At 43.9% G+C, this 63,718-nt stretch overlaps 2 protein-coding genes across 5 annotated transcripts; one reads left to right on the top strand and one right to left on the bottom strand.

Moving 5' to 3' along the window:
• The first annotated feature begins 7,462 nt into the window (after positions 1-7,462).
• Positions 7,463-16,163, top strand: irf10 (interferon regulatory factor 10). Of its 3 annotated transcripts, none has more exons than XM_076277320.1 (9): positions 7,463-7,683; positions 8,294-8,467; positions 8,676-8,865; positions 9,128-9,201; positions 9,504-9,546; positions 9,690-9,788; positions 12,200-12,586; positions 15,035-15,153; positions 15,614-16,163. In XM_076277320.1, the coding sequence occupies exons 2-9, from the start codon at positions 8,294-8,296 to the stop codon at positions 15,695-15,697; spliced, it is 1,170 nt and encodes a 389-aa protein (XP_076133435.1). In that variant the 5' UTR covers positions 7,463-7,683; the 3' UTR covers positions 15,698-16,163. The 3 variants fall into 3 exon arrangements, with proteins under 3 accessions (XP_076133435.1, XP_076133434.1, XP_076133433.1); XM_076277319.1 differs by having other exon boundaries at positions 7,463-7,764; XM_076277318.1 differs by having other exon boundaries at positions 7,463-7,797.
• A 97-nt stretch (positions 16,164-16,260) lies between these two features.
• Positions 16,261-46,724, bottom strand: LOC143115347 (uncharacterized). 2 transcript variants are annotated; one of them, XM_076277316.1, is made up of 3 exons: positions 46,038-46,724; positions 18,811-20,489; positions 16,261-18,193 (listed from the first exon to the last, which is right to left on the bottom strand). In XM_076277316.1, exons 2-3 carry the CDS (start codon positions 20,341-20,343, stop codon positions 17,597-17,599), a joined length of 2,130 nt encoding a protein of 709 aa, XP_076133431.1. In that variant the 5' UTR covers positions 20,344-20,489; positions 46,038-46,724; the 3' UTR covers positions 16,261-17,596. The 2 variants fall into 2 exon arrangements, with proteins under 2 accessions (XP_076133431.1, XP_076133432.1); XM_076277317.1 differs by lacking the exon at positions 46,038-46,724 and adding an exon at positions 24,398-24,791.
• Between the last annotated feature and the right edge of the window lie 16,994 nt (positions 46,725-63,718).

Raw genomic sequence — 63,718 nt, 5'->3', positions numbered from 1 at the left:
CACTCACACAGAATGCAGGAATTTGTTTGCAACCACATACACACTCATTTACTCACACACACACACACACACACACACACACACACACATACACACACACACACTTTCTCTCTCACGCTCACACACCCTCTCATACACACAAAAACACACACACACATGCACACACAGTCTGAGGGCATTCAGCAGTGCATTATGGTAATTCACACTATAAACTTCATATGTGCAAACAGGTACCACATGTCTCCATTCGCAGAGATCAAATATTTTATGTAAAAAAACTATTTTTCCTTGCATTTGACATACACTGCCCCCTAAGACACACTCACACATACACACACAACACACACACACACACACATGCACAAAGCAAGTGAAAGATTTAAAGGGATATGCTACTTCTAGTTGACTAATGGTTGTTTTCAAGCACTAACTCATCCGCTGATCGCACACACTGACAGATGTGTGTGCTGAACACAGGACACACTGGCGTGTGGATCATGTGGTCACTCATCACTGTGAGGTGATGCCCAGTCATGCAGTGACGGTAACAGGGCCATGATGACCCATTCAGATTCAGACCAGCACTCTGCCCACGCCAACTGCTGGACACTAAGTAGAAAAAGGGTTGCTACTCAATTATAAACGGATTATGCCGTGGCTATGCTATTTTGTCATGCTAATATGTTAACGGTAGTGCCATAAGAATGGTAAGGCTAATGAACATCATGTCAGGGATCAAAACTGAGACAGCATAAGTAATGGTAGAGTGTTTGACTGAGTTATCTAAGAGTTCTTAATCGTGCCCTCTGGGACACCTTCCGTTGTTTTTGTCCAAAGAGCAAAATAATGTGTGAAACAGGTGTGGAGAAAAGAGGAAAACAGACAGAGGGGTAAACATGGAGTGGAGGAGAGCAAATGGAGGAAGATGAAGAACAGGAAGGGTTCACTGGAATAGGGGGTTGGATGTGGGGGGAGCAGCAGAGGGTTACTCAACACAGAGCCTCATCTGAACTATTTACTAAGTCTGGCACCTCTCTTTCACTTGCTCTCTCTCTCTCTCTCTCTCTCTCTCTCTCTCTCTCTCTCTCTCTCTCTCTCTTTCAAACTGCGCTCTCTCTCTCACTTTCCCATTCTCTCCCTTCTCTCTTTCTTTCTCTCTTTTTTTTTGTCAGTTCTCTCTCCTTTCCTCTCTCCAACATCCTGTTTATTGCAGAGGCTGTTTCGGATTAGCAGTCCATACCACCCGCAGACTCGCAAATGTGGACCATGTGTGTGCGCTGGGGTCACGGGGCGCACCCTCCTCTCCACTCAGCTCCGCTCCTCTCGCCTCTCCACTCACAGTGCTGGGGCTAGGGCTGGGGTGGGGTGGGGTAGGGTGTTTAGGGCTGGGGCTGGGGGTGTGTGAGTGGTGGTAGTGGTGGTGGTTGTGGAGATGGGGGGGGGCAGGTTTTCAGAGAACTGGAGGCTCCGGTGCCCTTACACCTTCCTCGTTCTCCTCGTCGCTCTCCTCTCCGCTGAGACCCCTTGGCTCTGGTCTCCATCAATCTGCCCTCCTCTCGAGGCAACACAGGGGGGGCAAAGGTTAATGGAGAGGTAATGTGGGTGTAAGTTTCCTCTCTGTATGTTGGGTGCCACCCTCAACCCTTACACCCCACCTCAATCTTTCATATACACCCCCCCCCCACACACACACACACACACACACACATAACTCCACTACAGTACGACCTTTATACCACAACCCTATGTTAGCACCCGTCAGACTAGAACACCCCCCTACACACACACACACATACACAAACGCACACAGAAACACATACTCTCTCTCCCTCTCTCTCTTTCTCTGTCTCTCTCTCTCTTACACACACACACACACACACACACACACACACACACACACATACATACATACATACACACACACACTCCTCTTTCCTGGCAATGGTACTGTTGCGAGGTGCAGCTGTCTTTCAGTGCCTGTTCTCACTCTCACTTCCTTTGGGTGTGTGGGTGTGCTGCCAGCGAATGACCCCTAGGTCTGGTTGAGTTACCTCACAACCCGCCATACTGATGGGGGGGGGGGCAGAAAGAGACAGATATACTCACACACTCTCACACACACACACACACACACACACACACACACACACACACATGCACACACATACATGCACCATGCATGTATAGACACTTCCACCACCACTCTGAAAAATAACAAAAACACTTCAGCACATAGTGCAGAGGATGCTACAGTATGATAATGCTCTGTAATGGCTAGATGTGAATGAGAACCACACAATGTGGTTTGTCAATTTCATTGTAATAGTTTATGGATTAGATACTGTAGATAGATAGATAGATAGATAGATAGATAGATAGATAGATAGATAGATAGATAGATATACTTTATTGATCCCTAGGGGAAATTCAACGTCACAGTAGCATACAGACAACACACACACACATTCAATAACAGCAGAAAAAGTAATTAAAAGTATATAATATAAAAAACACAACTAAGCAATAAGGACTGTAGAAGATAAAGAATATACGAAATATACAAAATACAAATTATACTAAATAAAACTTAATCAAAATCCATTCTAAAAAACAGTATCCACATAGTGGGTGAAAAATCAATCAGGTGCGCTTGCAATGTCTGAAGCAGGGACTGAGCCTGTGGTTCTCAGTGCATAAGGTAAGGTAAGGTGCTCTGTGTGAATGAGTGTCATGGTGATGGTGCAAATGAGTAAGTCAAACAGTGCAACAGTGCAAGAATAAAGTCTATATATCTATATATAAATAACTATATTAAGAAAGGTATGTGGCATGGAGGGAGGGGTTGTGCATATGTGCTAATACAGAACGCAAACAGTTAGGCAGAAGACAAATGTAAAGTGACTAGTGGACAGACAGTTCAAGACATTGGAGGTGGTGAAGAGGCAGACAGACTATGCGGTGAAGTCTATTTCTCCTCTTCCCTTAAGTGATGCATTAAACAGTTCAATGGCCCTGGGGATGAATGACTTTCTCAGTCTGTCTGTTGTGCAAGGCAGTGAGCGAAGTCTCCAGCTGATCAGGCTCTACTGCCTGAACAACAGACTGGTAGAACATCCTGAGGAGCTTGCTGCACACATTGAAGGAGCGCAGCCTCCTCAGGAAGTACAGCCTGCTCTGCCCTTTCTTGTAGAGTGCGCCAGTGTTGGCTGACCAGTCCAGTTTATTGTCCAGGTGGAGACCCAGGTACTTGTAGGTGCTTACCACCTCGACATTGACCCCATCAATGGAGACTGGTAATAGAGTGGGCTTAGATCTGCGGAAATCCACCACCATCTCCTTGGTCTTTGAAGTATTGAGTTGGAGATGATTGAGTTTGCACCATTGCACAAAGTCCTCCACCAGGCTCCTATACTCCTCCTCCTGCCCGTTCCTGATACACCCCACAATTGCAGTGTCGTCAGAAAACTTCTGCATGTGGCATGATTCAGTGTTGTAGCGGAAGTCAGATGTGTACAAGGTGAACAGGACTGGAGAGAGCACAGTTCCCTGTGGCGCTCCGGTGCTGCTGATCAGAGTGTCAGAGAGACAGTTCTTCAGTCTGACGAACTGTGGTCGCTCCGTCAGGTAATCTGTGATCCAGGTTACCAGGTGAGCGTCCACACCCATCTGCAAGAGCTTGTCTCCCAGTCTGAGGGGTTGGATGGTGTTAAAAGCACTTGAGAAATCAAAGAAGAAGATTCTCACAGCACTTTTCCCCAGATGACAATGTGTCCTGTGTAGAAGATAAGTGATGGCATCGTCCACGCCCACTTTCTCCTGGTATGCAAACTGTAACGTGTCTAGTGCATGGCGTACCTGGGGTCTGAGCATACCTAAGACGAGTCGCTCCATTGTCTTCATCACATGTGATGTTAGAGCGACAGGTCTGTAGTCATTAAGATTACATTGCTAAATGACTGAATCACACACACACACACACAGACACACACAGACACACACACACACACACACACACACACACACACACACACACACACACACACACACACACACACACACACACACACACATACACAGACACGCACGCATGCGCACACACACACTCTCTCTCTCTCTCTCGTGTTGAGTGGTGGTATTGTAATGAGTGGACCACAGCACTCACTCTGACTTTGTGTTCTGTAAAACAGTCCCAGATTAGCATGTGTTGGGGGGGGGGGGGGGGGCATGTGTAAGACTGTGGCCAAGGCGGAATGTGAGAACAAGAAGAAACAGGTAGAAGTCCCCTGTTTTAAGAGACCAAGAGAGATGTGAGAAGTTTCAGCCTTTCTCCTGTTTACAGCTGTGATATGCAACGACAATCCCCATTTTGAGACAATATTCATTGGCCTCTAGCATAGTGAGGTATAATTTATATTAAAATATACTTTTACGACAAGATAACCATAATCAGGGGCATTATTGATTTATGAGGGTTATTTAAATGTCTTGCCATTGGTTTGCTATTTCCTCTTCCTTGTCCTCACCACTCAGTGGTGCTGTTGTTACATTACATTACATTTAGCAGACACTTCTTGACCAAAGTGACTTACATATGTCAGCTATATTGCAAGGGATCACATTGTCCCCGGAGCAACTTGGGGTTAAGTGCCTTGCTCAAGGGCACTACGGTGGAAGCCGGGAATTGAACCATTCAGGCTACTGCACGCTAGCCCAGCTCCTTAACCACTACACTACCACCGCCCCATATGGTACGTTGTGTCAACTAAGGTAGAGAAAAAGACAATTTAAAATATGAGGAAAGGAAGTAAAGGCATTTTACCTCTATCACCGTGATCAACCTCCACAAATCTGCAATGACTTGCTGTTTTTGCCATAGGTTAGTTTAGTCTTTCTCTTTGGAACCTGCTGTGACAGGTGTCCCCAAAACATGCTTTGGCCAGAAAAAGGAGCAGGAAAAGACTTGAGCTGCAGTAAAACAGAGATGCAACAGAACAGAGATGCAACAGACGTGACCCTCAATTCAGATCTGATTGTCAATGAAATAAGCCTTTTTATTTTTCAAACATTAACATTCAATGTAACAGAGAAGGTCTGCACACTTGCTCTCCGTTTTTATTTTATTTTATTGTGTGTGTGTGTGTGTGTGTGTGTGTGTGTGTGTGTGTGTGTGTGTGTGTGTGTGTGTGTGTGTGTGTGTGTGTGTGTGTGGTGTGTGTGTGTGTGTGTGTGCGTGCGTGCGTGCGTGTGTGCGTGCGTGCATGCGTGCGTGCATGTGTGTGTGTGTGTGTGTTGTTTTAGTACTAAAGCCTATATAAAAAAAATAATTCTTGTTCTATTGTGGTTTAATTGAGTCGGTTGCTAGCCAGCCATCACACATGAGGCACATCACAGATGTCATGTCACAGGCTCATGTCTAAACAGAGTGAGTGTGTCTTTAAACAGAGAGTGGGTGAATTTGGAGAATTCTAGGAATTTTACATCCGGTGATGTGGGGGGTTGTTGTGTCTGCTTGACTGCTGTATTGAACTTTCTAAATTAATCTAATGCCTTTTTAAAGAGAAGGTTCATGTAACATTGATAGTTTAAGCTTCCTTTTATCAGGTGCTGTGAAGTTAAGGGTAGTTCATTGGAAACTCTGAGAAAATGTAGAACAATCTCAAGTCATACGCACACTATTATTGCCCTGTGCCATGCATGAACTGATTACTACCCCTTTATCAGATGACACAAGTGAAATCAACTCTTATTGGCCTGTGCCAGGCATGAACTGATCACAGTTCATTAACTGATTAAGATGACATAAGTAAATACTTATGTACCATTACCAGTACCATTATTGTATTAACATTTTGGACATAGCTTTTATACATATATTTACCTGTGGTAATGTTTTTCCCTTAATGTCACAGTGGTTTTCATTTAAATGTTCATGATTCATTCATTCTACTAAAGAAAATACTGACTTACAAAGTTTTAGAAAGAATTGCTTGCTTTTTTTGGATGAGCACATGTTTTGCATGTGTTTATGACTTACTCAATGTGAAAATTTTATGAGTGATTTACAACCCTCTGTTATGACCGAGACAGCTAGCTGATACAGATTCCATAGTGTTTCTAGAACAGTCCCCCCGACACACACACTTTCACTTTCAGATTTGGTTTTCATAATCAGGATGTAGGAGGGGTTTGTGTCGACCAGTCCTCCACACTGCGGTCGAGGAGGAGGATGAACATGAACATACTCTACTATGAGTGGGGGGTGAGAAAATGTAACCTTTGTAAAATGAGGTCGTTCTCTTCTTTCATTATGTGCACATAATGAAATGATTCACCTCGGAAAATGGCTGGAGATTGTATTTAAATTGCAGAAGAATCGGTAGTAATGAGTCATAGAAATGCAAAGGAGAGGTGCCCTTTCTGAATATCTTCTGCGGGGATAGTAAATTCTTAATTGATTCCAGACTTTGGACAGTCACCCAGGCTAAATCGAAGTCAATCAGCAATCGCAGAAAAACAGGCTACTGCTTTGTAACTGGTGGCGTGGTGATGCACATTCCACAGGCTTCAAAGTCATCCAGTGGCACAACAAATCTGTTTTTGTTTTGTTCCTTTCTCCAAGACAACCTACCACAAGTTGAATTTATGGTGCTTGTGTGGTCAAGTCGAAGGAAACACTGGAGTGAAACCTAATTTTACACACACACACACACACACACACACACACACACACACACACACACACACACATGGCTATAGCCTATAGCCTATACAGGAATTAACACATACATATATATGCTATAGACAGTGTGTGTGTGTGTGTGTGTGTGTGTGTGTGTGTGTGTGTGTGTGTGTGTGTGTGTGTGTGTGTGCGTGCGTGCATCTAAATGTAACAAGTAGGACCTAGTTGGTTTGAGCACAGGCGAAGTTTAGTTAAGTAGACTACATTTTAAACAGCCCAACTTTAGTCCTCCAATGTTTTCTCAGTTAGCCTTTTAAAATTATATCAGATTAAACAGAATGTGCCTTTGCAACACTGGATGAATGGTTGCTGATAATGGGCAATGTAGATATATTTTTATTAAAGATCAGCCATTTCTTTCTACAACATTCAAGAACCCTTTTGCAATTATGTAAGCACATAATGTAATCTGAAAACTGCTGCCACGATTAAAAAAAAACAAAAAAAAAACAATGCAAATGATCTCAGATGGTATTCTGTCTATAATGGAGTGGAATGGAAATGTATGTACTGTACAACATATATATATATATATATATATATATATATATATATATGTATAAGTAAAAGCAAGTTGTACAGTACCAGTAGCTTACTTGTAGCCTACTCATACATCATAGTTTATCTTTTTCAGTTAGGTGTCCCTGCAGTAGCAATATAAGAGCAGTCAAATCAGCTATTTAAATGTGTGAGCGCAGGAGCTATCAGCGCGATGCATCATAGTGACATGCATGGAGCATGTGCAGTTTCTTTTAGTCGGAAATTAAGTTGGTACCTGAAAGGACTAATTTCTGGATAAAACGAAACAGCGTCTCCCGACCTCTTGTTGAATAGCCGACAGATCTGACGTCTGGAAATGGAAAGATTGACTGTCGAGCGGCACAACAAATAGCCTAGGCTAAAGTGTAATGTATGGAGTTTTAGAGTCATAACTCGCGCACTAGGCAAGTAGCCTAGTTGAAAAACTAGATGTCTTACATTTGTGTTGTATCGATCATAATGCATTATAAAATGGATTTGCGTGGGTAAGTCGTCCATAAGCTAACAACGAAGAAGAGGTTAGTTGATCAACGTGTAGTTATTTGTGACACTTGTGACAAATCAATTTTGATAGGCTCAATGTGATCAGGGTTTAAGTTACCCGGTCATTTAAAAGTTTTCTTACGAATTTGCCATTTTAATTCATCAAAATCTTTACAAAAGCCTATAGCCTATTGGCTAAGGTTAATACCACTGTACTTGGACTTGAAATAAAGCGTGATCCGACAGGAAACCGAAAGCGCTTAGACAAGATCTTGCTTTTACTTTCACTTGTTGCGCATTGAGCAGTTTATCAAATCGTCGTAGCCAATTTTAAAAGACATGGAGTGAACTTAAAGTTGATTTATCAACATTAGGCTAATTTATTGGGAAAATTGGGCGAATTCATCAAGGCGGAGTGCTGCTAAATATGAATTTCTCATTTGTAATAATTTTATTTAGCCTATGACTGATTGAACTTCCAGGTAACTTAGATTTACATAAATTCTTTTTTATTTTATTTTACTATTTAAGATGGAGGAAAACGTAAGGAATATGCGCCTGAAAGAATGGTTGATTGCACAAATAGATAGTGGGAGATACGCAGGTTTAACCTGGGAAAACCAAGAGAAAACCATGTTCAGAATTCCTTGGAAGCATGCCGCCAAGCAAGACTATAGACAAAACGAAGACGCGGCGCTTTTCAAGGTGAGAGATCAAAGCCCCTATCTTTGGGTGCTTTGTTTCGTATTAAAACATACAGAGAATCAGGCCTACCATAAAGAGTTCTCCTGTATCTAGACTTATCTTTCGTTGACAATGAATTAGTCTTTCTTTTTGACAACCTGTGAAAGACCAGATTTCTGCATCACGTCTGTCCCCGTCCCTTATACTCTGTAGTGTTTTCGTTCTGCAGGCGTGGGCCATATACAAGGGTAAATATCGAGAGGGCAAAGACAAAGCAGACCCCTCGGTGTGGAAGACTCGTCTGCGTTGTGCCCTCAACAAGAGCACTGACTTTCAGGAGGTACCTGAAAGGAGTCAGCTGGACATCTCTGAACCTTATAAAGTGTATCGGATTCTACAAGACAGTAACCAGCCTGCAGGTAACCACATTTACTCAGTAAGCTATCTTCAACATACTTTTAATCTGTACGCTCTCAGTAAATGTCACATAGCCTACTGGCAGGCTACTGGAAGGTTATGTTTAGCCAAGAGCCATTGGCCTGTGTTGCCCTCATTCTCGATATCACAAGAGAGGGAGAGACAGAGGTGCTACATAGCCTAGGCCTACACATCCTTCTCAACTATTTCCCTGTCTAAATAAATCGAAGTGGTCGCTTCCCCTTTTCTCGTTCTCTTTTTCAGATTCACAGGGAAACCCAGTGATACTACAGGCTACTGCAGTTACAGCAACAGGTGTTCATCTAGCCAGTCCTCAGGTTAGAGCAGAATTCAAGTGTACACTCTACTCCACACTCCTCCACTAATGGTGTAGTTTAGTTTCTGTCCTTGGAAATCCCCACTTTCCATGCTCGTCAGCAATGGTTAACACATGTGTCTTAGTTTGTCGCCATCTGCTGGACACCTTAGGGCCACAATATAATTTGCATCCCTCGAAGCCCCCATGATAATTAACTTAGTTGAAGCCCTCACCCTTTCACCAATTCACCATGATAATAAACATATAGACATAATGCAGAATGTATAAACATCTAAACTTCTGGTATTTCCTCTTGTGTAGTGTGGTGCCAATGGATCCACCGGAAAGACTGGACCAGTCAGAGGTCAGTGTCCTCCCTCACTTGCATACTGGAATCCATATTATTTTCTAAATAACAAATAACTGATAACGAATGAGGATTTTACCCTATTGTAATGTTGGAGCAAGACATAGTAATGTCAAGATATTTGAAATGTATGTTTTCAGAGAGCCAGGTTGAGGGACAGCCACAACTGCACGTTGTAAAGCTGGAAACTAGGAGACCAGTTAGCAGAGCCATCCTGTCTACAGAGCTACAGATCTCAGGTGAGGTTACACTTCAGTTCAGAGTGTGTTCACATGATGCAAAGAACTACATCTGTATATTCGATAAAACATATGATTCAGATAGTTCCATCAGTGCCTGGTAACTTGTAGATTTTGGACTGTAGCTAGAAAAATATGGCATATACAATTCAATTTCAATTTCAATTTATTGTGCCTATAGAGCGCCAAAACATTACACATGTATCATGGCGCTTTACAGAATGTAGGCAATCAGAGAAGGAAAAGAGGAAGAAAAGAAAAGAAAGAAAGAAGGCCCATGGGTAACAGGGGCGAGGAAAAACTCCCTAGAATTGGAGATACATATAGGAAGAAACCTCGAGCAGATCCACGACTCAAGGGCCTGACCCATCTGCCTAGGGTCAATACGGACAGTAAGGTCTGTACATATGACAAATGCATATGACAGTCAGGTGTGGAGAATAGGACATGGTGTTTAAAGCACCTGTGAAAGTTATAAGAGGTGGGATGATTACATATCCGGTATGATAATGCATTAATCATGATTTAGTGAGAGAAAGTGCAAATAGTCCGGTGTTGGAATTGTCCAGGGAAAGAGAGTTGGCAGGGGGCAAGTGGTGGGTCGGCAGACGGGCCAGGAATCCGGGCAGAGTTGTCATAGGCAGGTGATGGAGCTGTACGGGCCAGGAATCCAGATAGGGGGACAGTAATAGGGCAGTCGAGGATGGGACTTCAGGTGGGATGGGTGAGAGGAGGTCCAGGCACACGGATGGTTGATGACTGGTGATGATATACCTCACAGGTGAGGTACAGTAAGGGGGAAGAAAGAGAAATGTAGAGTGGGTTAGTATTACTGAAAATCAACATAGTTAATGTCAATAAGTAAACAGTGGTACTATATATTGTTACAGTAAATCATAGTGAGAATAGGCAAGAGAGGGAGAGTTGAGAGAAAGAGAAAAGGGGAGAGAGGAGAGAGGAGGGGGGGGGGGGGAGTTGTACGGCGTGGCACATGAAAAGTCCATGACAGCACTATGCTATAGCTGGTAGGCTGCTCTCTTGAATCCTAAGGAAGACAGAGTAGGCCTGCTCTTCAGTTTTATATTTTAATGTGTATGCAAGGCCGTAGTCATGATGTCAACATTGGGGGGGACCAAATCTGTGGTGGGGTCTGAGGGACCCCCAAACAGAATTTCAATACATTTCCTACCATGCAAAAATATTATTAAAAATCACAAACAAGTCGTTAGTTAGGTCAGTCAATTAGGTTATTCCAAACTCATCTTATGATAACCTCTATATTACACAGAATGTGGTTCTTTGACTTATTATTTAAACCTGAAGATTTTTTTTAAACTAAGGATTATACTCATAGGTTTGGAGCCTAATAAGATTTTGTCTTTTAATTTAGATTTTATTATGCTGGCGGCTAATCATACAATTTTAACGTAGTTTGAAAGGGACAGGATTCAGGAATAGGCTACTAAGATAGGCCCCTCTTCTGTCTGACTCACCTCATGTTACCCCTGTATGCATTATAGACTGGCTTCTGACAGAAATGACGTTTTGTGCCAACATGTAGAAACACTAGGCCTACTACAGCCTTTAATTGGTAAATGGAGGTGCAAATTCCTTTCTTTGGTTATTGTCCGCGATTCACATTAACTGTAGGCTATCACGTATTGTAAACGTCGCCACATTTGATCACGTTTTGCCTGCATGGATGCGCGATTGAGTGCGCATCTAAATAATATGCAAGATGCAACAATCTTTTCTAAGAGGCCTATACACGGTAATTTCTGGCATTACTACGAGCATATGAATGCATTATTTATGTTGAAAGACGTGAAAGAAATGACACAGGCTTGCACAAATTCATCATTTAAAATAAAACGTTTCACTTTCGCTATCATTGCGAGAATAGGCTACAATATGGAAAATGTTCCCTTTCAGTCTGATCGGCTCCAAACATGTATGGGATTTCCTTAGCCTGTGCTACACCTTTCCAAGAAGTTTTGTGAAAATTGTACCGGTAGCTTTTGCGATATTGTTGACAGCCCTACCTCACCGCAGTAGGGTGCAGTAAATGGAAGCTTTTGATAGCGCACGCACACTAACAAAAAACGGAAAATCACCAGGACAAACCACTCAGGGGTGTAGGCTACTCTGGAACCATCACTAATTTGTGCGTTATTTACGTTTGATTACATTTCAGATACGTGTTGGTTTCCTGTAGGGCTTGTATAGCGCTTTATTCTTTCTTTATTTTTCTATGTCCGAATATTGGGGGGGACATTTTGGTCATATTTGAATATTGGGGGGGACACGTCCCCCTCAATGTCTATGGTGACTACGGCCCTGTGTGTATGTGTAGGTATGTTTTGGTTTACCTGTGTGTGTGTGTGTGTGTGTGTGTGTGTGCATGTGTGCAGATTTCCGACTGCGGGTGCGAGTGTTCTACCAGGGCCAGATGGTGGAGGAGGTTGTCAGCCACTCCCAGGACGGCTGTTTCATCCTGCATGGCACCGTGCCGGTGGGCAGTGAGCGCATCTACGGGCCCTGCGCTGCCCAGCGTGTCTTTTTCCCCCCCGTAGACAGATTCCAGCTGCCCCCTGGCATGGCCGACGCCATGAGCCGCCTCCTGCCCCACCTGGAACGGGGCGTGCTGGTGTGGATGGCGCCGGACGGGGTCTTCATCAAGCGCTTCTGCCAGGGCCGCGTGTACTGGGGCGGGCCTCTGGCCGAGCACAAGGACCAGCCCAACAAGCTGGACAGGGAGAGGACCGGCAAGCTGCTGAACATGCCCAGCTTCCTGCGAGGTGGGTGAGGAAGGGGGCAGCTAAACTGAAGGACAAGATGGACTGGTTTTTTAACTGGTCCATCCTGTTGTACCAGTGCATCTCAAAAAATGAGAGTATCGTGGAAAAGGCTCAGGAAACCATTACCAGTGTTTTGACTTAATTAGCTAATTAGAGCTCTTCTCAGGTCGGCATTTCTATTTTGTAAATTCTTTATTCTAATATTTTGAGATAGTGGATTTTCGATTTCCATAGGCGGTAAGATTAGAATAATCAAAATTAAAACAAAAAAAGGTTTGAAATATTTCACTATATGTGTAATGAATCTAGATTATATGAAAGTTTAAACTTTTTGAAATAAATTATGGAAGTAAGGGACTGTTCGTTATTTATAAACGGGGCCACCGGAGGAAAATAGGGGAGGGTCATGTCTTTTTATTCTTTGTTGAGGGGAGGGTCACCTAACTTTTTTTTGTCTAGGAGGGGGGTCACCCATCTTTTGTATTAATGAAAACAGCAAAAAATCAAAGTGGCTTGTTTGATTGTTGATTTCTGTCGCCATAACGTTCTCTTTCGTTCCATAGCAACATTGAACAATGAAAATACGGGAGATTTCCCGGGTTTCTCACGCAAAATACGGAAAATGTCAACATTCGTCCCCATTAACGTTGGAAGGGTTGGAGCAACAAAGTAGCCTACTTTATTCACGCCTAACAGCCTATATCCATTTGGTCAACTTTATCCAGCCCTAAAAAAGCTAAATTTAACTTTGGTTTACTTGTAGTTTACCGTGTAGCCTAACTTTAAACAGTGTGCATGCTTAACATAAAGCATACTTGTGCTTCATTCATCCACACATCCAGCTCCTAACGTTTTGACAAGCATTTCTACCAATTGACCTTGTTCCTGCCCATCTCTAGCTTTGCTGTCTCAATCCTTTCTGTTTTTGTTGTTTGCAAAAAAATATATAGTAGGCCCTATTTATTGGTAACCAGCAACAAGTGCAATTTGTTAATCGCTGTCATTCTCTCTCCTGCCAACAAAAATGTATTACATTCCAAGTAGCAGTGCGTAATTCTGCTTCATAAAGTTGAACAAATACATTGGTCATATAAATAGCCAGTTTATGATCTACAGTGTAGAGTTGGTAAGTTATGGTAGGCCAACTTGGAGTAAATATACAGGGGGAATTCTTTGTCTACTCGTAGCTGAGTAGACTTGCAGGTGCGCACGTAGACATAGCCTACGGCCGAACACTGCAAGCGCCAATGAATCGTGCTCTCACGACAACCACGTCGTTAACTTAAATAGGCCTAGGTTAACATCACTCTGAGTTTGCATTTAAGCAAGCAAAACGATGATTTGAATACATCTGTTTCACTGGAAGGGCAAGGGGTAACAACAGGACAACACAGAGACAGGCCAGAATGCAGGACTAATGTTATGAGTATATTACAGTAATATGGGATATTCTACGGGAAAATATTAAAACGGCAAGACAGCGGGGAAAAGTTCAAATGATAAACCCGGAAAAAGTTGGCATGTTAGGTATTTTTCGGTCCCTGTGATTATTTGTGAAATTGTGCAAACGGCCTTTTCAAGTCATTTGAGAAGGAAGGAGTGTAGCAAGCTCCCAAATTGACTGAGAAATTGAGTTTTGGATAATGTTCAGCTTCGGCAGCTTTACAATGACTGAGGAAGCCTAGAGACGAGTCCATAGCAACAAGTTCATGTGTTGAATTTGTTATTACCCAGTGTGCTTTGTTGAATGGTCTCAATGTTTTATTGTTTTATTTCATGTGAATACTTACTAGAGGAGTAACTTATTTCAAGTAGGCTAATGCAGTTGTGCATTTAGTTTCCATGCTTATTGTGTTTCCACAACAATGTTAGTGAGTAAATCTACTGAAATGGCCACCATCTTGGTGAAGTGTAATGTGTAAGATCAGAAAGCAGAGGTTGATTTTAGAACGACAGCTTAAGTTGATGTGTTTTCACAGCGCTTAAAAGCGTTGGCGGAAGGTATTGACAATTGGCCGGGGAGGGTCATGTCTTTTTTGAAAATGCTGCTGGAGGGTCGTTGAAAATGTTCTTGCAGGCAGCGGAGGGTTATGCAACTTTTGATTGAAGCATTCAAAACCCTCCGGTGGTCCCGTTTATAAATAACGAACGGTCCTTAAAACAATTTTTTTACTTTTCCATGATATTCTATTTTCTTGAGATGCACTTGTATGGTTTTGTGTTCATTGCATAATAAATGTCATAAAGTGAAGTATTGATTAACATTGATTATCTATTGATTCAAATGAGTCACTGAGAACTATTTATTGATGGAGGTTAGTGGTTGGGGGTGATTTTGCCTGCTCACTGAGCTGTAATGACTTCATTATTTGAGTGCACATTTGTGGAACAGTGGAACGTGAGGTTCTACTTGCGTTCACTCTCTGTTTTGCACCTTTTTGACCACAGAATTAGAACTCTTCCTGCGCGGCGAGGGGCCGAGGCCCTGCTACAAGATCGATCTCTGCTTCGGGGAGGAGTTTCCTGAGACTGGTGTGCCGAAAAGCAAGAAGCTGATCACAGCTCAGGTTTGTGTTGGTGTAGGTGCGAATGTGTGGTGACAGTGACTCTGACTTGTTAAACTGTTAGATGCACAAAATATAAACTGCATAAATATGTGTCAGGTCAGTTGAAAGAAATATTTTAACACATGAATCATTACTTTCCTAACTCTCAGAAACATTAGCAAGAGATGTTGCACAACATCACATCATAGGCTAACATGCTTGACATCTAAATGTGCAAATTTGAATCAAGCATTAGAGTGCAATGTTTCATTATCACCACTAGGGAGCAGCATAACTCACCATTTCGAACAGTATTACCTTATGAAGTTACATTTAACGCTGAGGATTCTCCTAGAAGCTGCCAGCTGATTAAGAACGTTTTGTTTTCCACTGCAACGCTGTCACTGTAAGCTAAACTTGTTCCATATACACATTTATCGTGTTTCTCATGCAAAGTCACTCCGCATGGTTCTCTGTGCAGGTGGTGCCACTGTTTGCCAAGGAGCTCCTTCTGCGGATGCCTCCGCCCAGCACTGGGATGGCACAGCAGCCTCAGGCACCATGAGGTCCACGTCTGTGGACGACATCCACCCCAACTGTTTGTTCTGGACAGTCATCATTATACACAAAGACATGGAACTTATTGCCTCCCCTATGTGGCTACATCAAACTACATACCTCAACAGCATATCTTAGACCGGGAAAACTATCAAAATGTGACAGATGAAGCAAGGTGTTTTGGCATTACACATGTAAATTCAAGTGTGCAGCTAGTGTTGTTAATGTCATTTATCATTGAGATCAAATCTAATGTGATTATTAATAGCCTAATAGTTTAAAGATTTTACCAAGTGTAAGTGTTAGACTAAAAATCATTATCAGAGAGCACGTGTGTGAATATATTGCAACCTGAATTTTACCCTTATAATGACCTGTATGAAAGGAATTTCTGCTTCTTTCACATCAACATATTTCTTTGTGAAGACTTTGACTTTGTTACTTGATAAATTGAATATAGGCCTACTCAATCAGCTTGTAAACGAATCTCCTTTCTTACAGTGTAGTGTGCAGACACATAGACCTATGTTAGGTCTTTGAGTATGTAAGAATAACAGTGATAATTCAAGGTAAATCTATAAAGCTTTTTTAATCTCTAGCGAACATTGTATGACAGTTTCACAATTTTAAAAATATACAATTTTATAGCTATAACATTTACAAAGAAAATAGTAACAACGGTATTTTTGAAAAACAACAACAACAGAAAACAAAACAAAACGAAAAAAAAAAAACTAAAGTGAAAGAGTGTGCTTGATCAAGAAGAGATACCCGTATCTGAGTTCAGAATACTATTCCTTTGTTCTTCTCCCTGCGCTCGGTCATACATGAACTTAAAGACAACAGAGAAGCGTACAGCGGGGTCTGCCCTATTCACAAAGCATCCGATTCCAACTTGTCATTAGCACCGTTTTACGTTCTCATAATGACATTTTTCACGGCATCACAAAAGCGGAAGGAAACACCTGATGTGTGTGTGTGGGTGGGGTGGGGTGGGGTGTGTGGTGGTATTGGCTGATATTTGCACCCTGCCTCCGAAGCGTGAGGCGTTTATCTTCCGAGTTTTCCAGTAGTGTCTTTTCCCTTTAACAGTTTAAAAGAATGAAAGAACCCAGACCGGACAGTAATGCTGTTGGTAAAAGAGCGTGTTGACCCACACTGAGAAAAAAGGCTAAAGGTTGCTGATACATTCACCTCGTCCGTCCAGACACGCGGCCAGAATTCGGCTCAGAAGCGTTAAAATTAAATTTCAGTACGAAAGTAACAACTGACTCATTTAGACTTTTTATTCTTTAGCATATTTGTGTAACACCTGTAATATGTAATATTTATATATTTATATATTTCATTTCTCTCTCCGATGTTATTAACTTCAATAATACTGTTTGAAAATAGTTACCCTGCAGAAAACACTGTCCGTGAGCGTGGAACGACCATTACTACGTCATCTGAGTAAACGCGTGGCGACACAGACAGGTGAATTTGATTGTCTCACTGAATTGTCTCTTTTTGTGCATTTTGGGATTTCCTAGCATGGCGCCCTCCCATTGCTTTGCACGGAAATATACAACTGCTCCCCCTCCTGTGACCCCCTTCCCCCCCTCCCCGTCTTGAAAAATCCCAGAGGAGGTGGGCTTGGTTTTCATGGCTTTGCTCATGCGCACTTGAGGATGGCCATAGTAATGTTGAGTTAACCTGAAACCTCCTGCGCCACCGCCCCGGTTCCTGCTCAGCTGGCCAGATGTGAGTGTGTGGAACTGGTGGCGCTGAAGTGGACACCACACTGTGGGCTTTCTGTGTGTGTGTGTGTGTGTGTGTGTCTGTGTGTGTCTGTGTGTGTCTGGTGTGTGTGGGTTTACGTGTGTATAAGGGAAGGTGGTCGGTAGAGGAGGAAGCCTGGGAGCTTCTATTGTTGTTTCTCCTGTTTGGAGCCTTGAGGTAAATTTGGGGGCGTCCTCCCCCTGTCCTCTCCTTCCTCCTCCTGCTGCTCCCCCTCTCGGATGAAATTCGGGGGGAGGTCGGGGGCTGACCAGCGTCTCTTGCGAGGCCGTGGCTCTCGCTCCTCACGGCCCCTCTCAACGCTGTGGGAGGCGCTGCCGGTGGTGTTGGTGGAGGTGGAGGTGGTGTTGGTGGTGGTGGTGGTGGTGGTGGAGGGAGGCGTAGGGGGAGGAGGAAGAGGAAGAGGAGGAGGAGGAGGCGGAGGGGGCATCCTCTCTGTTCCTGGGCTGGAGCTGGAATTGGCCGTCGGCGCCGCGCTGCCCAAGGCCTGGCCGTGGTGGTGCGTGCGGGCGGCCCTGGAGCCTGAGCGGGAGCGGGGCGGCGGGGGGCCCAGGGTGGAGCCAGGGAGGGGTGCGGGGGTCGGGGTCAGCGCCAGGCACACGTCCCCGGCATTCAGCTGGCGGCAGGCGAGACCGTAGAGCTGGCCGGTTCTCTGCGGGCAGCACGAAGACCAGCCTCGATCGCGCACAAAGAATGGATACTCCACTAAGACTGTGAGTAACTCCTGCCAATGAAACAACAAAGCAGTGGTAATAGGCTGCCCCCGACCAGCGCCTCACTGTGATGCCGAAATGGAGATTATTAATCCATTAAGCCAAAACCAAACAGAAAAACAGACTTAACAAACAAGACATAGTAAGCTCTTAGACAAAGCACTACTGAGGGGTAATTTTGTGTGTACCACATTGCCAGGTCACTTGCTTGTTCTTAACTGAGAAGATCAAATCAGATAATACTCTTACCCAATTGTGGAAAGTAGTGAGAGGGATTTCTTTAAATGTGTAACTCAAACTATTGAGGGCACTAATTAGCCATGAGAAATAAACTTTTTGACACTCCTCAAGAAAGAGTTATGTCACCATAAAATCTGTGAAGTGGAAGTGGATAGAGCCTTTCTATTTACTAAATAATTTTACATTCATACCTTGGCAGTTGTGGTTTGGTATATTGTCTATACATTGTATGATATATTGTCTATATATTGTCTGCACTGTTACACCATTACCCTGAACCAATTTCATTGAGTGTACCTACTTAAAAATATCATCTCTCAACTCTCAAATCTCATTCTGATTTAAATCTCTGGGTGCAACAACAATGGTGGCCCCCTAGTGAACTGACCTGAGTGTTGCGGTCGGCCAGCAGGACCTGCAGTTGGCTGAAGGCGTGCGTGGGGCCAGGCAGGATGTACAGCACGGTGCAGCTGCTCAGGTGGAACTCAGGCGAGATGTCGGCGCTGCGCAGGAAGTCATCGGTGCGCAGCTCCTCCACGCGTTTCAGCCGGCCCCCGGCCAGCTCGATCAGGGACCCCTTGGCGAAATGAGGTAGGACTGCTGCGGCGCCGGCGTTGGGGTGGAGGTGCGGCTCGGCGCCGACGGGGCCCCCATGGGTGCCGTGAACGGCGCGCTCGCGGTATGGGCTCGGGGGCGAGGCCAGCTCCTCGTTGCACTCGTGCTCGGGCCCCTGGGCCGCGCCGTGGCTGTTGTGCTGATGCGAGCCCAGGGGGGAGAGCTGGGAGTTCCTCTTGCTGTGTGGGGGCGTGTAGGGCGGCGTGCCCGCTGAGCTGAGGGGAGCCGGGTAGGCGAACGAGGGCGTCTGCTGCTGGAGGGAGGGGTAGACGGAGCCCAGCGCGTAGTAGATCTGAGCCCCGGCCCCCTGGATGGCACCCAGACCCAGGGGCTCCACCTTGGCGGTTCGTGATTCGGCGAGGTGAGGGGCTTTGGGAGTCCTGCGGAGATCTCGCTCTCTGTCCCTCTCCCGCTCTCTTTCTCTGTCTCTTTCTCGCTCTCTCTCACGCTCTCGCTCTCGTTCTCTCTCCCTTTCTCTCTGTCTGTCTCGATCTCGTTCTCGGTCCCGGTCCTGCGGGGGGGTGCGCGCGTTGGGGCCCTCCCGTGAGGACAGTGTTCCTCTCGCCTGCGATGATCCCGCAGTGTCCTCCGGCTGTCGCTTCCTCCCATTGGTATGAAAGCCCTCCGCGTGCCTGGAGCGTCCGTCGTTGCCACCCTCCCCAGCAGAGGGTGCCCTCTCCAGGGAGCTTTGCCGACCCTCCAGGCCGTCCAAACCGTTGGGCCTTCTGCTCGGGTAGCGGAGCCGCTCGGAGAGGCTCTCGGTGGGGTAGGGCGGCGCAGGCTGGGTGAAGAGGTGGTGCGCTGGGGAGAAGAAGGAGGAAGGGCTGTATTCCCGGCGACTGAAGTAGGGCCACGCGTCCCGGTCCGAGGCATAGTGGCTCTTGTAAGAGGGTAAGGACAGCGGCGGCTGCAGGGTCAGCGGGGGCCAGCGTGAGTGGTGCGGGATGGGGGGGTCCACTACGTCCAGGACCCGGCTGTCCCTCCAGGAGGGGGAGATGGCGCTGTGCCTGTCACCGGGGGAGAGGAACGGGTGAGACGCCGGGGGCGGGTAGGACACGTGCCACTGGAGGGGCAGGGGTTGCAGTGGGGCCGGTGGTGGTGGCGGAGGGGGCAGATCTTTGTCATAGTGAGGGGCATCGCTACTCTCCCTGCCCTCGGACTGCCTCCCTGCCAGGGCTCGGGGCCGCAGCGGTGCCGGGGGCTTGAAGTCGTCCTCCGGGGGGCGCTGCTGCTCCGAGGAGCCCTGCCGGGACTCCCGCTTCTTCGGGGGGAGGCACTCTTTGCCGCGGTCTGGGGTGGGATTCATGGGGCACCCCCCTGGCCTGTGGGGCCCGAGATTAGGTCACATGGGCTTCGGGGGAGAATGACGGGATCAGAGAGAGGGACGCCGCCCTTCTGCTGCACAGCATCACGCGTTCCTCACAGCTCACCACACGCCAAACGTCTGCTCACCTACAAAGAGAGAGATAGAGACAGAGAGAAAGTCACACAGAGTAAAGGAGGTAGAGCGAGAGAGAGAGAGAGAAAGAGAGAGAGATAAAAAAGCAATGACCACAGGAAGAGAAGAAGAGATGAGAACAGAGGATAGATGTGGAAAGAAGAGAAAAAAGAAAGAATAAGAAACCTACAGCCTGGATTGCGATGTATAAAATAAAGTGAAAGAAGATAAGTAGAATAGAGAGATGAGGGCGATGCCAGGGGAGAATGCAGAGAGGAGAGGGTGAGATGAAACAACAGAGATGGGGGTTACACAGAGAGACAGAGAGCAAAGGGAAGAGGAAGGACCACAAGAAGAGAAGATGCAAGGATAGAAGGAGAGAATAAAAAGATAGAAGGAAATGAAAACAAAAACAATGAGAAAGAATAAGAAATACATAGATAGACAGTGTATAGAATTAAGGAAGGCAAGCCATGCAGCGAGACGATGGAGATACCATAGAGAGAATGCCGTGGAGAGGGTGAGGTGAGAGATATGGAGGGAGAGGAAGAAGAGACAAGATGTGAGGGAACGATAGCACTTTGTTGGTGTGAATGAATTTGAATGTTTAAGACTCTAAGGTCTACACAGTAATCACTAGGCGCGGAGGAACCTGTGCTCGCACATGAAGGTGTAAGAGCTGCAAGAGGAGTTCCTATGCTCTCTCTCTCTCGTTCTTTCTTTCTTTCTTTCTTTCTATATATCTCTCTCTTTCTCTCTCCCTCTCTCTGTCTCAGTCTGTCTCTTCGCCTGGTCTGCTCAGAGAGAGTGCGGTTGGCTGCTGGAGTCTGACGGTGCTGCATGCGTGAGCTCTTAAGCAGCGAGAAAACAAGGGCCAGTTGGCGCCTGTCAAGCCCTCGAAAATTGTGATGCGTTCTAAATATAAACCTCTTGTATTATTGGTGTGATGTCGAATGGGCATGCATTACCGATCTAATGACACTTACACACACACACACACACACACACACACACACACACACACACACACACACACACACACACATACACGTGAACACCCACAGCAGTACAGTACAGATTCAAACACACAAACACACACATATACAGAATCTACAGATGAGACCATGTATGGGTGAACGAGTAGCCCACACACACACACACACACACACACACACACACGCATACACAAACATAAAGAGATTCACCCACACGCACACACAAGAGGCACAGCGGGAGGTTATCAGGCGGCTCTTTGAAGAGCAAAAATGTGCGCTTGCTTGTTCAGCTATATTGGGAAACACATCGGCTCTACAGTCACCTCCTATAGAACCCCCCACCACCCCCACCCCTATCCTCTACCACCCCCCACATAAAGAACTCAGCGCCCCCTGCCCACACTCCAGGGTTTCGCTGCCAATCAACGCTCCCCTAGCGACGGAACATGCCGGTCACTACTTTTTCTTTCCCTCTTCCTCCCTCCCTCCCTCATTCCCTCCCCCTTCCCTCCCTTCCTCATTCCCTCCCCAACACTTACACCCCCACGGCGAAATCACCATCCGCATTGAGAGTCCGTGGCGTGGGCAGAGGGAGATGATGATGGTGGTGGTGGTGGTGGTAGTGGCAGAGATGCTCGCGGAGCCTGAAGGGGATTCGAGGCAGCAGGGGAGGGAGAGAGAGCGCGCGCGCGGGGAGGGAAAAGTAGGCTGGAGAGAGAGGGTGTAGCTTGTAGTTAAGCACCCTTGTTTCATTCACTGTGGAGTGTGGGGGAGGCTTCTCCAGAGCGCCTTTAAATGCTCTGAATGCGCTAAATGAGACACTTTGATGTGACTGCACAGTGCCGCCGGCACATCTGGTCCTTTTCAGTGCTTCAGTCTAACGTTCCGTCTGCCCCTACTGAACCCTGCCACCTAGCAGCTGTCGCTATGGAAACTAAGTCCATGCATCCTCACTCCACTCTTGTGCAAGGGGGAGGGAGGTTACGCAGGGATACGATACTGGCTCGGGAGTTTTTCTTTTCTTTCCCTTATCACTCTCTTCTCGTCTTTAGTTTAATGTCCATGAAAAGAGATTCTGTACAAGGAAATGCACTCTGAAGATGAATCAATCCACTATTCATCTGATACACGCTTGTGGGTGGACTTTTGGAGGGAAAAAAAAAAGGCAGCGAGGCATTGCTGCGGTCTCGAACTGACCTCTGGACAACATCTTCACAACTTTTGAATAAATAATGGCAACACATAAAGACAAAGAGCAGAAGAGTTGGACCTATGTGTGGGCGAGTTGGAGGAACCACAGACAACCCTGTCAGGGATGCTTGAGTGGCAGGAGTTGCTCACAGAGACACCCGAACTGTCCCTTTCTCTAGCGTCTTGGAGCCCCAGCTCCGCTCACTGTAAAGAACTCTTACTTCTGTATCTCTAGTTTCACTCACTGTCTGCTCTTTGAAAAAGCTCTTCGCCCGATCAATACAACGAGACAAGGTGATCCGCGGAGGCGAAGAGTCCTTTACAGAGAGATGAAGCCGCCCATGCGACAGAAGAGGCTGACATCCACCGAGGTGACCTCTCACAGACGACGACGCCGCTGCTGCCTCTGCACCGGTCACCGGTGCTGACCATGCAGCCTCCAGCATCATCTAGGTTATGACTCAGAAAGTTTCCACACAAAGCGGCGCTCGGGCGCCCTGTGCAGCGGCTGCCATTCTCCGGAAGGGATCGATACGTCCATGTAACGCGAGAGGTCAGGATGTTGCCACCACTCTGCTGCTGCTGCTGCTGCTGCTGCTCCTGTCAGACTCTTTTCTTTTTTTCTTTTTACAAACTCCACTCAACTGAAATAGCCCCCAGAGGAACTTCCTCACTGGTTCCCCTCTCAGACGCGTTTTAAACAATCAGTGCTGGCACAGTCTGTCAGGGCTCAATTGAATTACCATTGATCTCACCAATATCAAGTGTTTTGCACTTTGGTGCGGGAGCCAAAACCAACTAGCCATAGCGGCGGAGCTGGTTGGGCGCGCAGTGGTATGGTTGGGGTGTGGTCTGTACAAAAAAGAGCAGGTGGCATTCTCACGGCAGTGGGGCAGGCATTTGGGCAGGGAGGAGAGAGCCATTCACAGACGGCTTCATTGACACACCACAGACTAGAGGCTTCCCGGCTGAGCCAAATCACCATCAATGAACACAAAAAAGAATTTGAAAATGTTTTGCTGAATATATATATATACACACACACACACACACACACATATATATATATATATATAAATAAAATAGTTGTTAAAAGCAGTTTGTATTTTTCCACAAGCTTTTAATAACTATGCTTTATTCATGGCAGGCAGAACAGGACTGCCATCAAGATTCAGTAATGATGGGGGAGTTGGAGCAGACTAGACAGGTTTGAATGGCAGATCAAACAGAACAATTGTCCTTTGATTGAAGCAGAAAACAGGCTGATTCGAACAAGCACACAAGAGAAAGGAGGGAGCTGTAGGCTGCAATCCAACTGAGTCATTTCACCTAACACACGTACAAACACTGTTGTACAAGAGATTCTTTAGAAAAAATAACAAAGCAAATATACAAAGAATGACCAGTATAAGTCATATACCCATTGAAATGCTTCCAATAAGTCTAGACTACACTAAGAAAGGTAATAGGGCACTTAAGGACTAGAATCTTAAATCACTTTCCCTATATTATCAAAACTAGACCAGTCACAATAAATACAATTTAAGCATGTTAACTACTGACATAAATTAGTTCTTGTTTAGACAAAAACACTTCTGAAAGCAACACATTTGAGCAAGCATTTAGTATAAACACACAAATGTGTTAGCTGACTTAATTTCAGAAGACAAAGGAGAAACTTGAAAAGGAGAAGCTGTCTTGCCCCAAGCAAGCTGAAATGCCCTCAAGTGACTGACCTTGCCTTTGATCAGCGAACACTCCACTGCCACACACATCAGTTCTCCAATGGCAGAAAAACAAGAACCATCCTCAGCAAGTCGCTGCGCGCAAAGGGTCCCCAACAAAACCAAAGAATCACAACACACCAAAGCTGTGAGCCTGTGTGTGACAGTTTGTGTGTGTGCGTGTGTGTATGTATGAGTGTGTGTGTGACTGTGTGTGCATGTGTGTGTGTGATTGGGAGTGTGTGCATGTGTATGTGTGTGTGTGTATGTGATTGTGAGTGCTCACTTGAGACTACTTGTACACAAGACTGAGGAAATGAGTAATATCTAGCAGTGAGGAGCATGTCTGCTATGCAACGACACATAAGCAGACCAGTTGCTGCTATCGCCCACTCGCCTTACTCACTGTGAAAGGGATGAATGCGTGCACACATACACACACAAACACACACACACACACACACACACACATACGCACACACACACACACACACCACACACATGCTGTGTCTACATCTTCACTTCACTTCGTCCAGGCATATATACAAAATATTAAACACTCGAAGCACATGTACTATTTTCAGTATAAAGAACTGCGCGTTTCCAATCCAGAACTGGTCTGTCTGTGGTCTCTAAAAGACAATGTTAACAATGACGAATAACTACATCTGGAGATATGCTGTAGGTATCAAGAGAGGAGAAAAAGAGAAAATTTCAGAAAAAAGGAAGAACATGTCTGTAGAGAGATAGACAAACAGATGAAAGAAAATGAAGGAGAGAAAGAGAGATAGAGAAGTCTGAGAGACAGGGATGGTCAGAGAGGTGGTGCGTCCCACACACAGCCTATTCTACAAGCCTGTGCTGCCTCTGACTCAAAGCAAAACCGAACCACGCATCACTCTCTCTCACATACACACACACACACACAGTATCAAAACTCTTTTCAGTGCTGTTGTCTATGATAAGGCTTTCGTGCAAAGGCTAGCAAGAAAAAGAGGTTAAAAAATGCATAGTCCACGTCTCATTAAGCAGCATAACACTAGGCTACTCTTCATCTACTGTAATATCTTAACAACAAAGCAAAACGCCAAGTAATAAAACAACAAAAGAATTCAAAGCTGGGCTGAAAATTAATTTAAGCACTTGCATAATTTTGTAAATAATACATGTGAAGGCCTGGCTTTCACCATGTTTCCCGACCCTCCTAAACAAAAAGAATGCGAGGTGCGCTCCCACTTCACCGTTTGTTGACTTTCAAGAGGCTACTCGTTTTCAGAAAGGACAGCTGCATCACATACAGTAGTGTTGTTCAAAATCTTCTTTCATGTCATCGAAAAAAAACACGTGTGAAAAAAAAAAAGAATGTCTACCGCGCCAAAGCATCCTTGTGTGCGAGAGAGGGAGTCGGTTGGCGGGAGACTGCATGAACATGCAGATATCAGCGAGCTGTCAGTACACACGTTTCCCCCCATTTTCGCGATACACGCGCAGAGATGGTAACACACACATCGCACAGTGTCAGCTTAAAATAGTTATTCTTTCAACGAAAAAGGGCGGATTTGGAGGAAATGCATTAGATCATCGTTATAAACTGGCAGTAAAAATGTGCACTTCTGATCCTGAACTAAAAAAAAAGAACTTTGACACCCTCATGTCTAGGTATTATTATTTTCAGTGTTATTAGAGTTGCAGTTTGCAGTTAGATATAAGGTGTAACCATATTCGGTTATGTTCATGTAATTAGTCAGCATAGGCTAATAACAGTTAACCAGAATTTACATGACTGGACTAAATACAGATTGTAAAATGGTTAATGAAAATCTCATAAGATCATACTGCTATATCATACAATTATTATAGATGTTGACATGGCACCAAGATTGAATTATGATTATTGATAGAAGACAAAACTGTTTGATATACAAAATTGAGTTTCAATTGTCTTATTTTTGTCTGAATATTCTTTCACCTTTCCAATATTAACAGACACAATTGTTAATTTATTTGAAAGTTATCTAAATGGTTGTATGACTAATTAACTAAAATAGAAATAAAAAAAGTTTAAAGGTAAAGAACACCCAGCACACAATGAAGGTAAATGCTTTAGAATAATTTCTATGTTTTACATATACTTAACATGATCTCAATATGCTTTTTGAAACATTAGAAATGCTCTTTATTGTTAGGCCAACTTTTCAACAAAACCACAGAATACATTTCTCCCATACAGTTTATGGTTCATGTGAAATATTTTCACTGGAGTCCAACAACACAACTCACAGCAAAACAAATACTGCTAATGCCAACTAGCACATATACTACAACAACCCCATGTGTGGTACATTTGTTTAGTGTTTTTTTCTCTCTCACTTCTATATTTTCTTTTTAAAGATTGTTCTTTTTCCTCTGTGCAGTGTTTTTTTCTTTGTGGCTGATCATGTTCCCCAGTGGAGTGCGCCGTGCGGATGGGATCGCTCTGATGCAGCAGAATTCTGCAGCTTTGTGTGTCTCCCCCGGGAGAACACGAGAGGAAGAACGCAGAGGAGAGGAGAGAAGCTATGGCACGCAGGAGCCGAGGGGAGGAGAAGAGAGGGAGAGGAGAGGAGACTGCCCACAGAAACAGAGAACAGAAGGAGAGGAGAGGAAGAGTATTTTATCATGTACAAAGAGGCAAATAGAGGAGGAAGTTTGAAAAAAAGAATGTGTGGCCATGAAAGGAACGGGTCTGAGAGGACACGAGTTGAAGGAAAAAGGGAAGAGAGTTTGAAGGAAGAAGGGGTCAATAGAGCAGAGAGATGTATTTAGCTCAGATGTGTACAGGAAGAGGACTAGAAGCAAGTGGAAATGAATGGATGCAAAGAGAAACGAGGGAGCAGAAGAGAAGTGGAAAAGGAGCAGGAGGAAGAGGAGGGAGGAGTGGAGAAGCAGGCAGGAGGACCTGTAAAGGGACAGGGATTAAAGTAAACAGAGTACTACTAGGGAGTACGCTGTGTAACACTGAGTGTGTATGTGTGTGTGTGTGTGTGTGTGTGTGTGTGTGTGGGTGTCACTCACTCCACAGGAAGCCAGTGCAGTGTAAGCCATCGCAGGGCGTTCACACGGGCATCTGGCTCCCAGGCTCCTGTCAGCCGATTGGGCAAGTGGCCAGAGAGGCCCAGGGACCAGGGGAGGACAAGCCATGCGTCTCTCTCTCTCTCTCTCTTCTGTTTCTCTCTGTGTTCCTCCACCCCCCCCCCCCCACCACCACCTCCTCTCTCAGTCTCTGTCTGTGTGAGTGTGTGTGTGCGTACGTGTGTGCGCATGTGGTGGGGCCAGTGACCCTTCCTCAGAGGAGGATGATCCTCGGTGACCGTGTGAGAGTGTGATCCTGGGGAAGGATGAGCTTATGGCTCAGGAGTTACTATTGGAGCCAGGTGGGTGGTGGTGGAGTTGGGTGGCAAGTATGAGTAAGTTTAATCTCTGCCACACAATGGAACATAGGGGATCTGCCGAGAGGGCACTCTAGCAGCGAATGGAATAAAGCTGCACAAGTGTACTCCACACACACACACACACAGACACACACACACACTCACACGCACACACACACAGACACACACACACACTCAGACACACACACACACATACACACAGACACACACACACACACACACACACACAAGCTCTCTTTCTCTTCTTTTTCTTGTTTGTCATATTGTCATATGGCATAAAACACTCCTACACAAATGTATTGAAATCTGATTTCAATAAGCTGTGGTGGGTTCAAAAGCAAGTGAGACAATTTCCTCCTTTTGTGTGTTTTTTTGTGTGTTGATTTTCAGAATTTCCTCCTTTTTGCAACTTTATCAGTGTCATCCACATTCAGAAAATGTCTTCCCTCTTTGACATATCTAGACAATGGCCAGGTTTATTTCTGTAGATGAGACTATTGCGAAGGATGCATAAGACACGGCAGATATACAGCCAGACCGCATGGACTGCAGTAGTCAGCAAACAGACACGGGTGGAGAAAAGTATAGCCAAGACACACAGGCTGATATATATGTACACAATGATGCAATGGTGGTGCAACTTCAAAAATGAAACACTGCTTGACTCGTGTTAGACATGAAACTGAATCAGTGCTGCTTACGGAGGGCCCCATTCTAAGCGCCGAAGCTCCACCACTGAAGCACCGCGCATGGGGACAGGCGAAAGCTTCTTCATCTACCGCCTCCGCCACGTTAACAAGATGAGCAATTTAACTGAGCCATTCAAACCCATTCACACAACCACCCCCCTTTCCCTGCTCAGATTTTATGGAGGCATCAGAATGAGACAGACGCCAACAAACACCAACACAGAGAGTGTGTGTGTATGTGTGTATGTGTGTGTGTGTGTGTGTGTGTGTGTGTGTGTGTGTGTGAGAGAGAGAGTAATTGAGTGAGTGAGTAAGTGAGAGAGAGAGTACTAGGAAAGAGGGGTTGTGCTATGAGGTATTACACTGCTAATCTGTGCTGGATCCCTGATGGTGCAGGCTAAAGCAGGCTTAGTACAGTTATGGGAGAAAATCCCCCCTGCAGTGGAGCCGTCCGTCAGCCCCTCAGGGGTATAAATAGGGACGCAATGCCCTGCCTAAGCTGGTTTTCACGCATGTATCAGTTAAAAATATGACCCAGCTAATTGCATCCCAGTCAGAGCCCCTATCCCCACACCCCTGCACCGCAAGCACTTCCTCTGCCCGGATAATGCCCCCCATACACACACACACCCACACTGACAGGACCCTTTTTTTTGGAGGGGTGGAGGTGGGAGAGGCCTATGAAAGTGAACAGAGACCCCCCCCCCCACACACACCTTGCCGGATAGAAACCTATTAAAAATGTGTGACATTTTGGGGGTAGGGTTGCAAGTTTCGGGTGTGTGGGGGCAAAGGCTGTCTTATCTCAAGGGGTTTCAATGACATTTGGTTTGTTTGTGAGGCAAGGTTTCGTCTCGGTTGATCGAGGTTTCAGAACCCACGTCTTCAGGCTGTCGAAGGCATCTGTCAGACAGATAGACAGGCCACAGAGGCACCTTCGCAGGCCCACGATTGGAGGAGCTTTGAAGAGGTTATCCACAGTGTACCCACGCTTGCACTGTGTTTTTGTGGACACTGTAACAACCAGGGTGTGCGTGTGTGCCTTTTGCATGCAAGCAAGCAGTATAGTGCAAGCCGTACTGTTAGCAAATCAATACATGCTGCACATACTGTACACAACACACAATACAAAATACACACAGATTTTTTTTAAATCCAATTTTAGGAAAATTGTCATATTATGAATACAACCATATGCATAAAAAAATAGCCAAAAATATGACCAATGTCTGCCACAAACCTCTGCATGTGAACTATTATCAAAAAGATAATAGTGTTTTTCAGAATCAATAAATTATCACAAAGGGTATTGTCGCAACTCAAATGTATCCATATATTCTGACAACCCTCAAACACACCACACATACTGACTTAAAACACACATACAATCGCGTTAAAACATAAAAACACACATACAGAAACAAGCACCCCACACACACACACACACACAAACACGCACGCACGCACTCAACCTTTTCTTTATCAGCAGTAATAATCCACATGACCTTCACTGTCATTTCCAACCTGCTAGAGAATGCCTTTCTGCACAGCTGTGAAATGAAGTTTACCTTTAATCATTCCCCTCTCAGCTCTACAGAATAAGTGTCAAGGGTAATTAACTGCGGCTTCGCTACCATTATGACACGCTCCACCAAATTTCACCACAGGTTGTGAAATTATTATACCTGAGCCCTCGAGGGTTTCTTTCTTAGATTGTAATGTGGGATATTTTTCAATTCTGTTATGTTGAGGTTAAAGTACAGTATGTGTATGTGTGTGTGTGTGTGTGTGTACTTTATGTGTATGTGTGTTTCTTAATGTGTAGGATGTGTGTGTGTTTGTGTTTCAGTGTGTGAGTATAAGTGTTCCCTATATGGGCTGGTGGGCGGGGGGGGGGGGGGGGGTAGAGATGTGTCAAATTCTGTTGTGTGTGTGTGTGTGTGTGTGTATGTGTGTGTGAGTGTTTGGTTAGGGTGGAAAGAAGGACTGGGAGCTGCTGTCCTCTGCTATGAGATCAGTGACCTGCTTATGGACACCAGGACGCCAGCGCCAGCAGCGGCAGCAGCAGCCCTACATCGCCACGGTGACCTCCTGCCAGCTCTGCTCTGCTCTGCTCTGCTCTGCTCTGCTCTGCGCGGCGCGGCTTGGCTCGCCCTGCGTGTGCTCCGATTAGCCTTACCCACAAAACACTGCAGCAACACCTTAAGCTCACGGATATACTGTAGGTCTCTCTCTCTCTCTCTTTCTCTCTCACACATACACACACACACACACACACACACATACACACTCTGTCTTGCTGGTGTTTGTATGTGTGTTTGGAGGACAAGTTGCACAGGGTATTGTGCCCCCACCCTTCCCCTACAAAGTCTTCATTAACAATATCACACACACACACACACACACACACACACACACACACACACACACACACACACACACACACACACACACACACACACCATTGGTACTCAATTTTAGTTTGTTTCTAAAAGCTGCGGAACAGCTGCCAGTTGCATGGCCTTTCATTATCACCAGACGAGAGGCTCAGAAATGAACAAGGGCTTAGAGCACAAAGGCCTACAAGTATCAATAGTGAGATCTTAAGTGTTTTCACACAAGTGCCTCCCCAAATGTTACATGCTATTCTATTCTGTTCTCTCTGAACAATCAATGACCTCTGTTCATTTAATTGTGATGACTGGATCACATTTACTACGGTACTCCTCTTCACAAAAGATTAGAAATGGGAGTAGATAATAGTAATAGTAATTCTCTAATAAATCTCTAATAAATTCAAACTCATTGATATAAAAAATCCAATTTGACCTTTGCAGATGTGCACACACAGAGACACACACACACACACCACTAACCCCTACTGAGTCATTTACTTGAACTGTGTAATCCACAGAGGCTATACACTTGCATGCACGTACGCCCCCAGAGTATCACACCTTCGTCTGCTAGCACAGAAACCGACAAGCACACACACACACACACACACACACACACACACACCACTACACTAAATGCATTTTCTTTAAATGACACGAAAAAAGTCCCGGTTATTATAAGTCCACACTTATTCACATTATTCACAGACCATTATACTTTATGATTACTATTCCATATGCAAAGTACCTGCCAGTGCAAGTGATCTTACACTCACACACACAAATAAAAATGATTTCTCTCTCTCTCTCTCTCTCATACACACACACACACACACACACACACACACACACACACGCACACACACACATATATATTCTCACTCTCTCTAACTCACACTACATGCACAAACTCATCCATGCAGTCATAAAAACACAAATTTCTCACACACAGTCTTACACAAGAGAAGACATGTGGGCACTCAGGCAGTCGTATGACTTCTCCTCCAGTTACCTAAAAACCACGGGTAGCTGTGATGGCAAACGGAAACCAACCCCTTCACTACACACCATGTCTGATTTCAACTGTAAATATCAATATAATGATAGTCTACAGGAGGAATCACACTTTAGGATCTGAATACAAAAATTACTGCACTTTCTAGACTAACTTAGTGATTATCAAAAGGCTCCAGAAATGCCCAAGCGTGTGTCATTTCAGCACCTGTTGTGGTGATATATTGTGGTGGTTGTAAGATTTACTGCATTAATGTGTGTGTCTATGAGTAAATGTAGGAAGAATGTTAGTATGCTCTTTGGAGCGAGTTTCATTCATTCAGAGGTAAACAGTCATAACTAAAGAGATGAGTCAATGCACCTCGGAATAATACACTAAAGAATTAGAAGGCACTAAAAAAGAAGCACCTTCCCCTCCGCACAATGTTGGCGGTAATATCTCACTGTGACAAGTCACCCCAAGTCATGATCAGCCTGCTGAACAAAATTGGAAAGAGATACTTAAGGGCTGTATTTTGCACACTAAGTTTAATTCCTTATTTTGCACGTTTAATTTTTAAACAATGCGCCCAGGGGTGTGGCAATTAACAACTTAGGGAGTGGCTTAGCGCATTGTCTAAAAATCGCTATTGTACACCTGGTCAGAGGTCTATGGCGAGTTGTTTATATGTTATTTTAAGAGCGCATTGTCAACAGTCATGTTGGCGGGTGCACCTATCATCCATGAACGCACACCAGCGCACATCCAAGCAAAACATTACAAATTGCACGATTACAATAGGAAACATAATTAGAACTAGATGTACCGCATAGCGGTACAAAATATAACCGCCGATCACACTAATCAATTTGTCTCCATCTTTTACTCCATCCCCCACTCTTGAAACTTTTGTGTATGCTTGTTTGGCATGCCTTTGTGTGTGTGTGCGGCTGCACAGAAAGTAGCCTACTGGCGCTGCAAAGGTGAATAGATTGTAGAATAGCCAAAAAAGTTGTAGCATTGTTATAAAACCTTTAAAATCTCTAAACAATCACAAGTAGGGCACCTGGATTGATGAAAGGTCACTTACACCTGTAGGCTACATTGTATTTTGGAAGGTATCAGCATAATGTTATATTTTTATTTATTTATTTATTTATTAATAAACAAAAACATCTCTGTCAGTTCCATGCAGTTTTCAACAGCTATCAAAAAGAAAGGTCATTTTTGGATGGATGGATTTTTTGTGAATGTTTCTTCTACATAAGATTTTAGTCATCTTTAGTTCATGTGATACTTTATTGTCAATGCACAAATTAAGTACCAGTAGTCTGAAACGAAATGCAGTTTTACATCTAACCAGTGGTGCAAATAACTGACATGTCCAAATGGGCCTTCATGAAATGCGTCGCTAGACTGTTCATACACATTTTAACGGGCCAAGTTGAGCTGTTATTGTTCGTGCAAATTCCGTTATTGTTCGTGCAAATATAGGCTGATTCATGTTCCCTTGCATTGTGTAACTGAGGTTCATGGCTAGTCTGGCTTTCACCAGACCAAGCTCAATCTTTTAAGAAATCAAAAAATAAATCGCCGGCAGATCAGGCTGGGTTCACCCAGCCTAGTCCATGGTAGGCGCCCGATATTGTTTAATTTTCCGATTGAGATATCCACACTCTGGCTATTCTAAATGCAAAAATGCATCAGGAATCACGGAAAGCGCGAATGAAGTAGCCACTTCTAAATGGGACCCACTGCATAGTAGGTCTGTTGCTAAAGCAGCCATGATGAAAGCCATAATGAAGGTGTCATTGTTTGGATACTTCACACACACGTGCTTTTCAATTTCACAGACTACAACTACCAAGCTGGAATCAAAGCACATCGATTCCCCTCTCACACCCTGCACACAAATAAACAGGCGTCTCAGTCTCATGCATGTAGGCCTATAGCCATAGGCAAAAGTATCGGACCGGTGTAACGTTGGTAAATCATCCATTGCACAGAATGATTTTTGTAGCACGTGCAACAAATAATATTACGATTATGTGTACAGCCCTGCCTTAAATACATTTCTCAAAGTGCGCTCTACAATATTTGGTTTAGAATCTAAACCAAATATTTTAACTGAATATAAACTTTAGATGTAGATCATCACGGGTGCGTTAATTTTGAAAATAGAGTATTGAAGTAGCCTAGTGGGTGTTTGGGAATGAACGTTAGCTCAGATGCTTTTTGAGACTTTTTGTGGTCTTAATGCAACACTTTACAAAGCACTGACAGGGCCACCAAGGACTGTGACCAAATCAACAGCAGAAAAAAACCTATTTAGCAAGCAGAAATGTCCCAGCCCGGTGTTTGCATCATAGACAGGTTTAACCTGACTCCGCCAGATGGATTTGCTCCGCATATCCATCTGGGAACTTTTCATTGAAGAACTTTTGGGAAGGGGCGGACATACTGGTTAGCTGATTGGATAAACCATCTGTCTATCACCACCTTTGTTGGTTATCGACGGGCCAAATCAACCAATTAGATGAACAAAGTATTCTTCTAATGCCGTTTAACATACAATTAAGTTAGGTAACGTGACAAACGTTAAGATGTTTTAACTTACCATTTATGAACCTAATCAACGACAATTCCCATCAAGTTTTCACGGTAGGCCCTACACTTCTGAAGATAGTAGATTCCTCCATTATGAACTGGAATCAGCCGTGGAGGATGTCTGTGTCGTTCATTCCTCCCAGCTGCATGGCTGAGACTCATAGCTTCACAGTTTACCCAGGAATACTTTCTAATTTGAATAAAACTTGCGCGATAGCTATGCTCATCTCTGTGGATGCCGTCATGTTGTTCGTTGCGTCACACCTCAACCCGCCTCAAAGCCAACGCTGATTGGACGTTCGTTTGGTGAACTGCTCCAAATTTTCTTTAACGGAAAGTATCCAGACTGATCTGCGAGTGAAACCCTGAAGCTCGCGAGATCAGGATGGTCTCACGAGGCTAAGACAGGTTATCTTTAAGGTATATTTTCCATTAGAAAACCATCGTGTTAGGGAACGTTGTGGCTAACTTACTTAGCTTGTTAGTAGGCCAGAATAAGATGACAGTCGAAAGATACAATTACAGTGCTGCTATCAATTTGCTTGGTATAACCGCATTTATAGTTTTCTACAAATGCAATCAAATTGGCCTCCATCACTCAACCAATGCTAACGGTAACATTATTGTACCTTCTATAGCTATTGATATTATAAGATTAACGTACCTGCAGTAAAAACCAAGCATGTCCAATAAACATTCTCAGATCTATTTCGGCTTCAAGAAGAAATGGGAATTACATTTCATGTGAAAATCGTCCTATCCTTATTAGACGTTCTCTGCGGTAAACTACAGTCATTGTAGGAAGCATCCATTGTTTTTCCAACCCACTTTAGATTAACTTCCAACAAAATTACGTCTCACTGCAACGATGCGCCATCTAGTGGCCCCAGAGAATGCCAGGTTAATCATACATATAAAATTTGGTGCAGTTCTGAACATCTTAACTGAAGATAGGGGCGAAGAATGATACTGCATTTTAATTTTTTACCGGGGGTGCAAATCACAAATGAGTGATTATGGGCCAGGTTGATGTGGGCACTTGAGACCAATATACCGTTACAAATTCTTCATCCTCAGGTTCAGGTAGTTATTTAGGAAAAACTGCATTTTTTGGGTTTCGGGGGGCCCAGTGCGGGGGTGGGGGAGTGGCCCCCGGGGACCAAACGAAATTTTAGTGGGGCTACATACCCACCAAATTTCATGTGCCCCGGTGTTTCGGTGTCCCGGGTATCGTTGACCAAAAATTCAGGAAGTAGATGTCGGGAAAAAAAAAAAAAACTTTGACAATCCCTATATGACCGCTTCGCTAGCTTCTCATGATGAGTAGTTATTCACCATCATTTGCAAATTGGTAATGACGGTTAAAAGTGATTAGAGGAGAGGCGAGAGACAGTATGAAGATTATGCTAGGTTTTAGTAAAGTATGGTTTAGTGGAATTCCATACAGTCTCGCAAGCAGCCTCCTTCAAATGTGCCGTTGAATGTCAAAATACCGATGCATTTATTTGCCATCACGCTTTGCGCCGTTAAAGGGAATGACAGATGTCATTCTCATTGGTTTAAATGATGTTACGCCCCAAACACACCCATATGACTGATTAAAAAACCTAGGAACACCTTGTTGCGCCATGCGCTCGACGTTTAATAACGTAAACCCTCCCAATGTGGACTGGACACATCCTACTAAATTTGAATAAGCTTTTGACGAGTGACGATGCGCTTTTGACTGTCATGATAGGGCCCTAGAGTGTCAGAGCACACTCGAGCATGGGTTTGTGATTTTTGTCGGTGTTTGTAAATGTGTGAGAGTATGTGTAAAGAAAGAAATGTGTAAAGACAGTGTGTGTCTATGGGCTCTATCTTGCACTCCAGCGCAATTGTGCTTTGGTCTTTCCTATTTTGCAGTCAGCGCATATTGGAATTTTCCCTCCACAGGTACATATCCGTAAATTAGGAAATTCAATTGCACCCACGAAAAGTGAAAAGATGGGGCGTGTTCCGGCGCAAACGTTCCCTGTTGATATTTTGCCGTTTCAGAAAACAATTCCGCCACAGACCAGGAACCTCCTGGTTTAGGGCTGTATTTTGCACCCTGGCGCAGCGAAAAGATGGGGCGTGTTCCGGCGCAAACGTTCCCTGTTGATATTTTGCAGTTTCAGAAAACAATTCCGCCACAGACCAGGAACCTCCTGGTTTAGGGCTGTATTTTGCACCCTGGCGCATGGCGTAAAACTCGTTTTCCACCCGGAGCAAAGTTTAATTCCTTATTTTGCACGTTTATTTTTTAAACAATGCGCCCAGGGGTGTGGTAATTAACAACCTAGGGAGTGGCCTGGCGCATTGTATACACCAATCCGCCGCAAACTTTATGGGCGCTGCCATCTTGCCTGCCGCCATTACTGCGTGCCTGCGGAGTGTGACGGTGTGACACTTGCCGGTGCCTTCTAATGGCTTTTCAATGAAAGCATCCTGTCATAGAATATCAGATAGCAGATCCTGCTCATGAAAAAAAATCAGGTGAAAGGGAACATTGGGTAGATGATGTCAGGCAGTGGCCAAAACTTACCAATGAAGGTAATTTATTGACAACATAATGTATTAAGACGTGTATTAATTAATGACAACAATAAGCCGAATGCTATCATTAGTAGCTGTGTTGCTAATATGTTCACAAGCTTCAGAAGTTGCAAATAACTATTAGCCACGACCACTTGTAGCAGTAAAATACATGTTCTTACAGGTATTCAGGATTATTTTATTAATCGTATGTATTTCATCCACTTTTAACGCACATCTTGGTCCTCCACTCGACAAGGAACTCTGTAATCCGTAAGCCTGTAAACATGGGCACTCAATGTGCAACAAAGGTTTGTGAATTTCACAAACGGTTTAATTCTAGGTCTGTATATTCCTACTGTTGTTAAAACAGCCGACCACACAACACGCTTTTCCCGGCATCACTGGACAGTATACGTACTAAATAAAAAGAAGAAGATTTCGCATCTACAGCTAACGTCTGCTACAGCCGCCTACTAGACCAACACATTACTTCGCTACTTCCTTAGCAGCAAGGCAACGCAGTAATGGCGGCGCTGCTTTACTTCCGTGTTTCGCCGGATTTGTGTATAAAAATTGCGGTAACACTTTACTTGACGGGTGAGTTCATAACACATTCATAGCAGCTGTCATAAACTGCACATAAAGCATTCATGACTGTTTCATGAGACATGACAATGCTGCTTTGCGATTGTTCTTTTGTTATTTTGACAAGTTGTCGTCGTTCTGTCTTCCACATTCATGAAAGGTTTGGTATGAATGTTGAATCATGTCTCACACGCCCACAAAGCTACTTGCGCTTTGCGTTTTCATAATTCTGTTTTCCGTCGTTAAGATAGAGCCCTATGTGTTTGTATGTGTGTGTGTGTGTGTGTGTGTGTGTTTGTGTATTTATGTGGGAGTGTGTGAAAAACAGTGATGAGGGCGCCTTGACAAGGATACCCCCTGTGGCCATAAAGGTCTTTCTAAAGTACATAAGGCCAGGATGGCCAATGAGCCTTTGCTAAGGCCTCAGCCTTTCAGTCCCATCATGGCCATGGCTGACGAGGTAAGAGGCGTCTCTGTTGGCTTTGTGTGCCATGTGTTATTATGCACTTGTTGAAGCCTTCGCTGCGAATGGAAAAAAGATTCTCCCAGGTTGGAGTGGTCCCTAAGGTCTATTCAGCACTGCTAACAGCTATCAGAGAGTGCCAATCTCACAGGGAAATAGGCCTGTGTGTGTGTGTGTGTGTGTGTGTGTGTGTTTGTGCATATGCTTGCACATTGGATTTCCCTGTACGATTGGATTAAAGAGAGTAGCTTCCACTATCACCTCAGAGCCATGCTGCTGAATTGGCTTAGGCTGTGTAATACTTTAACTTAGGGTCAATAACAGACACACTCCCACACATACACACACACAATCACACTCACACACATACACGCACACTCACCTAACTCTCAAAAAGCTCTTGTCTTATAACCCCATACTATGATGGTGCCTTCTATCCATCCGCCTTGAGAAAACTCCCCCACAGCCTGCCCTCCTGTTGCCCTCCCCTCCCTCTCTCCCACTCTCTTTCATTCTATTTTCCTCTCTCTCTCTCTCCCTCTCTCTCTCTCTCCCTCCCCACTCGTCCTACTCTCCTGCTCTCTCTGGAGAGCTCTGCAGCCCTAGGTGATGTGTACACGCTGATGGAAACCTGTGCGTAACACAGTGGTTCCCAAAAGTCTAGTGCACCTCTGATGAGCATGTAGCGCAGAGTTACAGCAAGCCAGTGCGAGAATCCTAAACAAACAGCCACTGGTCAAATTAAGGATGGTGCTGATCCTACAGCATAGTAGCCTGTAACTAACTTACAGTATTTGGTGATGAGTTTATAGCTTTGTAGGCCTACTTATAATACACATATTATAATACACATGATCCCCTCGGGGATCAATAAAGTATCTATCTATCTATCTATCTATCTATCTATCTATAACATATTGCCAGGCCCTACCATTTTTAGCCTATATGATAGAACAGAGAGGTAACATAATTATTATTTTTGCTAAAACACTAAAACCCATTGGGCTGAAGAAAGTTCTCAGTTTCCTGAACTCATTTAGGTAATTGTTCAGTCTGTTGTCAATACCTGAAACCATTTTACATAAAACACAATTTGCAGATCTCACTTAGACTTTTCAGCAAAACTCTAAACACATTTTTTTATTCTCAAAACACATTCTGCACTCTAATGCACATGTCATCCACACTGGTAAACACAATTGGCAACAATTAAATACAAATATAGGGCAGACATGTCATTGATTAAACACAACCAATCAAAATTGATTTACAGTTTTTCTCAGTCGCTTTGGTGCTTTTCTCAGATCAGAATGAAAATTCTCATAACTATTAGTTCAACCTCCACAACATTTAGTAATTTGTGCACATCATAGTAGCAATTTCTCCTTCCTCTGAACAAATTGCAGCTTTTCAAACATGTATCAGTTGCTTTGTCATGTTAGTCAAAATGAACTATACTAATGGATGCTGAATAGTCGTTCCCAATAAAACTAATAGTCTTTATTTCATTGCTTGAGTCATTACATACAAAATTGGTGACCTAGTTATCAAATTCTGTCACAATGCTGTAGAATTGCAAAGAGCATATACAGTAAAACTGTGTAACGAACATATTCAATGTATTGTACTCACTTACTTCCCTAACTACAGCAATTTGTAACTTTACTGTAGTTCTGTAGTTTTGAAATGGCTGTACAAGTACTGTATAGTGCTGTCTTGAGCATTTTCAGGTAGTGTCACAGTGTTGCATGGGAAAACACTGAGAGCATAACTGTCGTAATGAAAACATGACAAAGCCATTTGACTATCTTCATAAACGATGGTGTCAAAACTTCTCATTTAGATGACACTGGCAGTTTCATTGACATAAATACTTGCTTTTGAGAAATGGACTATCGATTTTGAGCAAGTGACTTGCTTTTGCAGGTTATCCACTAGGTTTTGCAGTTTGCACTGTTTTGAGAAATGCACTAACTGCGGTGCAAATGTTACAGTTTTTCTCGATTGCTTTTACCTGCTTAAGTAAACTAGAACCCACTTGGTCTTCATGACTACTTTCTTTGCACAGTAGAAGTCATCTCTTGCGAATGTGTTCACACATTTTCATTGGGTTCACACATGCTAAACAAAAGGAAAACATCTTTTCACAGGTGGTATATATTCCTTGCATAAGTCTGAATCTCTGATACACCTGTGTGAAACTCCTTTGCACAATTCTTCAATCAGCAATCATTCATTATACATAAGAGATGTCTGTTCTGTTTTGCTATTTAGGCAAGTATCATCTAATGCACATTTAGACAAAGTACTGTATTGCCTATTTGGTGGAGAAAACAGTACAAAAGGTGTTTACTGTAGGTCTATTTCGATGAAAAATGACCAAGTTGTAGTTCAATGAAATTTACTGTATCTTGCTAGGTATTTACTGTATGTCTTACATGTCAATGGCAGTTACATCTTGGGAGGAATGAATAAATAATTTTTTTATTCAGTACATTTTGTCTTTTCACAGTTTTTTTCTGATACCAGAAAAATGAGAAAGCAATGGAACAGACATAGCAAAAATGCTCATTTTGAGAACTAGATTTTGCATTTTGTTGTCCAGTGTGTAATAATTGATTTTTTTTTTTGCTGCATGTTTTAAGTGTTTTGAGAGAGTAACAGCCTTTTGCAAGCAAAATGTGTCATTTTGTCCAGAGTGCTTTTGTTCAGACACGGGTGTTAACTGTTTTGAGAGCGTGATTTCAGAGTTGACACAGGTATCAAAACGATCGAGAAAAACTGTGATGTGAGAAAAGCACCAAAGCGACTGAAAAAAACTTGTAACTTGTTTCAACTGATGTGACACAACCAATATAATATATATCTGATCAACCTAATAGAACATGTTTTCGTTCATCAAAAGACAATGGCGGAAAAATATGAAATTTGTTTTTTGAGATTAAAAATGTACTTCTCCCTGAGAACTACTTTGAGCACAGGTAAAACTGTTTTGAGGACTAAAGTTTCATTTTTGCAAGAGGAGTCAGAGGTTTTGTAAATAGTGCTTGAAGATGAGGTTTTATGTTGAATGTTTTAAGAAAATGGACCATGGATTAAAGAAAATGGATTATGGATTTAAGAACATGGATTGTGTTTTAGCAATTGAGAAAAACTATAATATAACAGATATGCAACTGAACATGAACTGATCCAAGGAATAGCCATAGCCTAAGATGTAGCTTTATGTGATATACAGAGTCCCTTTAAGAGCTCTGATCAAATAAGACAAAAACTAAGTTAGAAAACAAAATTACGAAATATTTAAATTAAATTAAATAAAGTATATAGAAATATAGAAATATTTAATTCTCACAATGTAGAAATGATGTTTAAGAGCATCAATGTAATATCTAAGATATTGCTAATTTATTTAAAAGGTTAACTGACTGATGAAATTAAATTGAAAATGTTAGCTTTTTGAAAGTAAAAACTCTGTTTTAGAAAATCTATGCAACAGTTGATAAGCATCTGCTTTTTAATTACAGTAAAACAAATAATAGGTTATATAACAATCTCAATTTTGCACTAGGGTGTTGGGTGGGGAAGGCAATTTGTTTTTCATTGTCAAAGCCGAGCCTGCCATCACAGTGAAAGTTAGAGAACCACTGGTGTGGGCCTTGTTGGGCTTTTCTTAGACAAGCATGTATATGTGTGCGTGTGTGTGTGTGTGTGCACACGAGTGTGTATGTGTGTGTGTTGGAAGTAGCAGGCCATGTAAGTGAGTGAGTGAGTGCGTGAGTGAGTGAGTGAGTGAGTGAGTGAGTAACTGAGTGAGTTAGTGAGTGAGTGACTGAGTGAGTGAGTGAGTGAGTAACTGAGTGAGTGAGTGAGTGAGTAACTGAGTGAGTAACAGAGTGAGTTAGTGAGTGAGTAACAGTGAGTGAGTGAGTGAGTGAGAGTAACTGAGTAACTGAGTGAGTGAGGGAGTGAGGGAGTGGCGGTGTGAGTGAGTGCATGGGGAGGATGTGAAGAGTGGCACAGGGCATGGAGGTGGAGTGGCACAGTAGCGCGTGTGTAAGGAGAGCCGCAATAATTACAGGCCCATGCATTATGCAATGCCCACCCGATTGCATAAGCACACGCATATTTTAGGCATACATTTTCAGTACATCAAGTCATTTTTAAAAGTGTGTATGTGTGTGTGTGTGTGTGTCTGTGGGAGTGCATGCAAGAATATACGAGCATGTGAAATATAGAGAGCGTGTGTGTGGGCAGATTTATTAATGTGTGTGCCTGTGTGAGATGGTGTGTTAAGGAGCAGGGGGCTTTTCTCCAGCGTGCCAACAGGAGGTGTGTGCATTTGTAAATCCATATTTCTGTGACATGTCTTATGTAAATGTGTGTGGGTGTGTGCATTTGTGTGTGTGTGTGTCCTGCCATGAGAGAGTGTATGTGTGTGAATGTGTCTTATTGTGAGAGAGAGAAAGAGTATGTCTAGCCTACACTTAATCTGAAAAAGCTGTTTCTATGTCTGTGTGTGATGTGTGATGTGTGTGTTTGTGTTTATGTATGTGTGTGTGTGTGTGTGTGTGTGTGTGTGTGTGCGCATGTGGGAGTGGTGGGGGGTGGACTCAACGCCTGCCTTGATGAATGTGTTGTTTGTTTGCTAATGAAAAATCAGTTACAGACACAGACAGTCACAATCTGATCCCCATAGAGAGAGAGATAGAGTGAGTGAGAAAGAGAGAGAGAGAGAGAGAGAGAGAGAGAGAGAGAGCAATCAGCCATCAATGCCAATCAGGTACAGCAGTCTTTCTGTAACGCAGGAGAGAGTGAACAGTTGCTCCCATCACATTTATATACTGCAAACACCCACCGACTCTCCTCATCTCCTCACACCCGGTGAGGGAGGGAGAGAGAGAGGGAGTAAGAGGGAGAGAGAGAGAGATAGAGTTAGAGGGAGAGAGAGAGAGTGCCTTCTGTAAAAATAGACCTCTTAAAGAGGCAGCAGCCGCCAGGGAATCAGAGACAGCTTACAGAGAGGAGAGGCCAGAGAGGGACGGTGGAGAAAGACTACCAGAGTTTCTGTTACTCTGACAACAAAGGTGTGTGTGTGAGTTCAAAGACACACACACACACACACACACACACGCACGCAGACTTGGGTGGGCACAATTGCACATACACCACCACCACCACACACAATATGCATTCTTTGGGATTAGTGGGAGAGAAAATCAGAAATAAATGTTAACCCAACTAATCTTGCTCAGGGTAAAATAAATTCATGTGTAATTCATTCATGCATAATTTCATATAATATACCAAATTATATTGTACTATACGTGAACACAGCTATGTGATATGTAAAGCCTATGCATTTAGGAGGTGCAGTAATGCAAAAATGTCTTTTTTCCTCCCACGCATGTGGTTGTGTGGTTTGCTTGTGGGTGTTTTTACTTTATGTAAAGTGATAATAAAACATATTCTGTGCTAGGCCAAGTTTGCATACTAGACTTGCATGAACCAAATGTGTCTGTGAGCTAATGACCACTTCCACAATCTAAAATACTTGATTTCCCACGGCATAAACTTGGCAGAAGAATACAAACTTGCCCAATTTGGGTGCAGTTCAAAGATATGTGGATATGTATATTCAAGACAAGAGGACAGAAGCATCTGTATGAAGTCTATTTTAAATGGGAAAATCAAGAACATGCCGACCATAATAATGAACTTACACTCATCCAAATGTATCATTTATACACACTAAGCAATTCATATGTAGTTACATGTTTGGTGCTTGATAGAATGCATAAAGTGGCGATGTAGCTTGTGATGTAGTTGAACTATTATATGTTATATGGGTATATAGAAAATATTAATAACTATGCACAGGTAACAATACAATTCAGCACACACATTATACACCCACAGACCTTGAGCAGTTAATTCAATGGTGTTTCCCATCCACTCAACTAACCAGCAGTCTGGATTCACCAGGCAAAGCTTTTCAGTCTCACATTTTTAGTGTCTGCAGTCATGTACAGTCTAGTTGTGCTGCTTAAACACATCATCTCAATGTGATGGTAATCACATTCAACTGAAATGATTCATAGGTACGTCTGGAAAACAGCTGACATTATTATGCCCATATGAGGAGATACAAATGAGAGATACAGCAGTATTCAAAAGAGTTTTGCTCGCAACATCACACTATCATATTGGAGCACTTAATATAAAGATGATGTTTCATTGAAAAATACAGTAATGTCATTCACTAAAGCCTGCAAACATGCTTAATTAGTAGAAGTGAAACTTTTTTGTACAAAAAACATGTTAAATGTTTCCTCTTTTTGGTGTTTAATACAAGCAATACAAAAAAGTATTTATGAATAAAATCAATCCTTTAAACTACAATCTTAACTTCCATACAACACTCACACTTCTGTTTGAGAACTACCAGTAACTTGCCCAAGAGGAAACTGGGAGAGCCAGGTCAGGGCAAGTCACTATGGCTGAGGGACGCAAGGATACAGGAGATGGGCAACACAAACTGAATGCAGTTATTTATCATAGAAATATATAGAGAAAAAAACACTGGGGCATCTTGATGCAACGTCCTGACTGACAGTAATAAAAGTGCTGAACATTAGCAGACAGACTGTCAGACAGGCAGGAAGGGTTGTCTGAGAGGAGCTCACAGGCCACCCACTCAGTGTGGGACAGCCCCGTAGAATGAATGAGGCGCTCAGAGTGGGCCTACGGTCACATCGTCGCCAACTCTCCCAGCCCATGCCAATCGCTTTCTCTCTCGCCATCTCTCATCCTCCCATCCGTCTCTCTCTTTACCCCCCCGCACCTCTCTCTCTTTACCCCTCCGCACCTCTCTCTCTCTTTACCCCCCCGCACCTCTCTCTCTTTAGCCCCTCCGCACCTCTCTCTCTCTTTACCCCCCCGCACCTCTCTCTCTTTAGCCCCTCCGCACCTCTCTCTCTTTCATCCTACACCTCTCTCTCTTTCACTCCCCGCACCTCGCTGTCTCTATCACCCACGGCTCTCTCTTTATCACCCCGCAACTCTCTTTCTCTCGCCCGCACTCTCTCTCTCCTTTGGCCCTCCGCACCTCTCTCTATAACCCCACACCTCTTTCTTTCAGCCCTCACTTCTTTCTCTCTTTAACCTACCACCTCTCTCTCTCTTCCACCCTGCACCTCTCTCTTCTATCTCTTCTACCTTGCACCCCCTCGCACCTCTGGCATTTGTTTGTTATTGTCCGAGCCTCTTCTGCCCCCCCCCCCCCCATGTTGGGTCCATCTGTGTGTGCGTGTGTGTGTGTGTGTGTGTGTAGTACATCTTGGCCCCCTCGTTGCATCTGTGTTTGTACTGTAAGTGTGTGTGTGTGTGTGTGTGTGTTTGTCTGTGTCTATCTCTGTCTCTAGCTATTTCAGCCGCTGCCCTCTAATTCTGATCCCTCTTGCTCGCTCGCTCCCTCATGCCGAGGCGAGCCGAGCCCGGCGAGCTGAAGCTGAATGGATTGCTCAGAGCTGCCAGTGTCACACGTAAAGCTGGAGCAGGACTTTGAAGAACAGGAACAGAGACACACACACACACAGACGCACACACACACACACAGACGCACACACACACACACAGACGCACACACACACACAGACAGACGCACACGCACGCACACCACTCACTCATGGAGTTACAGTATCCAGCTCTCCTGCCGCCTCCACTTTTATCTTACTCTCTTGCGCATAAAAGACTCGAGTCGATGTGCAACACGCCACATTCATACTGTGCAAAACATTAGCTTGAATACACACACATTGCACACTCACTTAAACCCGTGGCACACAAACCTTCCAAACACAGACACACACTCCCACACACACAAACACACACTGACAGTGAGCAGATGTAATGCGAAGGTGTCTTACCTCTCTGGGTGTCTTGTGGTGAGAGGAATGAGTGATCATTGGAACAGCCAGCAGCAGCAGCAATGCAAATAAGAACATCCAGCTCTGATACTATATGTCTCTCTCTCTCTCTTTCTCACTGTGTACCTCTCACCCACTGCTCTCTCTCTTGCCCTTCCTTTCTTTGGTTATGTTTTCTATATATCTCTCCCTCAATCTGCCATCGCTCTCTCATCTACTCTCATCTCTCTCTCTTTCACTCTTTCTCTATTCCCTCTGTAGCCCTCTGTTCAGTTAGCTCTCACTCTCTCACCTCTCTGCCTCTACAGTTTGCTCGCCCTCTGAGAGCTCTGTGTGTGTCTGTCTCTCTCCCTCACACACGCTTTCTCTCTCTCTCTCTCAAACACACACTTACTCTGTCTCTCTCACACTCACACTTTAGCTTGCTCACCCTCTGTGACCCCCCCTCCTATCTCTCTCTTTCTCTCTCTCTCCTATTCTACAACTCTCTTCTCTCTCTTTCACTCTCTCGCTCACTCACTCACTCTCTATGTGCCCCCTCCTCTCTCCTTGCTCTCTCTCTCTCTCTCTGTCTCTCTCTCTCTCTCTTTCCTCTCTCTCTCTCTCTCTCCCCCTCTCTTTGAGTGTATAATTAGACCCAGCTCTGTCGTGATACAGCTCAAGCTCATTGTGGGAGCGTAGCTGCCGGCCGTGTTGGCAGGAAGCCCAGAAGCTTTGCTCATTAACCTCTCAGGAGCTGGGGAATGTACCGGTTCAGGGCTCACGCCATTGGCTGAAGCACCTCATGCCCTGGGTAAGGACTCGCGCCATTGGCTGGAGCACCACATGTGTCAGGAACAAGCCCGTGCCATTGGCCAGGGCAGCACATGTACCAGGCAGTGGGTCCCAGCATTAAACAGAACAGCTTTATTCCTGTGATGAGACAGGGAGGCTAACACAAAATGGTTTTCTAAAGACAAACTTTGTGTTTGGCTTTGTGTAAATGTGAAATCACAGAAGTGCAACTGTGCAGATTCCTGCAAGCTAGCGCTTACAGTACAAAAAGGCTGACTTTGAATTATTTATGCACTACCTGCTCGCTGAGATGTGACCCGTAGGTGGTCCAGTGATAGCTGAAACTACAATTAGGCATTATGCAATGGAGATTTCAATGTCCCCCAGTGAGTTTCTGGATGACAGTGACCACCTGTACAGGTTGTCTTGGGTTGAGACTAAGTGAGAGGTATATTATTATGACTAGTGTGAAATCACAATGGCCTGGGTTTCTTTATTCAACTAAAGGAGTTCAGGGATGAGTGCTCTGCTATGTACAAAAGAAGAAAACATTTACTGTGTAGAGAGGCTTTGTGTGAGACACTGTAACAGCTCAGCAACAAAAATGAGGAACAATTCCGCTGTTCCATTCTGTGTTTTTGTTTGCCGTTTGTTTGTTTCTCCATGGTGCTTCAGAAGAAATCTTAGCCAGCGAAAACGAGAAGGCTGATGAAAAGAGAAATGTATACTACTCCAAAGCTTTGAGGTTGGACAATATGACTGGCACATGAGGGGGGTAGTCACATGCCTGAGTGTGTGGGCATGACTGTACTGTGTGTGTGTGTGTGTGTGTGTGTGTGTGTGTGTGTGAGAGAGAGTGCATTATCAGTATTATGTTCTGTATCAGAATGTGATGAGTGTATGTGCATTTGTGTGAACTGTGCTAGTGTGTGTGTGTGTGTGTGTGTGTCTGTGTGTGTGTGTATATGAACTGTGCTAGTGTGTGTTTATCTGTGTGTGTGAGTGTGAACTGTGAGTAGCAGGGCACTTCCCATTTCCCCTCTTTCACTCGTGCTCTCACTTCTGCCTTCACTGGCTGCCACGGCGACTGTTGTCACTCTGTCTGCTGGTCGGAGAGATCACCGTGACAACAGCAGTTCTGTGCCATTGGCGATTTACAGCTCTGTGCCGTCTGCTGCCCGGAGCAGCGTGAAAACATAGACCCTCACACACACACGTGCGCGCACACACACACACACGCACACACACACTCATCACTCAGACCTTCCTAGTGCTCTCTCTTTCTCTTTCATCTGCAAGATCCTTCTCTCTTTATTTTTCACCCACTCTCTTTCTATCAAACACACACACACACACTGACACACACTCCCAGTCTCTATCCTTCTCACGCTCACACACACTCTCACACCACCCCCACCCCCCCCCCCCACACACACATAAACACCCGCCACCCATTTGAAACCTACCACTCACACACACGTATTGAGCATGTACACAAACAGACAGACACACACACACACACACACACACACACACACACAGCTCCCGGTGCCCTGGTCTACAGGAAGCGATCGATGCGGACAGGACAGAGGTGGAGACACACACTATAGGGATGACAAGGCGTCTTCTCTCATCTTTCTGTTCCTGTCGATAGAGAGCTCCATAGATTTGGAGGGCAAACTTCTAGCAATCAGGCTAAAATTCCTGACAATGCAATGTGCATGTGTACATGTGAGTGTGTGTGTGTGCGTGTGTGTGTGTGTCTGTGTGTGTGTGTGTGTGTGTGTGCAGATTTATAGGGGGAGATGAGTGAGCAAGGTGTTTGGCTACACCTCAGATACTTGATAAATGTCAGCTGCTCCCAGAGCCCCAACCTGAACCTGAGGAAATAGCCTATCAGTTTGTGAGGCAAGAAAAACACACACACATACACACACACAGACAGACAAACACACACACGCACGCACACACACACACACACACACACACACACACACACACACACACACACACACAAACGGCTCCAGCATAACAGGTTACAGATATAAAGACACCTGGAACATTATGACACGGACACATGCTCTGACCTATAAGGGGATATCTGAGGGACGTGTTTGTCAAGTAACCCCAGCATTCAGTGGGGCAGATCTAAAGCCAATCAGGTCATGGGGAAAGCAAACAACTGGCCAATGAGGGTCACTCTACTCACCTGTCACTGCACCAATGGGGGCCGTGGAAAGACCAGGCAGGTTGTGGCTGGTATCCTCAGCCCTTGGCGATGACAAGGCCAGAGTGAGTCAGTTCTGCAAGTGTGTGAAAGTGACTCACGGTAGGTCAGCACACACACACACACACACACACACCCTACCCCCACCAAACACACACACACACACCTCCTCCTCCTCCCACCACCACCACCACCACTCCAACCCCCCACTGCTAAAGTGTCCTTTCCTTTTTTACCCCACACCTCTCTGGCTGGCTATTTCTGGGCCAGGTTAATATATCAGGCGAGGGAGAAAACATACAAACCCGTGCGTGTGGGCTCCTCTGTCCACGGATGGTAGGGCTGTTTAGCCCAGTTCTCTGAGGGGCTTTGGCACAGGCTTATACCTTTGTGGGGGTAAAAAAGGTGCTAAACATTACAGGGAAGTTTTGCGTTGACGTGCAAGAGTGAGGGGGAGGGGGGGGGGGGTCCTGTCGTGTGTGTCTTGTGGAAAGGCAGCTCTTTCTGTTTAATGCAGTCATCACACTCTCTGGCTGCCCGCTCAGGTTGGAGGAGACTGAAATATCCCTGGTTGCTCTGAAAGTGAAAAATATCATATTGCAATAGATGTTAGAGTGACCTGACCACGTAGATGCAAACTGCAACTGCAGCTTTTAGCATACACGCTCGCCACGGCACACACACACACACACAAACTCACGCGCATGCACACATGCATACACACACACGGCACCATAACCGCATACACATATACACATACACACACTCACACACACACGCACACACACACATACACACGCACACACACACACACACGTCCTGTTATGCAGTGGTAGTGAGGCCACAGGAGATAGTGAGTGCAGGGAAACTAAAGCTGGCCCAAAGTGCTGACTCAGAGAACAAAGAGGGGGAGATAAAATGAAAGGGGAGAGAACAAGAAATGGAACGAAAGAGTGAGTGCGAAGGAGAGAGGAGTGTGTAAAAAAAAGAAAAACATCAGTTTGTTTTTCTCTTTTTTTTGCCAGTACTGAATTTCCTTTTTTCCCCCTCAAGTGAGCACCCTAGGCAACTGTTTCCAGCTCTATTTTCTTTCTTCCCTTCCTTATTTCTGTCTTTCTGTCCCCTTTTCTGCTCTTGTATTCTCTGCTATCTCTCTACTTCCTCTTCTCCTCTCTCTCTCTCTCTCTCCCTCTGCTCCGGGTATATGCTAGCTGGTAGAGGCTCTGTGGGCACAGACTGAAGCTGGCATAGAGTTGTGTCCCCCTGCAGGCTACACGCTGTGTCCTCCCAGCTCATCCATTACAGTGACATGGCCGCAGTATTTTTAGAGGGAGAAAGGGCAGGTAGTGAGATAGAGAGAGAGGGAGACTTACTTATAATATCCTTGCCCTCTAGAGTGTTCACATAGTACAGTCTTATAGTACTTCTGTAGTATGTCCAAAAATACTATATGTATAGTATTCCTCTAAGATTACTATAATATTTTGTCCCAAAATGACCTATTTATTCACACCACAATGTTTCACTGTGCCGCCATACCCACCGGTCACAGCCAACACCATTTACTTCCTATGGTAACCGCTATGCTACATGAGTACTGTAAAGAGAAATAAAAGTTACATTAGCAGATCGTGCAGTACATCGGTGATATTGTGTGCTGTTGGCTGTAATACTGTAGCATTACTGTCATGATTAAATAAATAGTTTTGGTCTCCTGGTGCCATATTTTTGTATCCTTTACCCATTCAGCAACAATGTAGCCTACAGTAGCCTACTGCTAGGCACTGGTGTGAACGGTCTTTCAAATAATGGATTAACTGTTCGAGATATAATATTTGAATACTGATATCTCTACTCGTTTATTCTAAAACTCAGTCATGGAAGTTGTGCTACCATAGTGCCATTGTATAGCATAGCATAGCATAGCATAGAAGTTACGCTATCATCGTAGAAGTTCTACTAACGTTATCTACCACATCGCTGTTAATCAAGCTAGAATCCTGCCATCACAATAAACAGTGGACAAGTTATTTTTTCCTCTTCTTTGTTCTGTTAATGTTATGCATGAGAATGTACAATGCAACACAATGCAAAGAAATTAATAGTATAGGCCTAAATACTGTACTACTAAATTATTTGTATGCAAACCCCTATCATGTAAGCCTTCAGGCCATCCCCACTGTATTAGGAAGGGTCATAAATAAAACTGATTGCCTGTAGATGATGGGGAAAGTAAACTATGGCATTAAGGGACAAAATAAAGTTGGGGGTAATAAACAAGGCTCACAAATGATAATTGCATGTTTTTGTCCGAGATATTGCTCTCTCTCTCTCTCTCTTATTCAAAGACACTGTCCACTGTCACAATATAGGAGATCAGACAAAACTATGGTGGTGGTGCATACCTTAAAATGACATAGTTGCCATCAGGGTAGGAATTTCACAGCGGCCACGACGGCCATGGCTGTCGTAGCCCCTTGTGTTGGCCGTGACGCCCCTTTGAAAATCAGAGGTTTACAGGCCACGATGGCCTTGGTGCCCCCTTCTTTAAATATTCTGCTTTGCGTCCTACTAATAGCGATATATATTTAGCTTATGGCCTGTCAAAATAATCTTAGCATTCACAGCGCAAATTACGCAGTGGAGAAAGTGACAGCGCAAGAAAGAAAGTGCGTCCAAATTATTAATAATTCTTCTCAGTTGAACTACTCGCGAAGTAGCCTACTCATCACACAGACATCACAAGTATCACATGAAAGAGCTTTTTCTCAGCTTTTAAACGATGTTAGCCGCTAATTGCTGTGGTGAACGGTTCGCGAGAAAAGTAAATAATATTCAATTTAATCATAAATTCTACTGAAGGTTTTGCGTCCATCTCCCTACCCATTCATCTCGGTGGAATACTTCACGAACCCTTCGTTTAACATATGACAAACCATATATCAGAATAAACAGCAGACCTTACCGAACAGAAAGGTGTAAAGCAGTCCCTTGTACAGTTAGCCGTTCCAGACTAATCCCGTTTTGAATTTGCAGTAAATTTCAACATACATGGATGTCTCCAAATTTGGGATTTAAGTTTTACACTGTGTTTAAATTGTTCCACATTATTTCATAACGGGCCAAATACAAAAAATATATTACAAATGTCAAATACAAATGAGGACAGCTGACTATAAGAGTTTGTGAAAGTAGCCTTAATGATCACAAAATGCTAAGCATGCATCTAGGCTGTTTGAGTTTCTTAAAGCTGAGCTGTGCTTAAATTGTTCAATACATGATTTCATAACAGGCCAAATATAAAATTTATGTTAAATATAGCCTAGATATCTGAAAATATTAGATGATCAGATGATTTACAGTTATATGTAATATGTCATGTTTTATGTTTTTGTAATGTTTCATACAGTGATGCAGGTCTACTGCAGTGAATACAACTTTTTTATAGCATACTACTGTATAGTTAACTTTGGCCTTGGTGCCCTGACATGTGGCCTTTGTGCCCCCCACCAAATATGCCCAACTGAAGGCCAAGTGGCCTTGCCCCTAAAATGGTGAAATTTCAAGCCTGGTTGCCATCTATGAATAGTTATTTTTCGTTAGAATAGCATGGCAGAGCATCACAGGCTAACTACAAACGATCTAGATAGAGATGTGTTTAGACAGAGATGAGAAGTTATTTTTAGCTGTAATGGGCAGATGAGTTTTTTTTTTAAACTTGGTTTATTGACTTCCATCAACTACATTTTACCGATGGTTATTACAGCAGCATGCAGAGTGCAGAGCATGTGTGATAGATAAAATCTGCTGTTGAATCTCTATTGTGGTGTTAACACCAAGCAATTTTGTGCTTTGTCTTTACAACAGAGTGACTCATTCAGTTCCATTTTGACAATACACTGACAGTCATTACGTTTCACAGCTGAGTGTACTGCAAACATGTTTTTGAGCAGATTTTTCTTTCATAGAGAGAAAGGATGATGAGCCTTCATTTCCCGGCCTCAGCCTGAGGACACCATGTGGAAGCCCTGTGTACAATCCCAAATCAGAGGAAGTTGGGACGTAAAATGCAAATAAAAACAGAAAGTGATAATATACAAGTCTCGTAAACCCATATTTAGCAGACATAGATAGACAACATATCAAATGTTGAAAATTTAAATTTGGACTAGTTCATGGAAAATACTAGCCTAGAAATCTAGACGTACTGTATGTAGACGAATGTAATTTGCAGCCAGGGTAGTCTAGCAACTCTCAGTTGGCTTGCGCGCTAGAAAAACCAAAATTCGGTCAGGCCAATCACATCGTGTATAGAGTCGGTGGATGGGCTTAACATAATGGCGGCTGAGTTGCGACGGTTCCGCGTGTATTCTCTGCTACTTCTAGAACAAAAGAAGATGGATGCTGTGGCTGGCGAACAGCGGTCTTTGGCAAAAGTTCAACTAGCCAACTAGCTCCGCTGGTGGGAAAACGCATGGGACTCATGAGTTGTAGTACTATCCTATTGCATGCAGAGGGAATCTGGCTCGTCAGGCTAGGAAAATATATGTTCAATTTGACTTTGATGCCAGCAACATGTTTCAAAAAAAGGTGGGACAGGGAATGTTAAACACTGTGCTGATTCACCCCTTCATTATGACCGCCGCTAGCGCAGCTAGCATAGCAGTCATAGGTTTAGTCAGAGGTTTTTTTCTTCTGTTTTTTTTTCTTTTTTTCCTTCAGTAATTTTGTGTCAACGATTCTCAGGACAATGAAAGACAGGGCTGCATGAAACTTGGTGGGCATGTTGCCCCACAAGGATGACACAGAACCCCCCACCCCCCACCCCACCCCAACACCGGACTGGAACCCCCGAACGGAGGGTAGGGCAGACACAGTTTTCTGTGAATATCTCAAAAACCATAGGGCCTAGGAGGACCACATTTTTTTTTGTATGTTGATCGCAACAGGGCATGTCAAGCCATCCCATAACCACTCATTTGATGTATAGCGCTGCCTAGTTAAAAATGAAAAAGCAAAAATGAGGTGTTGTAATCACAGGTATCTTTGGCTGACATGTTCAAAACTGCACAAAATTTGAAGTATATAGGATCATTATGACACCCTCTGAATGCATGGCAAGTTTCCTTGACTGTATACTACGCACCCACTTACACGCACTCATAAACACACGCAAACACACACACACACACACACACACACACACACACACACACACATAAACACACACACAGATATGCACACATTCACACACAAGCATGCATGCACACACACACACACACACACACACACACACACACACACACATTAACACACACAGGCACATGCACACACATTAACACACACAGGCACATGCACACACAAAGGCACACACGAACATACTCACATGCAGGCACACAAACACAGGCACGCACACAAGCATACGCACGCACACACACAAACAATTTCAATTCAATTTATTGTGCTTATAGAGCGCCAAAACATTACACATGTATCATGGCGCTTTACAGAATGTAGGCAATCAGAGAAAAAAGGAAAGAAAGGAAGAAAAGAAAAGAAAGAGAGAGGCCCATGGGTAACAGGGGCGAGGAAAAACTCACTAGAATTGACCTGTCGCTAAGCTCCGCCCCCATTGTTACCGTGTGAAAACTCGGACAAACAAACCAGACTTGATTAGAAATACATTGTGGACAATGGCAGCTGACAATATATGAAAGCAGGCTTTGAGGACGTTTTGGTCGATAAAGGATTTACTTTCCTCCAGAAGCTATCAAAAGGGACTTAATTATGCTATGGAGGGGTGTATTCAAAACTTTAGAATACATACAAGGTGACAAGCAGTTGTGGCGAGTAGCCGTGCAAATCACCGTGCAAAAACCACGTTAATGCTAGCTAGCTAGCTAGTGGAAGATTGATACTAAGATATGTTAGGTTACGTTAATATTTTTTATGTAGTAAAATATAGTAGTTGGTTAATGAGCATTTTCATCTTGGGATTTAACAGGGAACCTGTGCCTACGTTGTTGGCTTAGTAGCCTACATTATGTCGAGCTGTTGCAAACGCGAGAGACAGACGTAGGCTATTGTTGATGGAAATATACCCCGTTTTCTAACCTCTTGGGGTACCGGCTATCACACATCCCCCATGCAAAACGTTTGACAATGGTTATCCGTCGGGGTTTTTTTAGTTAATAAACTCCATAAATAACCATTAATTTAAACAACCATCATTTTATGCCTCCTCCCTGTTGTTTCCTATGGAGTTGTCCGAGCTGATGTCCGAGTCCCGCTGAGGCTGAACTGTCATTGGCTCATCAGCGTTCTAAGGGTGGCGCTTAGCGACAGGTCAATTGGAGATACATATAGGAAGAAAACCTCGAGCAGATCCACGACTCAAGGGCCTGACCCATCTGCCTAGGGTCAGTACATGACAGTAAGGTCTGTATAAATGTACATGACAAATGCATATGATAGTCAGGTGTAGAGAATAAGACTTGGTGTTAAAAGCACTTGAGCTGAAAGTTACAAGAGGTGGGATGATTACGTATCCGGTATGACAAACACATAAACACAAACACGCACGCACACACACACACACAAAAACACCCACACACGCACACACACACGCACGCACACACAAAACACAACAACACACAAATACGCACACACACACACACACACACACACACACACACACACACACATAAAAACACACACATGCAGGCAAGCAGACACACACACACACACACACCCCACTACTCCCACACACACACACACACACACACACACCCCACTACTCCCACACACACACTCACAAGCGAACACACACACAGAGAGAAGTACACAAAAGCAAACGCACACATGCACACAGTCATTTACATACACAAAAGTTACAAGAGTAGGGGATGGAGTAGGAGATGGAGACAAATTAATTTTCATGAAGAAAATGTGCAGGACTGAGCGACGGTCATATTTTGTACCACTTTGCGGTATATCTAGTTTAACAACATTCTGTGTTTAGGAACTGAGGAAACCAGTTGCTAGAGTTTTGAGAATTAAATCCCATTGTCCCATTCCTGTCCAATATAGGATTGCAGTTGCTCAACAGTATGGGGTATTCTTAATCATGTTTTGAGCACCTAATTTGACCTAATTTGACAGGTCTGGACTGCAGACAGGCCATTTTAGCACCTCAAACTGAGTACTAAAATAAGTTGGATAGGTTGAATACTTAGATAGGTCCTCTCTTCTTTAAACCAGATGAGTCCATGATTTCCAAAAATAATTGCACATTTTTTGATCGGTCTAACCACAAGACTTTTTTCCATGTTACCTCAGTCCATTTTCTGTATCATGTCTAAATACAATTTTGGCTGTTGCATGGTAAAGTTTACACTAACATTTCTGAATTGAGTATCAAACTGTGCACATAGACAATGGTTATCAGAAGCTTTCCTGAGCCCATTCAATGATTTTCTTTACAGAAACGGGTCTGGTTTTGATGCAATGCTATCCGAGGTCCAAAAGACCATGGCCATCCAATATTGTTTTTCAGCTCTATCCCTTGTTTGCAAAGATTTCTCTGGATTCTCTGAATATTTTAATTATATTATGTACTGTAGATCAGGGTTTTTCAATCACTAGTGTGCCGTGAGAGCTTATCAGGTGTGCCGCAGAAAATTACCCAAATGTCACTCACTGGTCCAGAAAAGCAACTGTTGCATCAAAGAATTTATAACCACATGCTCTCATTGATTGTATGATTGCACTATTTGTGGTATGCAGGCATTGTACAACGGGGGCCCCATATCCAGTATTCACAGAATCATCACATATCCAGTTCATAACAACAATTAAATTAGATATAGTCACCTACAAATGAAACAGAGGGAGCTTGTTTTATTGAGCAGGTCTTGCATAGAAGCCATAATAAGGCCATATCTGTGTATTATTTGAAATTTTAGGCTATGGTATGTTTATTTTTTCTTCACACAGGATGTTAGTGTGCCGTGGGACATTTTAAGTGTCAAAAGTGTGCCGTGGCACAAAAAAGGTTGAAAAACACTGCCGTGGATGATGAACTCCCCAAATACTTCACAATTTCATGTTACTAAGCATTAAAATTACATTGTTTCATCATTTGTTGACACAGGTTTACACAGAGTGATGAATACCTCTACATCTTTACTTCTAAGAGACCCTACCTCTCTGGGATGCTCTTTATCATTCCCAATCGTGTTGCCAGTTACCCTAATTAGTTATGAAACATTCCTCCTTTTGTATTTTTTACCCTCCCCCCGGGTAACACTCCATAATAAGGTGCCATAATAAATAGCAAACTAGTAATTACCTAACCCTTTGTTAATATTTGTTAATTGTTACTAAAATCTATATTTGCCACAAGTTACTTATAGTTACTAATAGTTTTTTCATCGTTAATTAAATATTAGTTGTTTGCATAAAATCTGTATGTTAATGTTTTAACAAATATATTAACTAATATTGTATTAATATTTGTTAATAGTTAACTAAATGTCTTTTTGACACTAATTACTGTAACAGTTTGTGATGATAAATAAAGTCTCAGACTCAAGTGCAGTTTGGTTCTGTTTACTTAGCGAAGGTACAAGTCCACAATCCAAAGAGTAGCCGACAGCAAGCCAAGGTCAGTACACAGGGAAATCCAAAGACAGGCGAAACAATCCAAAACGTAATCCAAAAGGCGTGGTCAAAACAGACAGGCAAGGTCTAAACTGGAAAAGGCTAAACAGGTAACTCTCAATGAATAACTACAAACACGGCTTAGTAGAGTTCATACAAACAATACCTCACATCGAGGCAACAGATACAAAGTCCTTTTATAGGGCGAGTCTACTAATTGGATATCAGTCACAGGTGTCAACTCTGGGGAGGCCGTGCAAGACTGGAGTGGGCGTGTTGCTGTCCCGAATGCCGCAGCGAGTCAGGCCTTACAGTATCCCCCCCTCTACGGGCGGCTCCAGACGACCCTCTAGTTGACGGACGACCACGTTGACGAGGTGCGGGGCAATCTGGATGGGTGCGATGGAACTCTCCAATGAGAGATGGGCACAGAACGTCCCGTGCCGGGATCCAGGACTGCTCCTCCGGGCCATACCCCTCCCAGTCCACAAGGTACTGTAAACGGCCCCTCCGCCGCCGAGAATCCAGAAGGGTCTTCACCGCATACGCCGGTTCACCACCTATGTCCAAAGGTGCCGGAGCGTTCACAGGGGTCACTGCCGGTGGATTCATGGGACTGTAATGGACGGGTTTGAGGAGAGAGACATGGAAGGTCGGAGATATCCGATATCTCTTGGGGAGCTGGAGACGATAAGAGACCGGGTTAATACGTTTAATGATTTTAAAAGGACCAATATATCTGGGACTTAGCTTGTGACAGGGGAGACGGAGTCTGATATCTCGCGTGGACAGCCACACTCGTTGTCCAGCCCGGAACTCCTGATGAGGGCGACGTCGTCTGTCTGCAAACCGCTTCTGGGACCGGATTGCTCTCTGAAGATGCACATGCGCAGACTCCCAGACTCTCCCACAGCGATTGAACCAGTCCCCTACTGCCGGAACATCAGAAGAAGACACCTCCCAAGGAAACAGTGGCGGCTGGTATCCTAAGACGCACTGAAATGGTGTTAAACGTAGGGATGTATGACACAATGAATTTTGAGCATACTCAGCCCAACCCAGATAGCGCCACCAGTCCTTCTGATTGTTTTGACAGTATTGTCTTAGATACCTCCCCAGTTCCTGATTCAGTCTTTCCGTCTGACCATTAGATTGTGGGTGGTAACCCGACGACAAACTGATGGAGATTTGTAGACGCTGGCAAAAAGCCCTCCATACTCGGGAAGTAAATTGGGGCCCCCGATCGGAGACAATATCCTCCGGAATCCCAAAAAACCTGAAAACATGATTAAACAGACACTCCGCCATTTCCATGGCGCTGGGTAAACCAGGCAAAGGGATTAACCGGCACATTTTAGAGAAGCGATCAACAATCACCAGGACGGTGGTAAAACCATTGGACAGAGGGAGGTCAGTTACAAAGTCCACACCGATATGAGACCAAGGACGATGTGGTACCGGGAGAGGCTCCAACATACCTTTAGGGAGGTCTCGTGAAGCTTTAGATTGAGCACAGACAGGACAGGACAATATATAGTCCCGGACATCATCCTTTAGAGAACGCCACCAGTATCGTCGTGAAATCAGCTCAGTTGTCCGGGTGATTCCTGGATGACCTGAGCTGAGGGAGGAGTGTACCCATTGTATTAATTGCGGTCTCATAGTAGCAGGCACAAATACCTTTTGAGTCGGGGTCTCGGGTGGTGCTGGTTCCCTTCGAAGGGCCTCTCGTATTTGGTCCTCGATCTCCCATCGCACAGGAGCCACAAAGCAGGATGGTTTTTCGATCGGCTCTGGGGTCGAGCGTACAGGTGGACTGAACTGCCTGGACAGGGCGTCCGCCTTCCCGTTCTTTGAACCTGGGCGAAAGGTAATAGAAAAATCAAACCGGGTAAAAAACAAAGCCCATCTTGCTTGTCTGGAGTTGAGTCTCTTAGCCTCACGGATGTATTCCAGGTTCCGATGATCCGTCAACACCACAAAAGGGTGCACTGCCCCCTCCAGCCAGTGTCGCCACTCCTCCAGAGCCAATTTCACTGCAAGTAGTTCCCGATCACCGACATCATAGTTCCTTTCTGTGGGAGACAACTTATGGGAAAAGTAAGCACAAGGGAACAGTTTTGCAGGATTGCCATGCCTTTGAGATAGGATAGCGGAATTTTACTGTGCCGTCGTTGAGTGCCCTGTAGTCGATACAAGGACAGAGGCCTCCATCTTTCTTCTTAACAAAGAAGAATCCGGATGCGGCAGGAGAAGTAGACGGTCTGATGAAACCTTGGCTCAAGGCCTCATCCACATACTTCTCCATGGCCTCAGTTTCTGGAAGAGACAAAGGGTATACACGGCTACGAGGTAGTGGAGCCCCAGGTAACAAATTGATAGCACAATCCCATAGCCTATGTGGTGGTAATTCAGTTGCTCTAGATTTAAAAAAACATCAGAGAAAGTGTGATACTCAGATGGTACCGTTGCAGCGATAGGCACAGCCTCAGAAGGACTTTCAATAGATGTAGATCGGCTGGGAATAACGAGACAAGAGGCAAAACATAGTGGACTCCAAGATTTTAATTCACCATCCCTCCAGGATATAACAGGGTCATGGAGCTGTAGCCAGGGATACCCCAGCACTAATTGGTCATGGGGAGAATTAATAACCAGGAGTTGCAATTGTTCTTGGTGAAAAGCACCAACCTGCAACGTCAGAGGTACAGTCTGGTGCGTGACTCGTCCAGTGCCCATAGGCCGTCCATCCAGCGCATTTACCGTAAGCGCAATCCACTGCAACGGAATTCTTAAATTAGCAGCCAGTGTGGCATCGATGAAATTACCAGCTGCCCCTGAATCAATCAACGCTGGAACAGACACAACATTGTTAAGGTAAAACAGTTGAGTAGGTAGAGTTAACTGCTGATGTGATACATTATGCAAAACAGTCACTCTTACCCCTGTGCTGACAGCTGAGGGGTTCTTGGGACGTGTAGGGCAGTTTCGAAGTTGATGTCCTGCCTCTCCACAGTACAAAACATGAACGCTGCTGTAAGCGTCGTTGTCGCTCCTCCCGGGATAACGGTGTTCGGCCCAGTTGCATCGGCTCCGGAGGAGGGAGAGGCTCAGGCTCAGGAGTGGACAGAGCAGAAAATACAGATGCTCCAAAAGGCCTTCGTTCGCGCAGCAAATTGTCAATGGAGATGAACATTCGTATGTAGCGATCCAGATTACGCACATCAGCACGACAGGCTAATTCTGCTTGCAACTCTGGGTTTAACCCCCGACGATATATGGTCAGTAATGCTACTTCATCCCATCCGCTGCTTGCAGCCAGCGTCCTGAACTCTACAGCATAATCCGCGGCGGAACGTCCTCCTTGACGAAGCTCACATAATAAATTGCCAACGTCTCTGCCAGCTGCGGGGTGATCAAATACCTCCTTGATGAGGGCATGAAACCCACTCTCGGATGTCAAGGCGTCATGATCCTGGTGCCACAATGCGGTGGCCCACTCAAGTGCTTTCCCAGAAAAAAGCGAAATTACAAAATGAATCTTGTCGGATTCCGAAGGGAATCGGACCCGATAATGGGTGAGATACAGAGAACATTGCATCAAAAAACCCTTGCATTTATTTGGATTCCCGTCATATTTCTCAGGCAAGGCAATCACTGCGGGTGATGGATGGCTTGGACTTACAGGTGAAGGAGGTCCAGGTGGTCAGAGATTGGCCCGCATCAGATCCACAAGCTCCTGTAACATTCGGTCCGCACTTGATGCTTGCGCCGGAGTTCCTGCTGAGTCTGTCATTTCTTCGGTGAGGTATTCTGTGATGATAAATAAAGTCTCAGACTCAAGTGCAGTTTGGTTCTGTTTACTTAGCGAAGGTACAAGTCCACAATCCAAAGAGTAGCCGACAGCAAGCCAAGGTCAGTACACAGGGAAATCCAAAGACAGGCGAAACAATCCAAAACGTAATCCAAAAGGCGTGGTCAAAACAGACAGGCAAGGTCTAAACTGGAAAAGGCTAAACAGGTAACTCTCAATGAATAACTACAAACACGGCTTAGTAGAGTTCATACAAACAATACCTCACGTCAAGGCAACAGATACAAAGTCCTTTTATAGAGCAAGTCGGTAACACTTTATAATAACTACACACGATTCATCATTTATTAAGCCTTTGTTACTTATTAGTTAATGGTTTGTTCATCATCAGTAAAGCATTTGTTCACACATTTATAAATAGTTTGTTCATAGTAAATAAGTTTATATCTTAAATATGTTTATACATTATTGTTAATACTTAATAAATGATGCAATAATATGTTTTTGATTAAGTAATATTTCCATTATTTAACAGTTGTTACATACACATGCACTAATGATTAGTTAGGGTGAGGATACATATTTTATAAACCACTTCCTAATACTATAACTAATAATTAACTCAGAAGTTACAAGTGGTTAGTTAATGATATTTTGTGAGCTCATCTAAAGTGAGGACGTTTTATACCTTGCAACACATTTACAAATGAGTAATAAAGTTTACACTTGCATTTATTCATTTAGCCGACACTTTGACCCAAAGCGACTTACACATGTCAATGAAATTAAAGGGCAAGGCCACATTGGTGAACGCCGGGGTTTGAACCCCCAACTTTATGGGTTACTGCATGTTAACCCGCTTCCCTATCCACTACACTACCTCTGTCCAGTGGTATTACAACCGTCAATTCAAAAATATAATATAGATATGCGTGTTTACTATGAACAAACCATTTTTAACTGTGTGTAAACATGATTTACAGATGAGAATTAATGTAGGAACAATGCTTTACAAATGAAGAATACAGCATTTAATAATAGTTTACTGATGTTTAATAACAGTGTGTAGTAGGAGAAAACAGAACTCTTGCATAGTTGTAGGGTTTTCTATCTGGGCCAAGGTAGTGTAGTGGATAAGGAGCTGGACTAGCATGCAGTAGCCTGAAAAGTTGGGGGTTTGATTCCCAGCTTTCACTGTTATGTCAATGGCCTTCAATTTAAATGACATGTGTACGTCGCTTGTCTGCTAAATCAATGAATGTGAATGTAGTCTTTACAACTCATTTGAAAATGTGTTGCAAGGCATAGAAAGTCCTCACTTTAGATAAGCTCACAAAATATCATTAACTAACCACTTGTAACCCCTGAGTTAATCATGAATTATAGTATTAGGAAGTGGTTTATAAAATATGTACTCTCACCCTAACTAATCATTAGTGCATGTGTATATTGCATAATTTATTAAGTATTAACAATAATTCATAAACATATTTTAGATATAGGCTTATTTACTATGAACAATCCATTTATAACTGTGTGTACAAATACTTTATTTATGAGAATTAACATAGGAACAATGCTTTACAAATGATGAACAAAGCATTTTGTAATAGTTTGCAACTGGTTTATAATAAGAACATGATTTCATTATAAGTGGTTGTTTCATTACTTATTAAGTATAAATCATGTACTTACAAACATATTTTTTGGATAGGCTTATTTACTATGAACAAACCATTTATAATTGTGTGAACAAATGCTTTACTGATGATAAATTATGTATGAACAAGAAATTACTAATGATGAACAAACCATTAACTAATAAGTAACAAAGGCTTAATAAATTATTAATTGTGTGTAGTTATTATAAAGTGTTACCAGCAAGTCTACTAATTGGATATCAGTCACAGGTGTCAAAACTCTGGGGAGGCCGTGCAAGACTGGAGTGGGCGTGTCTGTTGCTGTCCCGAATGCCGCAGCGAGTCAGGCCTTACACAGTTATTTCTTAGGCAGACTGTGAGACATAAGCTACTCTGTCAACATTGTTCATGTCATTAGCTGTGTCTGTCTGTGTATATTACTAATCTGTGTAGATATAATATTTTATTATACGGCTCTTCACAATGCTAGTAGAACGCTCCGTTGACTTGAATGGGATTTCCCAAAGTTCTACGGTAAAATAAATTCATGTAATTACCGCTGCAA

The sequence above is a fragment of the Alosa pseudoharengus genome, unplaced genomic scaffold, assembly GCF_046254945.1.
Source record: "Alosa pseudoharengus isolate Yale_2024_CS ecotype anadromous, Long Island Sound unplaced genomic scaffold, YU_APseudo_1.1 YU_APseudo_1.1_scf_9, whole genome shotgun sequence".
In the NCBI taxonomy this organism is placed as follows: Eukaryota; Metazoa; Chordata; class Actinopteri; order Clupeiformes; family Clupeidae; genus Alosa; species Alosa pseudoharengus.
The sequence above is the reverse complement of the archived record's forward strand: the minus strand, read 5'-3'. Positions and strand labels throughout refer to the sequence as shown.

Bases quoted from the DNA above. Each gene is read 5' to 3' on its own strand.
- irf10 (XM_076277320.1), top strand. From the start codon at position 8,294: ATGGAGGAAAACGTAAGGAATATGCGCCTGAAAGAATGGTTGATTGCA. The intron at 8,866-9,127 runs GTAACCACATTT...TCTCTTTTTCAG, and splicing joins AGACAGTAACCAGCCTGCAG to ATTCACAGGGAAACCCAGTG. The intron at 9,202-9,503 runs GTTAGAGCAGAA...CCTCTTGTGTAG, and splicing joins TTCATCTAGCCAGTCCTCAG to TGTGGTGCCAATGGATCCAC.
- LOC143115347 (XM_076277316.1), bottom strand. From the start codon at position 20,343: ATGAATCCCACCCCAGACCGCGGCAAAGAGTGCCTCCCCCCGAAGAAG. The intron at 18,194-18,810 runs GTCAGTTCACTA...TTTCATTGGCAG, and splicing joins TGGCCGACCGCAACACTCAG to GAGTTACTCACAGTCTTAGT.